The sequence below is a fragment of the Ascaphus truei genome, chromosome 16 (assembly GCF_040206685.1).
Source record: "Ascaphus truei isolate aAscTru1 chromosome 16, aAscTru1.hap1, whole genome shotgun sequence".
Taxonomy (NCBI): domain Eukaryota; kingdom Metazoa; phylum Chordata; class Amphibia; order Anura; family Ascaphidae; genus Ascaphus; species Ascaphus truei.
Window position 1 is genome coordinate 11,626,592 of NC_134498.1, and position 72,089 is coordinate 11,698,680.

Genomic DNA, 72,089 nt, shown 5'->3' on the forward strand with positions numbered 1-72,089 from the left:
CATGAAGTTGCAGGTAATTGGAAGAGTTACACAGTGACGGCTATTTCATCACTCACCTTCTTCCCCCGAAACGGTCTTTTCTGTCTTATTTCCGGCTTCACATCGGATATCCATATCCATTCTTGGCCTCTGATCTGTATGCAAGGCAATGCTTTAAGACAGGGTTGCACAACCTTTTCCCCCTGCTCCCCCCTTCACCTTCTCCACCTTGTCTCCGACGTTCTGATGTAACGACGTCATGTGATATCACGTTGCTATTGCAATGGCACATCATGTGACGCCACGTTGCTGTCGCCAGAAGCCGCCGGAGACAAGGAAAGGGAACTTACAGAGGCCTTGCGCGCGATCTCTGGCATTTAATTTAAATGCTGTGGGGAAGAGCGAGGGGCCTCTGTAAGCGCCGAGCCCCTCCTCCCAAGAAAATGTCGTGCCCCTCGATTTGCGCACCCCTGCTTTAAGATATATTCTGGGACCCTCCAACTCCTCCATCGAACACTTCCTCATATTGACTGACCTTGCAGTGCTCTGCACTGACTTGCACTGACCTGCTATGGTGCCTCTCAAAATACCATGCTAACTCATTCTGAACATTCATGTGTCCTTTCTACATGTTACTCAGCTTGTATGGGCCACAGACAGCTTTCCCGGGGTCCAGGACTAGTTTCCACCGGAGACACTCACCCATGGGTCGGCGACTTTGCGAGAACCCACCCCCCCCCAACCTGTTTTCTCTTGCACTGCCATAGACAACAACATTTCGGCCTGCTGGTTTTTCTCAGGTAAAGTGGCTAAACCCACTAAATCCAGCAAAGAAAGGCCAGCAGCCGAAACATTGTAGTCTGTGGCACAATAAATTATCTTTTTTTATTCAAATCCGTGTGCCCTTTCCCATCAATCATATTGTATCCATTGGACGAAATGCCGGTCTTCCCTGAGACTAAGGGGCACCGGTAAGAGTATCACTACTTATTGTTTTTTTTTGGTGTGCAGCAAATCCCCATCATTTTTGCGTTCTCTTGCTCTGCCCCAATCTGACACACCACCTTGCTCTCTCACCCCCCTCTTAGACTCCCCCGTCACCCTTTCCTTCCTCAAAGGATGTCCTTTAATTAGATCTTACCCAAATTGTCACCATCTCCCTTGGAAATGTTCTGTCTTTAAGCTGTGCGGCTCCTCTTGATCCGAACTTTCTTAGCTGACCCTTTTAGGTTTCGGCTCCGAGGGTCTAAAAAATAAGCGACTCCGAAAAGATGTGAAATATGCGCACGGGTCCTAATGGGGCACTGAGGGGGAGACTTAAATACTAGTAAATATAATCTACTGTGCTAACAAATATAATCTATTAACTAACAAATATAACTTATTAAACTAAGAAATATAATTTATTAAACTAAGAAATATAACTTATTAAACTAAGAAATATAATTTATTAAACTAAGAAATATAACTTATTAAACTAAGAAATATAATTTATTAAACTAAGAAATATAACTTATTAAACTAAGAAATATAACTTATTAAACTTAAAAATATAATCTATTAAACTAAATAAATATCTATTAAACTAAATAAATATCTATTCAACTAAATAAATATAATCTATTTAAAAACAATACAATAAAAAGCTGGAGAAATGATACGTCAACCAAGCCACAGATGTGATGCCAATAAGCGTTGAACTCCTTGCAGATCCACCGTCAGCTGGTTGTGGCAGAAAGTGGGGACATACAGTAGAACAGAGTGGTTGAGCTGTAACCACGGCAGTCAGGTCAGAAATCAACACAATATTTTTTGAAATTTAGAATGAGAATGTTCTGTATGTCACATTCTGGGCTCAGACTCTGAGCCCTGTCACATGTTAGCAGCTTGTGATAATAGAAAGTATCCATACACTGGGATGTGATAAGAAACATGAAGGTCATTTTATACTGGGTCCCATAACCTGCTTTATATGAAGTATCATTTTACACTAATTAGTAGAGATGTTACATTTTGAAAAATAGCACTTCTGGCGGCATTGTTCATTTTCTCTACAAATGATAAATCAAAAAGTTGGATAAAACGTTATACTGTATGTGTGTGTGCGCGCGCAATATATATATATATAGAGGTATCAGTACCGTGTTAGCCGAGCTTCAATAATCAAAAAATAAATAGATGATACCGTTCTGTGGCTAACGAAATGCTTTTATTTGTGCGAGCTTTCGAGATACACCGATCTCTTCTTCCGGCGCTGTTACAATGAATGAAGCAAGCAAAAGGTATACTTAAAAACAGTGTCTCTTGGAATGTTATCTGTGCTGGTCCTTCCCCCGGTGTGGATGTGTTTTATGCCTAGAGGTATCAAAAGGTTCCTGAAAGCAAGTGATGAAAGAGTGTGTATGTGTATCAGTGTGAATGAAAATGAATGGAGAGCCCACAGTATATACAGTGTTTTACAAAAGGTGTGTGTGGAGTGGGAGTGGATATAAATGGTGTGGGTGGGTGTGGAAATGTGAGAGTTTGTAGCACAACTAAAAGTGTGTGTGGATACTTTGTGGTCCCTATTGATGTATAGGGATGTAAAAACAGTATTTGTATGTGTAAGAGACAGCTGTGTGTGCATACATATAGCACAGTATCTTAAATTACGCCGCGGGGTCATGTGACGTCACCCTCGTCAAATGCCGCTGCAGGTCACGTGACGCCGCATCAAGGTAAGGGGGGGGCGCGAGCACCAGCAGAGGGAAGGCAGGGGGGCGAGCTGCAAAAGTTTGTGCTCCCCTGGTATAACCAATAAATAATATAGCTGATATAGCAATTTGGTTGTGGCTAGAGAGAGATTATAATTGCAGTGAGAATTAGTGGTCAGAATTAATAACAGTGCAATTACTAAAAAGTAGCTGTAATAAAATAATAATAAACACTCTGCCTAAACACAATAAAAGTCCAGAAACCTAGCTCTAATAGCTATGTTATAACTCAATCATAAAAGGATCCAATTCGGGCGTCCTCTGGAGCCCTGGCAGCTCTCTTCAGGGAAACAACCACCTCCTCGATAGATATCTAAACAAAAAAAAGAAGAGAAAGCGCCCGCTCCAAGTGTTAATTCGGTTTAACAATTTCATTTCCTGGACAAGATAAAAATAGCAAACTCACAAACATCCGTTTGTTAAAAGCATTGTGTGAGACAAACTCGGGCTCCGTGGTAATCCGGTGGTCACTCCGCAGCTCCAGACTTTGGACGATGACCGGGAAACTCGATAGGCTGCGCCCCTCGCAGTGTGGTCCTCCAGCAATCTGTGGTATGTTGTGGTTCCACTGTAAATACGGTGTCTCGTCTTGGTCGCGTACCAACTTCCCTTCCGGCGTCAGGACGTATAGTGTGGCAATAGCAACGAGAAGAAAGTACTGAGGTGGGGTTGGATCCCCCTCGGTTATTTCTTGTTTTATTAATAAATAATTTACTATATTTTAATCTCTGGTGCGCATTGTGTGCATTTTTCTTCTTGTCTGCACAGTGCTTCAGATGCTGCATCTGAAAAAATGCCGGTGGATCGGGATGTGAGGTAGGGAAGTGACGTCCGCGCCGGAACATTATTGCCACGCCTCCAAATATTTATTGCCACGCCCCCAATCGCACCCGCTGCATACCCTGCAAAGCCATAAAAAAGCTCAGGCTTCAGCAAGTGTATTGCAGCGTGTGTGCCTTCCCTCCGTCTGAAATACTATAGACGCAGCCTTATCGACGCTTACTAAATAGGCCCGTGTCTCTCTCTCTCTCTCTGTGTCTCTGTCTCTCTCTGTGTGTCTCTGTTTCTCTCTGTGTGTCTCTGTCAAAAGAACATTTCAGTATTGCCAAAGCGTGAGTAATAGGGGGTGTGGGACAATGATTACACGAATACTAGGGGGTACGGTATAATGGTTATACAGTACATTACTTTTGTCTTTTTCTCTCTCTCTCTCTCTCTGTGTCTGTCTCTCTCTCTCTGTGTCTCTCTCTCCCTATGTCCCTCTCTCTGTCTCTCTCTCATTCTCTGTCTCTCTCTCTCTCTGTGTCTCTCTCTCATTCTCTGTCTCTCTCTCATTCTCTGTCTCTCTCTCATTCTCTGTCTCTCTCTCTCATCCCTGTATGATAGGTATGTTCCAACTCTATTTTTTGCTCTTCTTTTCCGTTTGAGAGGAGGGAGTCCCTCACCTCTTCAGCCACACACCAGGAACGCTGGATTGCTTTCAGACGCTCGGAGAGGCGGATACAGTCGTGGATTGCAGGCACTGATTTATCTGGTAAGTACCGCAAACATGCTTGAACAAGGGCCGTAGACATTTTATTTGATGGTTTAGATTATCATTGTCTGTGGTTGTTAGTTATTGGTATTAGAGTTTTTTGATGTTGTTACGAATCAAATACATTTTGAAGTAGTAATCCCCTCCGAACTGGGCATTCCTGGCCAATAATGCCCTGGCTGTAAGAGTTGAAGGGCCCAAGTAAAGCCCCCAACTCTATACACACTAACACTGCAGGGGCATCAGAGTGTCTTGTTGTCATGGCAACGGGGGGTGTCACGTGATGTAATTTGTTTAATAAATTATTTTTTAAGGTGTCCCGGTTTTTCATTTTCGAAATCTGGTCACCCTATTCATCAAGCAGAAAAAGTGAAGAAACAATTGTAGTTTTGCTAATGGACGTCATTTTGGCATATCATTAGCTTTGAGGATACCCATTAATATGAAGAAAAATAACATCGATTCCCAATGTAGCCCCACTTCCCTGGGCCAATCGCAGATCGGGCCCCCTCCTCTGTACTAGGGTCTGGCTACGTGTCTGAGTGTGGTGCATACCTGCTGGCAACGGGGGGGCCTGAGTCTCCCGCGATGGTATGGGGGGTGACAGGATCAGGTTTCTGGGGTGAATGCCTCCGTCTCATCAGAGCAGGATGAAATTTCTCTTCAGAAGGACTTGGAGAGACTGGAAACGTGGGCAGGTAAATGGCAAATGAGGTTTAATACAGATAAATGTAAGGTTATGCATTTGGGATGCAAGAATAAAAAGGCGACTTACAAATTAAATGGAGATATATTGGGGGAATCCTTGATGGAGAAGGATTTAGGGGTGCTTGTAGACAGCAGGCTTAGCAATAGTGCCCAATGTCATGCAGTAGCTGCAAAGGCAAACAAGATCTTATCTTGCATAAAACGGGCAATGGATGGAAGGGAAGTAGACATAATTATGCCCCTTTACAAAGCATTAGTAAGACCACACCTTGAATATGGAGTACAATTTTGGGCACCAATCCTAAGAAAAGACATTATGGAACTAGAGAGAGTGCAGAGAAGAGCCACCAAATTAATAAAGGGGATGGACATTCTAACTTATGAGGAGAGGCTAGCTATATTGGATTTATTTACATTAGAAAAGAGGCGTCTAAGAGGGGATATGATAACTATATACAAATATATTCAGGGACAATACAAGGAGTTTTCAAAAGAACTATTCATCCCACGGGCAGTACAAAGGACACGGGCTATCCCTTAAGGTTGGAGGAAAGGAAATTTCACCAGCAACAAAGGAAATGGTTCTTTACAGTAAGGGCAGTTAAAATGTGGAATTCATTACCCATGGAGACTGTGATGGCAGATACAATAGATTTGTTCAAAAAAAGGTTGGACATCTTTTTAGATGGGAAAGGTATACAGGGATATACCAAATAAGTATATATGGGAAGGATGTTGATCCAGGGATTAATCCGATTGTCAATTCTTGGAGTCAGGAAGGAATAAATTTTTCCCCTTAATTGTGGTTTTTTGTTTGCCTTCCTCTGGATCAATAAGTAAGTATAGATATTGATATAAAGTATCTGTTGTCTGAATTTAGCATAGGTTGAACTTGATGGACGTACGTCTTTTTTCAACCTCATCTACTATGTAACTATGTAACTATGTATGTAATGGTGCAGCGCCTCCATCTCTGAGCCCCAGGAATACGGGTGGAATCCTTCCAGAGAGTCCCCCCCCCCCTCGGGGAAGGGAGATTCCAGTCTCACACTGTATATCTTTAAAAGCAGCCGCAGCTCTTTATTCACAGCAGCAGAATAGCAGCAACAAGACTGTCAATCAGGTACAGGATGTCCCTGCCACCCAGGGCTCTTCCCTCGCCCCCTAAACAGGGTGAGAGGAATTGGTCCACCTCCCTAACTAAGGTTGCATCAGCTCTACTCAGAGGCTGATGGCTCCCCTTCTCCAACAGCCAGGTGGCAGACTCAGCAGACTCTAACTCTGGACTGAACTCTTAACTCTGACACACAATTCTACTAAATAGGAAGTGCACTGCTCTTTATGATATTGGCAGGCACTGCCCCTGTGTCTCTGCCTACCACACAGGGTCAGGTACCAATTTCAGGAATGTCCCGTTATTAGCGTAAACACAACAGAGTTCCATGGATCTAGCATTAAGACTGTAAGCTCTCCAGGCCAGGGATTTCCTTTCCTATTGTCTGATTTTGTTTGTTGCACTTATTGTACTATAATTCTCTGTACTGTATTGCCTCTCTTATAAAGCGCTATATAAATAAATATTTACATACATAATATATCTTAATGCATCTTAAGACACCTTAGAGTTCCCTCTATAAGACACTTTATGGTCCACTCAAGTGAATAGTCTGTAAGTAGGGTGACCATTCGTCCCGGTTTTGCCGGGACAGTCCCGTTTTTTTCTGCCCTGTCCCGATTTTAGCTCCGTCCCGGTTATGTCCCGGTTTTTGTCCCTGGTCCCGGTATTGCGGGACAGCGGCGGTGAGGAGAATGCGGCGGCCGGTAAGTATTTTCTATGTGTGTGTGTGAATGCTGCCGGGGAGACTGAATGATGGAGAATGCTGGGGGCGGGACTTAGAATGCCGGCCGGCCCGCATGGGATTGGATGAATGATGATGCCGGGGGCGGGACTTAGAATGCCGGCCGGCCCGCAGGGGATTGGTAGCAGGCAGGTCAGAGGAAGCCGGGGGCGGGACTTAAGCTTTGTGCAGAGCACACGTGTCTTTCCGCTCCCGGCTCCTCTTTTCGCGGTGAGTGTCCCCTTTCTGTCCCGGGTCCCAGCCAGGGGGGGTAATAGGAGGTGGTAGCGGGGGTGCGCCTACCTTTGTACCACCTTGTACCTTTGCCCCCCCAGCGCTCCCACCATTGCCCCCCCGTCGCTCCCACCATTGCCCCATCGGCGCTCCCACCTTTGCCCCCCGGCGCTCCCAACTTTGCCCCCCGGCGCTCCCAACTTTGCCCCCCGGCGCTCCCACCTTTGCCCCCCCCGGCGCTCACAGCTTTGCCCCCCCGGTGCTCCCACCTTTGCCCCCCCTGGCGCTCACAGCTTTGCCCCCCCGGCGCTCCCAGCTTTGCCCCCCCAGCGCTCACAGCTTTGTCCCCCGTCGCTCACAGCTTTGCCCCCCAGCGCTCACTTCCCCCCGTCCCCTTGGTGTGGGAGATGGGCTCGGGGGCGGGCAGTGGTTGCTGCACGGTCGCAGGCGGTGCAGGGGGAGGCGGGGTGTATCTCTGTGTGTGTGTGTGTATCAGTGTGTGTGTGTATCAGTGTGTGTGTGTGTGTGTGTGTTTCAGTGTGTGTGTGTGTGTGTGTGTGTGTGTGTGTTTCAGTGTGTGTGTGTGTGTGTATCAGTGGGTGTGTGTGTGTGTGTGTGTGTGTGTGTAAATCAGTGTGTGTGTGTGTGTGTGTGTGTGTGTATTAGTGGGTGGGTGGGTGTGTGTGTATCAGTGTGTGTGTATCAGTGGGTGTGTGTGTGTATCAGTGTGTCTGTATCTGTGTGTGTGTGTGTGTGTGTGTGTGTGTGTGTGTGTGTATCTGTGTGTGTGTGTGTGTGTGTGTATGTGTATCAGTGTGTGTGTGTGTGTATGTGTATCAGTGTGTGTGTGTGTGTGTGTATTTGTGTGTGTGTGTGTGTGTGTGTATGTGTATCTCTGTGTGTTTGTGTATCTGTGTGTGTGTGTGTGTGTGTGTGTGTGTATCTGTGTGCGTGTGTATCTGTGTGTATCTGTGTGTATCTGTGTGTGTGTGTGTGTGTGTCAGTGTGTGTGTGTGTATTAGTGTGTGTGTGTGTGTGTGTGTATGTGTATCAGTGTGTGTGTGTGTGTGTATTTGTGTGTATCTCTGTGTGTTTGTGTATCTGTGTGTGTGTGTATCTGTGTGCGTGTGTATCTGTGTGTGTGTGTGTGTGTGTGTGTGTCTGTGTGTGTGTGTGTGTGTATCAGTGTGGCTTTTTTGGCGATAAGCTGGTGATAAGTGGCTTATTGCTGCTTACTGCATGAGGGCCTTAGGGAGGATTTGTTCCTTTAAAGTACACCTAGTTTGGCATAGGATTTGGATGTCAGGGTATCAATGTGCAACCCAAATGTTAAATGGGAGTTGAATGCCCAGATATTTCAAACAAGTAACAGGGGCTAGGATGGTTTTAGAGCTGGTTTTTATCTGAAGCTCTGTCATTGGTAGCTTTAGCAATTTAGCTCTGGTCCCAAATACCATTGTTACAGTCTTGTCAGTGTTTAAAATCAGTTTGTTTTGGGAAATCCAGTTTCAAGTCCCAAAAATTCAGATTGAAGTATGTGTTCAAGGTCAGAGAGGCGAGGGCTGGGTGCATATAGGATAAGATCTAAGGCCTCTCACAATAACCCGTTAGGAATATTAATTCCTCATCTATCCGACATAAGTTTAAAATATACTCTAACCAAGACCCCTAATACAGAGTTACCCACCTTATACGGGAGTAGCTGCCAGACGAGTATAGTAAATGTATCTTATTTCTTTTACTCTGGAGGGCAGCGTGGAGTTGCAAGGAGTGGCGCCCGTAAGGACGACGTGCCAGTTAGACGGAAGGAGAAGCGCACACACTTTTATGTGAAACGGATATATTTGGGGAGGGATTTAGGAGTCTGAGTAAGAAAATTTATATTTTGTCACAATGGAAAAATGGAAAAATTAACCATTTAAATATGCACAGATTTTATCCCACTTTTGTAAATTAGGGATGTTGCCTAAAAGTTTGAGAATGCATAAAGTGCCACCCATGGGCTTTAATGAAGCAGCATTTGTGGGCTAAGGGGAACAGCATTCTGTATAAAGGTATTTTGGATCCGATATAAATAATTGAAGCCAAAAACTAATATTAAGTAAATTGAGAATGGAAAAAACTTCAGCACAAACGTGCAGAATGTGATATTCTGAGAGATCTTACAGATGTTATCAAATCCCACAATGAATATATAGAAAATGTCTGTATAGAACGAGTCAAACAAGAATACGCCAATAAAACGTTTAAAGCTGCAGTCCAGTCTTTTTTTTTATTTTATTTATTTTATTACTTCAATAGTTTCATGTGGGCAATCTCTAATTACCTAAAGAACTGTATAGCTGCAGGTCAATTCGTTCTCCATGTATTGATAGGCGAAATTTGGTGACATAATTAGTGAAGGGATCTGTTTTTCTTCTGCTTCTGTCACTCAGTGGAAGCTCATGAATATTCATGAGCACTCCTGCACTGATATGTGCTAGAGGGAGGGCAGGGCTGACAAAGGGGTGTGCCAGGGCTTGTGACAGGACATGAAGGGGCAGTGCCTTAGTAAATGGCTGTTAAAATAGAATACAAGAAAATTGGTCTTTCAAAGTAGTTTTTTTAAAAACAGAAAATGCTAAAAGTATTTTTTCTTACTACAGAACTGATTTATTAAAAAAAAACACACATGCAGGATATTGACTGAACTGCAGCTTTAATTGGGAGATACAGGTCATTTAGCTGAATTCAGGTCATTTAGCTGAAAGAAGGGAAGCCAGTCAGCCAGTAGAGCAGGTCAGCCGGTCAGCCAGTAGAGCAGGTCAGCCGGTCGAGCAGATCAGCCGGTCAGCCAGTAGAGCAGGTCAGCTGGTCAGCCAGTAGAGCAGGTCAGCCGGTCAGCCAGTAGAGCAGGTCAGCCGGTAGAGCAGGTCAGCCGGTCAGCCGGTAGAGCAGGTCAGCCGGTCAGCTCTGAGATCAGCATTACTTATATCTCCTAACCTTTGCCCCCTGCATGTAATGCTGCAGAACAGCCTACACTGCATATACTGTACATGAGATACTTAACCCTTTCTTTCGCTTGACTCTAATCTGAATGATTTGCAAATTGGTTTGTAATTAAAGAGATATTTGTAGCAGAATCCCATGTATGTTCTTTTTACCTTTTTAGATACCGTTTTGTGTAATAAAAGATATGACAGATCTTGCACTTGTGTTTTGGCAGAAGTGTATATGTGACCCTATAAACCTTCTTCACACCCGGGCTTGGCAGCGTGACACTAGTGCAGCGTGTGTACTAGTACTAGTGCACTACGTGGTAGATTCCTGGCTAGGGGATATCTTCCTGCATATATCCTCCTGCTGTGTTAGACCGGGCACTGGATAAAGAGGTAAGTGCTACCAAAAATAAGAAGGAGGACGGGCTTGTATTTACCACTATATACAGTCAAGCTGGTGGTTTTATTAAATCTTCCATTCTTAAACACTGGCATATTCTGCAAAATGATGATATATTATCTGAAAGTTGCTGTGTACCACCAATGGTGGCATTCAAAAGAGGGAGAAATCTGGCGGATAGCCTGATACATGCAGATAATGAGGGTAACTACAGAACTCCTCATTTTCTGGAGGGTGGCAGACCGGGTAACTTTAGATGCATGAGCTGCTCGGTCTGTAACAGTCTGACTACCGGTAGTCAATTCAGTCACCCCCAAAGCGGGAGGATCATAAAAATCAAAAATAGAATCACATGTAGATCTGAATATGTAGTGTACGTAATAAAGTGTCCATGTGGTCTTCTTTATGTGGGTAAGACCATAAGAATGTTAAAAACAAGGTTCATTGAACATAAAAGTGTAATTCGAAAAGGTACGGATCCCTCTATTCTTGTGCAACACTGTGTGGAACACAATCATAATGTTGCCTCTTTACGCATCATGGGTATTGAGACAGTAGCACCTAGACAAGGCACTCCAGATAGGGAGACTTTCTTATTGAGATGTGAAGCATTCTGGATACATGCTTTAAATACCAGCAACGGTATGGGTCTTAATGAGCAACAGAATTTAAAATGCTTCCTTAATAGAAGGTAATTTTTTGTCTTTCTACAGGCATTTTTGATCTTGCACCATCCATGGACTCTGCACTTACCAATTGGGAAGATTATCCTTTTTGTGTGTTTTTTTCCCCTTCTTTTTTCCCCCTCCCTCCCTCCCCCTTCCCCTCCCTCCCTCCCCCTTCCCCTCCCTCCCCCTTCTCCTCCCTCCCTCCCCCTTCCCCTCCCTCCCCCTTCCCCTCCCTCCCCCTTCCCCTCCCTCCCTCCCCCTTCCCCTCCCTACCTCCCCCTTCCCCTCCCTCCTCCTTCCCCTCCCTCCCTCCCTCCCCCTTCCCCTCCCTCCCCCTTCCCCTCCCTCCCCCTTCCCCTCCCTCCCTCCCTCCCACTTCCCCTCCCTCCCTCCCCCTTCCCCATCCTCCCTTTCCCTTCCCACCCCCCCCCTGGTTGTGTGTACCCATTTCTGACCTAGGTATACACACTAGTATATTCTAAATACTGATGTACTGCATATTCTTATGTGGCATTTCACTGTAACTTTGCAGGATTATACTGATGTCATCAGCAGTATACAGTCACATGTTTTTAATAGTATATTGCTGCATTAGTTTTGTGCACATATTCTTTATTAATATTTTGGTATGTGGTTTATTTACACTTTCAGGGTGATTTATAGGAGTGTCTCACACCTCCCTGCTCTGACACTGATCCCATGGCACCGGATACATCTTTGTCCAGCCCTGTGAGTACAGTCTTGATTGGTGCACGCCCGCCCCCCCTTACCCCCCCTGACTGCCGGGTCACGCTGACGTCATCATGGGGGAGTGTTCAGTCTGGGGAGAGGTGTGGCTGTGGCTGCAGTCCTCCAAGACAGCTCTATGCTGTATTGCCAGGGATTTAGACCTAGACATCTGACGTCACTAGGGGGCGCCATATGGTAGCTCTGACGTCATCAGGTGGGCGTCAACATCCTGGTTATGTGGCAGAGCGGGGAGGGGTGAGTATCAGGGGGTGGTATATATTGTGACTGTTTCTTGTGTTTGTAGCCTTCACCTTGACTGCCGAAACGTTGGACTTTATGGCATATTAAACCTCATTTGAGTAAGACCGTGTGCCTGCTTCTTCTTCTTTGTCCGGCTACAGGAAGGGTCAGGAGACAGGGAGGACAGAGGCAGGAGAAACCCCATCTGGCTCCGGCCTTGCCTGTCCCTACGAATACAAACATACAACCCCTCACTGAATAAAATAGCCCTAATCCCATGTAATAATCCTGGGTGTAAACAAAATAATGGTTTTATGAATATTGTAATGGTTTATTAGGGACCTAGGAGGTGGCCAGTGGGGCTGTTATGTGTATTTTTGTTTATTGTGGGTAGCGGGGATGGGTGAACGTTGTATTGGCCCCAAGGATGGGTGTTTAGACCTACCGGGTGGGGGGGTAGCGGGAGGGGTTAACCCCTTCATTATCTTTGCGGTATTAACCGCTAAATTAAAGAAGAGGTTAAGTCATCCCGCAACCCCCTGGCAAGGCCTAAACTCCCACCCAGGGCCAAATACAACCTTCACCCACCCCCGCTACCCGCAATAGGCCTGGCACGGGTATATAACCCCTTCATTGCCTTGGCGATAATGAAGTTGCCTGTAAATGCATTTTTTATGCATGGGATTCATGCCGGGGGTCTCTGGTGCTGATATTAATGGATATCAGCTCTGGGACACATGCATTTTATTTTCATCGCAGCTTCACCCCACCTTCTTGCCAACTTTTGTGGCTGGACAATTTGGAGAAGAAACAGCAATTTTAAAGTGGCGATCAGCCGCAATAAGCTGATCAGGGCTTATAGAATTGAGCGTGTTTGAAAAACTGGCGATCAGTGCCGAAAAGTGGCTTATCACCGCGCGTCTGCCGATTTTATTTATTTATTTATTTTCCGGCAAAAAAAAAAACGGTTATTTTTGCTCTATTCGCCAGCTTCTCTGGGCTTACTGAATCGCTGTAGGCGATTACTGCATGAGGGCCTTAGGGAGGATTTGTTCCTGTAAAGTACACCTAGTTTGGCATAGGATTTGGATGTCAGGGTATCAATGTGCAACCCAAATGTTAAATGGGAGTTGAACTATATGCCCAGATATTTCAAACCAGTAACAGGGGCTAGGATGGTATTAGAGCTGGTTTTTATCTGAAGCTCTGTCATTGGCAGCTTTAGCAATTTAGCTCTGGTCCCAAATACCATTGTTACAGTCTTGTCAGTGTTTAAAATCAGTTTGTTTTAAGAAATCCAGTTTCAAGTCTCAAAAAATCAGATTGAAGTATGTGTTCAAGGTCAGAGAGGCGAGGGCTGCGTGCATATAGGATAAGATCTAAGGCCTCTCACAATAACCCGTTAGGAATATTAATTCCTCATCTATCCGACATAAGTATAAAATATAGTCTACCAAGACCCCTAATACAGAGTTACCCACCTTATACGGGAGCAGCTGCCAGACGAGTATAGTAAATGTATCTTATTTCTTTTACCACTGGAGGGCAGCGTGGAGTTACATGGAGTGGCGCCCGTAAGGACGACGTGCCAGTTAGGCGGAAGGAGAAGTGCACACACTTTTATGTGAAACGGATATATTTGGGGAGGGATTTAGTAGTCTGAGTAAGAAAATTAACCATTTAAATATGTAGAGATTTAATCCCACTTTTGGAAATTAGGGATGTTGCCTAAAAGTTTGAGAATGCATAAAGTGCCACCCATGGGCTTTAATGAAGCAGCATTTGTGGGCTAAAGGGAACAGCATTCTGTATAAAGGTATTTTGGACTCGATATAAATAATTGATGCCAAAAACTAATATTAAGTAAATTGAGAATGGAAAAATCTTCAGCACAAATGTACAGAATGTGATATTCTGAGAGATCTTACAGATGTTATCAAATCCCACAATGAATATATAGAAAATGTCTGTATAGAACGAGTCAAACAAGAATATGCCAATAAAACGTTTAATTGGGAGATACATGGGCCACAATTCAGGTCATTTAGCTGAAAGAAGAGAAGCCGGTCAGCCAGTAGAGCAGGTCAGCCGGTTAGCCGGTAGAGCAGGTCAGCCAGAAGAGCAGGTCAGCCGGTAGAGCAGGTCAGCCGGTCAGCTCTGAGATCAGCATTACTTATATCCCCTAAACGTTGTCCTGCATGTAATGCTGCAGAACAGCCTACACTGCATATACTGTACATGAGATACTTAACCCTTTCTTTTCGCTCGACTCTAATCTGAATGATTTGCTAATTGGTTTGTAATTAGAGAGATATTTGTAGCAGAATCCCATGTATGTTCTTTTTACCTTTTTAGATACCGTTTTGTGTAATAAAAGATATGAGTTCAGAGGGGCTTCCTGTTTGCACTAGTGTTTTGGCAGAAGTGTATATGTGACCCTATAAATCTCCCTCACACCCGGGATTGGCAGCGTGACACTAGTGCAGCGTCCTGGGGAAGAATCACTGAGCTGTTAGCAATAGATACAACGGATAGAAAAGACACTACACATAGGTTGGATTAAAGAGAGTATTTTATTGAAATAATTAATCTCTTTGCTGGGAGGGGCCTGCAGCACATTGCAGAGCGATATAGTAACACGCAGAGCAATGCATTGCAGGCCCCTCCGGCAGCAAAGGGGTGAAGACCAATGCAGGGTGTATAAAGATCTCACTGATAATTCATGCACAAAGGGCAGTTTGTTGCTGTGATCCAGAGGAAGGCGAAACATAATCCCTGCTGTGCATTGGGGGAAAAAAATTCCTTCCTGACCCCATTAAATGGCGATCGGATGGTGGCTGGATCACTGCGCAGTGAGATCAGATGGAGCAGCACAGATCAGCGTTGTTATACACAGGGTCACACTCAGTATATAGAGATGCGGCTGACGGGGCTCTTGTGCCCCTGTGTATAACTCACCTGCTCCCCCATCCCCCTGCATATCTATCCCATTCACCCTTTTCCTCCCGCATACCTCGCAGGGCCGGCCGGCCATTAGGCGGTCGCCTAGCGCACAGAGGTCCTAGGGGCGCATTAATAATCATTATTATTTTTTCCTCTTATTATTTTATTTATTTATCTTTTTTTTAAAATTATTATTCTTTTTTTATCCAGTATTTTGGCGCCCTTTTATTTTTATTTTGCGTCGTGCTGGGGTGCGGTCGCACCCCCTGCAGCCCCGATAGCTACGCCACTGTTTATTTTATTATTTTATTTATCTTATTTTTTATACAACTGGGGCACAAATTTTAAGTTTCGCCTCGGGCGCATGAAACCCGCGCTCCGGCCCTGCTCCTTGTTCTCTCTCACCCTCTCACGCACAATATCCCTATCTCCCTCTAGTACCTGCCCCTCCCGCAGCCTTCCTGATCTTATCTGCCTCTCCTGCGGTCAAACCAACTTCTCAGGGCCCCTAGAAAACCCCTGTATCTACGCCCTGGCTCCTCTGCTACCTGCTCCTGGCTTCTTCTCCGCCTAAAAAAGGAGAAGCAGCAGATCTGTCCGCACCTCTCGTATTCTCCTACCTGCTCCCGGGGTCTTCTCCTCCGCCTAAAAAAGGTGAAGCAGCAGATCCGGCCACACCTGTCGTATGCTCCTTGGTCATCGTACACCACGTCTGCGTCATCGGCCGCCTTGTAGCCCACCTCATTGTTCCACTTGATGCCCGCTTTGTCGTATGCCTCGTCGTCCGCCTCGTAGCTCGCCTCGTCGTCTGGTGGCACAAAGGGCACCACCTTCGTGCGTGTCCTGATCTGCAGGAGACATGAAGTGTTTGTAACCAGGGACAGTGATACTCTGTATCGCAAGAGCTCCTGTGCCACTTATACCCCATCCCCAATACCACGTTATACCGCCCTCCACAGGGCAAATACCCGTTATACCCACCTCCCCAGGCCCAGTACCCAGTTATACAACCCTCCCAAGGCCCAGTACCCTGTTATACGCCCCTCTCCAGGCCCAGTACTCGTTATACCCACCTCACCAGGCCCAGTACCCGTTATACCCACCTCACCAGGCCCAGTACCTATTATATACCCCACCCCAGAAGGTCATGTTTCTATTTATCAAAAATACATTGAGTTACCTCTGGTTTTCAGGCATGTCCTGGGGGAGTTATCACAGAGACACAGAAACGTCGCTGAGTTTGGTTTAGTAACTCCCTTAACCTCTCAGCAGTTGAATTCCCCATTAGGCGCTTAGCACGTTAAAAACAAGCGTTGCTATTTCTCTGCATGAAGTTGCAGGTAATTGGAAGAGTTACACAGTGACGGCTATTTCATCACTCACCTTCTTCCCCCGAAACGGTCTTTTCTGTCTTATTTCCGGCTTCACATCGGATATCCATATCCATTCTTGGCCTCTGATCTGTATGCAAGGCAATGCTTTAAGACAGGGTTGCACAACCTTTTCCCCTGCTCCCCCCTCCACCTTCCCCACCTTGTCTCCGACGTTCTGATGTAATGACGTCATGTGATATCACGTTGCTATGGCAATGCCACATCATGTGACGCCACGTTGCTGTCGCCAGAAGCCGCCGGAGACAAGGAAAGGGAACTTACAGAGGCCTTGCGCGCGATCTCCGGCATTTAATTTAAATGTTGTGGGGAAGAGCGAGGGGCCTCTGTAAGCGCCGAGCCCCTCCTCCCAAGAAAATGTCGTGCCCCTCGATTTGCGCACCCCTGCTTTAAGAGATATTCTGGGACCCTCCAACTCCTCCATCGAACACTTCCTCATATTGACTGACCTTGCAGGACTCTGTACTGACTTGCACTGACCTGCTATGGTGCCTCTCAAAATACCATGCTAACTCATTCTGAACATACATGTGTCCTTTCTACATGTTACTCAGCTTGTATGGGCCACAGACAGCTTTCCCGGGGTCCAGGACTAGTTTCCACCGGAGACACTCACCCATGGGTCGGCGACTTTGCGAGAACCCACCCCCCCAACCTGTTTACTCTTGCACTGCCATAGACAACAACATTTCGGCCTGCTGGTTTTTCTCAGGTAAAGTGGCTAAACCCACTAAATCCAGCAAAGAAAGGCCAGCAGCCGAAACATTGTAGTCTGTGGCACAATAAATTATCTTTTTTTATTCAAATCCGTGTGCCCTTTCCCATCAATCATATTGTATCCATTAAACGAAATGCCGGTCTTCCCTGAGACTAAGGGGCTCCGGTAAAAGTATCACTACTTATTGTTTTTTTTTGGTGTGCAGCAAATCCCCATCATTTTTGCGTTCTCTTGCTCTGCCCCAATCTGACACACCACCTTGCTCTCTCACCCCCCTCTTAGACTCCCCCGTCACCCTTTCCTTCCTCAAAGGTTGTCCTTTAATTAGATCTTACCCAAATTGTCACCATCTCCCTTGGAAATGTTCTGTCTTTAAGCTGTGCGGCTCCTCTTGATCCGAACTTTTTTAGCTGACCCCTTCAGGTTTTGGCTCCGAGGGTCTAAAAAATAAGCGACTCCGAAAAGATGTGAAATATGCGCACGGGTCCTAATGGGGCACTGAGGGGGAGACTTAAATACTAGTAAATATAATCTACTGTGCTAACAAATATAATCTATTAACTAACAAATATAACTTATTAAACTAAGAAATATAATTTATTAAACTAAGAAATATAACTTATTAAACTAAGAAATATAATTTATTAAACTAAGAAATATAATTTATTAAACTAAGAAATATAACTTATTAAACTAAGAAATATAACTTATTAAACTTAGAAATATAATCTATTAAACTAAATAAATATCTATTAAACGAAATAAAAATCTATTCAACTAAATAAATATAATCTATTTAAAAACAATACAATAAAAAGCTGGAGAAATGATACGTCAACCAAGCCACAGATGTGATGCCAATGAGCGTTGAACTCCTTGCAGATCCACCGTCAGCTGGTTGTGGCAGAAAGTGGTGACATACAGTAGAACAGAGTGGTTGAGCTGTAACCACGGCAGTCAGGTCAGAAATCAACACAATATTTTTTGAAATTTAGAATGAGAATGTTCTGTATGTCACATTCTGGGCTCAGACTCTGAGCCCTGTCACATGTTAGCAGCTTGTGATAATAGAAAGTATCCATACACTGGGATGTGATAAGAAACATGAAGGTCATTTTATACTGGGTCCCATAACCTGCTTTATATGAAGTATCATTTTACACTAATTAGTAGAGATGTTACATTTTGAAAAATAGCACTTCTGGCGGCATTGTTCATTTTCCCTACAAATGATAAATCAAAAAGTTGGATAAAACGTTATATGTGTGTGCGCGCGCAATATATATATATAGAGGTATCAGTACCGTGTTAGCCGAGCTTCAATAATCAAAAAATAAATAGATGATACCGTTCTGTGGCTAACGAAATGCTTTTATTTGTGCGAGCTTTCGAGATACACTGATCTCTTCTTCCGGCGATGTTACAATGAATGAAGCAAGCAAAAGGTATACTTAAAAACAGTGTCTCTTGGAATGTTATCTGTGCTGGTCCTTCCCCCGGTGTGGATGTGTTTTATGCCTAGAGGTGTCAAAAGGTTCCTGAAAGCAAGTGATGAAAGAGTGTGTATGTGTATCAGTGTGAATGAAAATGAATGGAGAGCCCACAGTATATACAGTGTTTTACAAAAGGTGTGTGTGGAGTGGGAGTGGATATAAATGGTGTGGGTGGGTGTGGAAATGTGAGAGTTTGTAGCACAACTAAAAGTGTGTGTGGATACTTTGTGGTCCCTATTGATGTATAGGGATGTAAAAATAGTATTTGTATGTGTAAGAGACAGCTGTGTGTGCATACATATAGCACAGTATGTTAAATTACGCCGCAGGGTCATGTGACGTCACCCTCGTCAAATGCCGCTGCAGGTCACGTGATGCCGTATCAAGGTAAGGGGGGGGAGCGCGAGCACCAGCAGAGGGAAGGCAGGGGGGCGAGCTGCAAAAGTTTGTGCTCCCCTGGTATAACCAATAAATAATATAGCTGATATAGCAATTTGGTTGTGGCTAGAGAGAGATTATAATGGCAGTGAGAATTAGTGGTCAGAATTAATAACAGTGCAATTACTAAAAAGTAGCTGTAATAAAATAATAATAAACACTCTGCCTAAACACAATAAAAGTCCAGAAACCTAGCTCTAATAGCTATGTTATAACTCAATCATAAAAGGATCCAATTCGGGCGTCCTCTGGAGCCCTGGCAGCTCTCTTCAGGGAAACAACCACCTCCTCGATAGATATCTAAACAAAAAAAAGAAGAAAAAGCGCCCGCTCCAAGTGTAAATTCGGTTTAAAAATTTCATTTCCTGGACAAGATAAAAATAGCAAACTCACAAACATCCGTTTGGTAAAAGCATTGTGTGAGACAGGCTCGGGCTCCGTGGTAATCCGGAAGTCACTCCGCAGCTCCAGACTTTGGACGATGACCGGGAAACTCGATAGGCTGCGCCCCTCGCAGTGTGGTCCTCCAGCAATCTGTGGTATGTTGTGGTTCCACTGTAAATACGGTGTCTCGTCTTGGTCGCGTACCAACTTCCCTTCCGGCGTCAGGACGTATAGTGTGGTAATAGCAACGAGAAGAAAGTACTGAGGTGGGGTTGGATCCCCCTCGGTTATTTCTTGTTTTATTAATAAATAATTTACTATATTTTAATCTCTGGTGCGCATTGTGTGCATTTTTCTTCTTGTCTGCACAGTGCATCAGATGCTGCATCTGAAAAAATGCCGGTGGATCGGGATGTGAGGTAGGGAAGTGACGTCCGCGCCGGAACGTTATTGCCACGCCTCCAAATATTTATTGCCACGCCCCCAATCGCACCCGCTGCATACCCTGCAAAGCCATAAAAAAAGCTCAGGCTTCAGCAAGTGTATTGCAGCGTGTGTGCCTTCCCTCCGTCTGAAATACTATAGACGCAGCCTTATCGACGCTTACTGAATAGGCCCGTGTCTCTCTCTCTCTCTCTCTGTGTCTCTGTCTCTCTCTGTGTGTCTCTGTCTCTCTCTGTGTGTCTCTGTCTCTCTCTGTGTGTCTCTCTGTGTGTCTCTCTGTGTCTCTGTCTCTCTCTCTGTGTCTCTGTCTCTCTCTGTGTGTCTCTGTTTCTCTCTGTGTGTTTCTGTGTGTGTCTCTGTATCTCTGTCTCTCTCTGTGTCTCTGTGTGTGTCTCTGTGTCTCTCAAATCAAATCAGCTTGATTGGCATGTCAAAAGAACATTTCAGTATTGCCAAAGCGTGAGTAATAGGGGGTGTGGGACAATGATTACACGAATATACAGTACATTACTTTTGTCTCTCTCTTTCTCTCTCTGTGTCTGTCTCTCTCTCTCTCTGTGTCTCTCTCTCCCTATGTTCCTCTCTCTGTCTCTCTCTCATTCGCTGTCTCTCTCTGTGTCTCTCTCTCATTCTCTGTCTATCTCTCATTCTCTGTCTCTCTCTCATTCTCTGTCTCTCTCTCATTCTCTGTCTCTCTCTCATTCTCTGTCTCTCTCTCTCATCCCTGTATGATTGGTATGTTCCTACTCTATTTTTTGCTCTTCTTTTCCGTTTGAGAGGAGGGAGTCCCTCACCTCTTCAGCCACACACCAGGAACGCTGGATTGCTTTCAGACGCTCGGAGAGGCGGATACAGTCGTGGATTGCAGGCACTGATTTATCTGGTAAGTACCGCAAACATGCTTGAACAAGGGCCGTAGACATTTTATTTGATGGTTTAGATTATCATTGTCTGTGGTTGTTAGTTATTGGTATTAGAGTTTTTTGATGTTGTTACGGATCAAATACATTTTGAAGTAGTAATCCCCTCCGAACTGGGCATTCCTGGCCAATAATGCCCTGGCTGTAAGAGTTGAAGGGCCCAAGCAAAGCCCCCACCTCTATACACACTAACACTGCAGGGGCATCAGAGTGTCTTGTTGTCATGGCAACGGGGGGTGTCACGTGATGTAATTTGTTTAATAAATTATTTTTTAAGGTGTCCCGGTTTTTCATTTTTGAAATCTGGTCACCCTATTCATCAAGCAGAAAAAGTGAAGAAACAATTGTAGTTTTGCTAATGGACGTCATTTTGGTATATCATTAGCTTTGAGGATACCCATTAATATGAAGAAAAATAACATCGATTCCCAATGTAGCCCCACTTCCCTGGGCCAATCGCAGATCGGGCCCCCTCCTCTGTACTAGGGTCTGGCTACGTGTCTGAGTGTGGTGCATACCTGCTGGCAACGGGGGGGCCTGAGTCTCCCGCGATGGTATGGGGGGTGACAGGATCAGGTTTCTGGGGTGAATGCCTCCGTCTCATCAGAGCAGGATGAAATTTCTCTTCAGAAGGACTTGGAGAGACTGGAAACGTGGGCAGGTAAATGGCAAATGAGGTTTAATACAGATAAATGTAAGGTTATGCATTTGGGATGCAAGAATAAAAAGGCGACTTACAAATTAAATGGAGATATATTGGGGGAATCCTTGATGGAGAAGGATTTAGGGGTGCTTGTAGACAGCAGGCTTAGCAATAGTGCCCAATGTCATGCAGTAGCTGCAACGGCAAACAAGATCTTATCTTGCATCAAACGGGCAATGGATGGAAGGGAAGTAGACATAATTATGCCCCTTTACAAAGCATTAGTAAGACCACACCTTGAATATGGAGTACAATTTTGGGCACCAATCCTAAGAAAAGACATTATGGAACTAGAGAGAGTGCAGAGATGAGCCACCAAATTAATAAAGGGGATGGACATTCTAACTTATGAGGAGAGGCTAGCTATATTGGATTTATTTACATTAGAAAAGAGGCGTCTAAGAGGGGATATGATAACTATATACAAATATATTCAGGGACAATACAAGGAGCTTTCAAAAGAACTATTCATCCCACGGGCAGTACAAAGGACTCGGGGCCATCCCTTAAGTTTGGTGGAAAGGAAATTTCACCAGCAACAAAGGAAAGGGTTCTTTACAGTAAGGGCAGTTAAAATGTGGAATTCATTACCCATGGAGACTGTGATGGCAGATACAATAGATTTGTTCAAAAAAAGGTTGGACATCTTTTTAGATGGGAAAGGTATACAGGGATATACCAAATAAGTATATATGGGAAGGATGTTGATCCAGGGATTAATCCGATTGCCAATTCTTGGAGTCAGGAAGGAATTAATTTTTCCCCTTAATGGGGTTTTTTGTTTGCCTTCCTCTGGATCAATAAGTAAGTATAGATATAGAATAAAGTATCTGTTGTCTGAATTTAGCATAGGTTAAACTTGATGGACGTACGTCTTTTTTCAACCTCATCTACTATGTAACTATGTAACTATGTATGTAATGGTGCAGCGCCTCCATCTCTGAGCCCCAGGAATACGGGTGGAATCCTTCCAGAGAGTCCCCCCTCCCCTCGGGGATGAGAGATTCCAGTCTCACACTGTATATCTTTAAAAGCAGCCGCAGGTCTTTATTCACAGCAACTGAAGAGAGTACAGGGTTTTTTTAATCTGTGAACTTCAATGTTTTTGGCTGGCCTTGCATATTTGCAGATCTTACATTGGCCACATCTGAAAAAGCCTTTTGTTTTTATCAATGTAGTAGTTTGAACATTGGGAGTAAAGAGACTGTGGGAAAGATAATTTCCAAGTGTTTTTGCTTTCGTAAAGACTGTTCTTGGGCCCTGTTTGATAAACGGGATCAAATCATTGTCAAGGTGTAAAATATTCCAATGTCTGCTTATGATGCTCTTTTTCCCTGTTTGATACCATGATAGATGTACAAAAATTTACTAGGAAACTTAGTTTAAATTTTTTTTGCTAAAAATGTGAATGAATTGAATGCTTTACCATCACAGACAAGCCCATTGGAAGATACATCTCCCACAATCGACCATCAGGAGAAAACACTTTCGTTTCAAGAAATAAGTGTAATTCAAGATTTGGACAATCTACTCATGGAACAAGATGACTGTTCTGATGAATACATAAATGTTGATCTTAACTCCTTCTTAGACAACATCCACACAGGCTTCAAAAAGAAGTCATTATTCTGTCCCAATTTTGCAAAAGGCCCCCACTTGTCTACGTTTGAACGATTAGTTAGAGAGATCTTAATTTGTTAGCAAAAAATGTGTCAATTGGAACACACATTACCAATCTCTCCCGTTCAGAACATCAACAATTAAGTGATCTACAAAAAAACAAGTCACTTATAATCAAAAACGCAGACACGGGGGGGCCATTATTGTCCAATCCTCACAATCCTATGAGTTAGAAGCTTTGCGCCAACTCAATGATACTGTATCGTATTCTAGATTACCATGTAATCCTACTGTCTCATTTAGGAAAGAACTGGTTGAATTGTTAGAACTGGGAAAAATTTTGCAAGTTATAAATAGACATGAATATGATTATTTGTTACCTCCATGTCCCATCGTGCCGATATTTCACCATCTCCCAAAGATCCACAAGTCATTGGAGAACCCTCCGGGGCGTCCTATAGTCTCCAGCATTGGATCTTTGGGAGATGGTCTCTCTCGGTACGTTGACTCATTCCTGCAACCTCTAGTTAGGTTTTTACCATCGTACATTAGAGATACAGCTGATTTAATTAAATCACTCAAAGAAGTACAGTGGTCTAGTACCTATCGCTGGGTCACAATGGATGTCTCATCCCTTTATAGCATCATTGACCATGACCAGGGGATGACTGCTGTCCAACACTACCTACACAAATCGGATCTATCGGGAGCACAACAAATTTTTTTGTTAGATTCCATTAAATTTCTTCTTAATCACAATTATTTTATGTTTGACAATCACTTTTTTCTTCAATCACGGGGTACAGCAATGGGGACTTCTTTTGCCCCATCTTATGCGAATTTATTTATGGGTTTTTGGGAGAGCACTCACATTTATGGTAGTAATAATTTGTTTAGAAATCACATTATCTTTTTTAAGAGATATATCGATGACCTGATCCTCATTTGGGACGGTACTATTGATATGTTAGGTACATTCATCGATATACTCAACACCAATCAGTTTATTCTGAACTTTACATTTGAAAATCACCCCACAAGTATAAATTATTTAGATGTACATTTATATATTGATTTATCCTGTACCATCCAAATGGAGGTGTACAGGAAAATCAATTCACGGAATACTTTTTTGAGATTTGACAGAAGTCATCCAAGGCCATTAATAAAAGGCATTCCAAAAAGTCAATACTGTATATGAGACTTAGAAGAATTTGTTCTTCGGATGAGACATTCATTGACCACTCTAGGAGCCTGAATGAGAGATTTAAACAACGTGGGTATGATGAAATAACTCTAAAAAATGCTTTTGAATCTGCATTAAAATCAAATAGGGATTGTCTTATTGCTAATTGTGGGGCTAAAACAATTAAAAGGACGGCTAAAAGGAATTTGAATCAAAACACAAATGACTTGGGAACCCCTTTTTTCATAACTAAATATAGCACACAAGCACAACAAATTAAGAGCATCATAAGCAGACATTGGAATATTTTACACCTTGACAATGATTTGATCCCGTTTATCAAACAGGGCCCAAGAACAGTCTTTACGAAAGCAAAAACACTTGGAAATTAACTTTCCCCCAGTCTCTTTACTCCCAATGTTCAAACTACTACATTGATAAAAACAAAAGGCTTTTTCAGATGTGGCCAATGTAAGATCTGCAAATATGCAAGGCCAGCCAAAAACATTGAAGTTCACAGATTAAAAAAAACCCTATGAGATCAGTACTTTCATAAATTGCAATACACAATTTGTAGTTTATTATATTTGGTGTAAATGCTCTAAGGGATACATTGGCAGGACAATAAGACCATTAAAACAGCGAATAATGGAACACGTGAGATTCATCAGAATCAAAGACATACAACATCCAGTGTCAAGACATTTTGTAGAATGTCCCCAGGGCGGGCTATTAAATTTCAAATTCATGGCAATTGAGTATGTAGAAATGTTAAAAAGAGGGGGTGACAGGCTAAACATCTTAAATAAACGTGAGATGTATTGGATGTTTCAATTTAATACCAGGACCCCTCAAGGGCTCAATGTAGACTGGGAACTGCAGCATTTTTTATAAAGAGGGTAAAAAAATGACTTAAGTAAAGAGTCTGTGATTATAAAAGACACAAGTTTGCAATACGTGCAATATTGTTTGATCCAATTATACCTAATATTGAAAGTTACACCACGGTATAATGAGTTTATCAAATTGATTATTTTAATCAAATGATATTCAAGGCTAAGTGTCCTTATTTCAAGAATACAAATGTATTGAAATTAATTCCTTATCTTAGCTTAAACTTGTAAATTGTACTGCACCTAGATCCGTGTTTGATGGTACAATCATTTTTGATCTTCTTGTAACCATATAGTCCATAGGACCCTATCCTGCTAAACTACATTGTCATTTTGAATATCATTATGTTTAACTAGAAAGATTTAGCATGATCTAGATATCATGCATATGTGGCAATTATTCCTAACTTAGGTTCTAACTGTATATATTTTCTGTGTGTACTGTGAGGGTAATACACAGCAATTTGTGTGTTTTTATGTACTACTCCACTATAGTGTTAATAGTGTTTTTTTAATTGTCTTACTTCATTATATGGATCATTGTTCCTTTATATATTGCAGTGTTGAACAGTGCTAGACATACTGATTTAATGTGTCTTGAGCGATGATCCTAATGTTATTTGTTCTTAGGAGTATACCCACCATTTCCTTTTCTTGGATAAAGCTGTCAGTCAGTCTTTGTTTACATTTAGGACGTCCCGTTTTTTAAGGCCTATGATTGGCCAGAAGGGCCGTCGCGTCATCAAGGGGAGGATACATTCACCTCCCATGCAATTGCACCGTGAAGCACAGCTGGGTTTGCTTCAGGCTAATGTGCCTTACACCAGCTAGAGGGGAGTGACGCCTCCCACGCTTCCGATTGGCCCAAATTACACAGCGTCATAGGAGAGGAGAGGGAATTGTGGGTATTTAAGTATGTGATCGTTGTAAGTGATTTTACTCTTTGATAAAGCGTGGGATACCACGGGAAACGCGTCAGAGTGTTCTTTTTGGCTGTTACTATGCCCTAAAATAAATTTTTGCACCTAGGATATTTTGTGGTTTGCAGTTTGTGGTGTCCAATCTTCAGCAGCAGCAGCAGATGCACCGCCGTTTTCCCTGTACTCTCTTCAATTGTTCCTTGGTAGGAGCACGCAGGACAGGACCAGGATATCCTCAAGGTCAGCAGTGAGTAATCCATTTACTTCATTTATGTGATCAGTCCCACACACGGTTACCTAGACCACCACATAAGACTTACCTATATGGCTAGTGGCATAATCTATGGGAGTGTGTTTAACATTGGACTATCTGGAATCCTGAGTCTTATGAACTGTCCTATGCTATGAAGATGTTTATATTTTTATATCATGATCAAACATTGCCTACTCCTGGTTAGCATCACAAGAGGGAATTAACCCTCCCCTACCCTTTCATCTTTATTCACAGCAGCAGAATAGCAGCAACAAGACTGTCAATCAGGTACAGGGTGTCTTCCTCCACACAGGACTGCTCTCCCTCAGGATGGTCTCTGTGTCCCTGCCACCACCGCAGGTCAAGGGCACCCAGGGTGGGGCTAGCTCTTCCCTCGCCCCCTAAACAGGGTGAGAGGAATTGGTCCACCTCCCTAACTAAGGTTGCATCAGCTCTACTCAGAGGCTGATGGCTCCCCTTCTCCAACGGCCAATTGATATAGGCTCTCTCTGTCACCCTGGGCCTGCCAGGTGACAGACTCAGCAGACTCTAACTCTGGACTGAACTCTTAACTCTGACACACACTTCTACTAAATAGGAAGTGCACTGCTCTTTATGATATTGGCAGGCACTGCCCCTGTGTCTGCCTACCACACAGGGTCAGGTACCAATTTCAGGAATGTCCCATTATTAGCGTAAACACAACAGAGTTCCATGGATCTAGCATTAAGACTGTAAGCTCTGCAGGCCAGGGATTTCCTTTCCTATTGTCTGATTTTGTTTGTTGCACTTATTGTACTATAATTCTCTGTACTGTATTGCCTCTCTTATAAAGCGCTATATAAATAAATATTTACATACATAATATATCTTAATGCATCTTAAGACACCTTAGAGTTCCCTCTATAAGACACTTTATGGTCCACTCAAGTGAATAGTCTGTAAGTAGGGTGACCATTCGTCCCGGTTTTGCCGGGACAGTCCCGTTTTTTTCTGCTCCGTCCCGGTTATGTCCCGGTTTTTGTCCCTGGTCCCGGTATTGCGGGGCAGCGGCGGTGAGGAGAATGCGGCGGCCGGTAAGTATTTTCTATGTGTGTGTGTGAATGCTGCCGGGGAGACTGAATGAAGGAGAATGCCGGGGGCGGGACTTAGAATGCCGGCCGGCCCGCAGGGGATTGGTTGCAGGCAGGTCAGAGGAAGCCGGGGGGCGGGACTTCCGCTTTGTGCAGAGCACACGTGTCTTCCCGCTCCCGGCTCCTCTGTTCGCGGTGAGTGTCCCCTTTCTGTCCCGGGTCCCAGCCAGGGGGGTAATAGGAGGTGGTAGCGGGGGTGCGCCTACCTTTGTACCACCTTGTACCTTTGCCCCCCGGCACTCCCACCATTGCCCCCCCGGCGCTCCCACCATTGCCCCATCGGCGCTCCCACCTTTGCCCCCCTGGCGCTCCCACCTTTGCCCCCCGGCGCTCCCACCTTTGCCCCATCGGCACTCCCACCTTTGCCCCCCGGCGCTCCCACCTTTGCCACCCCCGGCGCTCACAGCTTTGCCCCCCCGGCGCTCACAGCTTTGCCCCCCCGGCGCTCCCACCTTTGCCCCCCCCGGTGCTCACAGCTTTGTCCCCCGTCGCTCACAGCTTTGCCCCCCGGCGCTCACTTCCCCCCGTCCCCTTGGTGTGGGAGATGCGCTCGGGGGCGGGCAGTGGTCGCAGGCGGTGCAGGGGGAGGCGGGGTGTATCTCTGTGTGTGTGTGTATCAGTGTGTGTGTATCAGTGTGTGTGTGTGTATCAGTGTGTGTGTGTGTGTTTCAGTGTGTGTGTGTGTGTGTGTGTGTGTGTGTGTGTGTGTGTGTGTGTGTGTGTATCAGTGTGTGTGTGTGTGTGTGTGTGTGTGTGTATCAGTGTGTGTGTGTGTGTGTATCAGTGTGTGTGTGTGTGTGTGTGTGTGTGTGTGTGTGTGTGTGTGTGTGTGTGTGTGTGTGTGTGTGTGTATTTCTGTGTGTTTGTGTATCTGTGTGTGTTTGTGTGTATCTGTGTGTGTGTGTATCTGTGTGTATCTGTGTGTGTGTGTATCTGTGTGTGTGTGTATCAGTGGGTGTGGGTGTCAGTGTGTGTGTGTGTGTGTGTGTCAGTGTGTGTGTGTGTCAGTGTGTGTGTGTGTGTGTGTGTCTGTATCAGTGTGTGTGTATCAGTGTGTGTGTGTGTGTGTGTGTGTGTGTGTGTGTGTGTGTGTGTGTGTGTGTGTGTGTGTGTGTGTGTGTGTGTGTGTGTGTGTGTGTGTGAATCAGTGTGTGTGTGTGTGTGTGTGTGTGTGTGTGTGTGTGTGAATCAGTGTGTGTGTGTGTGTATCTGTGTGTATTTCTGTGTGTTTGTGTATCTGTGTGTGCGTGTGCGTGTGTGTGTGTGTGTGTGTGTGCGTGCGTGTGTGTGTGTGTGTGTGTGTGTGTGTGTGTGTGTGTGTGTGTGTGTGTGTGTGGGTGTGTATCAGTGTGTGTGTGTGTATCAGTGTATCAGTGGGTGGGTGTGTGTATCAGTGTGTCTGTATCTGTGTGTGTGTGTGTGTGTGTATTAGTGTGGCTTTTTTGGCGATAAGCTGGTGATAAGTGGCTTATCGCTGCTTACTGCATGAGGGCCTTAGGGAGGATTTGTTCCTTTAAAGTACACCTAGTTTGGCATAGGATTTGGATGTCAGGGTACAGTATCAATGTGCAACCCAAATGTTAAATGGGAGTTGAATGCCCAGATATTTCAAACAAGTAACAGGGGCTAGGATGGTTTTAGAGCTGGTTTTTATCTGAAGCTCTGTCATTGGCAGCTTTAGCAATTTAGCTCTGGTCCCAAATACCATTGTTACAGTCTTGTCAGTGTTTAAAATCAGTTTGTTTTGGGAAATCCAGTTTCAAGTCTCAAAAAATCAGATTGAAGTACGTGTTCAAGGTCAGAGAGGCGAGGGCTGCATGCATATAGGATAAGATCTAAGGCCTCTCACAATAACCCGTTAGGAATATTAATTCCTCATCTATCCGACATAAGTATAAAATATAGTCTACCATGACCCCTAATACAGAGTTACCCACCTTATACGGGAGCAGCTGCCAGACGAGTATAGTAAATGTATCTTATTTCTTTTGCCACTGGAGGGCAGCGTGGAGTTACATGGAGTGGCGCCCATAAGGACGACGTGCCAGTTAGACGGAAGGAGAAGCGCACACACTTTTATGTGAAACGGATATATTTGGGGAGGGATTTAGGAGTCTGAGTGAGAAAATTAATCATTTAAATATGCACAGATTTAATCCCACTTTTGGAAATTAGGGATGTTGCCTAAAAGTTTGAGAATGCATCAAGTGCCACCCATGGGCTTTAATGAAGCAGCATTTGTGGGCTAAAGGGAACAGCATTCTGTATAAAGGTATTTTGGACTCGATATAAATAATTGATGCCAAAAACTAATATTAAGTAAATTGAGAATGGAAAAATCTTCAGCACAAACCTACAGAATGTGATATTCTGAGTGATCGTACAGATGTTATCAAATCCCACAGTGAATTTATAGAAAATGTCTGTATAGAACGAGTCAAACAAGAATATGCCAATAAAATGTTTAATTGGGAGATACAGGGGCCACAATTCAGGTCATTTAGCTGAAAGAAGAGAAGCCGGTCAGCCAGTAGAGCAGGTCAGCCGGTCAGCCAGTAGAGCAGGTCAGCCGATAGAGCAGGTCAGCCGGCAGAGCAGGTCAGCCGGTCAGCCGGTAGAGCAGGTCAGCCGGTAGAGCAGGTCAGCCGGTCAGCCAGTAGAGCAGGTCAGCCGGTCAGCTCTGAGATCAGCATTACTTATATCTCCTAACCTTTGCCCCCTGCATGTAATGCTGCAGAACAGCCTACACTGCATATACTGTACATGAGATACTTAACCCTTTCTTTCGCTTGACTCTAATCTGAATGATTTGCAAATTGGTTTGTAATTAGAGAGATATTTGTAGCAGAATCCTATGTATGTTATTTTTACCTTTTTAGATACCGTTTTGTGTAATAAAAGATATGACAGATCTTGCACTTGTGTTTTGGCAGAAGTGTATATGTGACCCTATAAACCTTCTTCACACCCGGGCTTGGCAGCGTGACACTAGTGCAGCGTCCTGGGGAAGAATCACTGAGCTGTTAGCAATAGATACAACGGATAGAAATGACACTACACATAGGTTTGATTAAAGAGAGTATTTTATTTAAATAATTAATCTCTTTGCTGGGAGGGGCCTGCAGCACATTGCAGAGCGATATAGTAACACGCAGAGCAATGCACTGCAGGCCCCTCCGGCAGCGAAGGGGTGAAGACCAATGCAGGGTGTATAAAGATCTCACTGATAATTCATGCACAAAGGGCAGTTTGTTGCTGTGATCCAGAGGAAGGCGAAACATAACCCCTGCTGTGCAATGGGGGAAATAAATTCCTTCCTGATCCCATTAAATGGCGATCGGATGGTCCCTGGATCACTGCGCAGTGAGATCAGATGGAGCAGCACAGATCAGCGTTGTTATACACAGGGGCACACTCCGTATATAGAGATGCGGGTGATGGGGCCCTTGTGCAACTGTGTATAACTCACCTGCTCCCCCATCCCCCTGCATATCTATCCCATTCACCCCTTTTCCTCCCGCATACCTCGCAGGGCCAGCCATCCATTAGGCGGTCGCTTAGCGCGCAGAGCTCCTACGGGCGCATTAATAATCATTATTATTTTTTCAAACAAACAATTATAAACCCTCTAAAAAGCGCTAATCTACACAATGTGAATGAAAGTGATTACAAATTAAAGTGAATAGCCCTAAAGTGATCAAAAAATGAAAAAGCAGCCTATGGAACAAAAAATCAACAGGCTATTCCAAACCTGTATGAGCCAAAAAAACATACAAATAAATTGTCCCAGGCGCTGTGAATAAAGTCCAATGAACCCCAATACCGTGAGCCAATTGGGCAGTCTTTGGTAAGGCTTCCTATGCCAGATAGATGATCCTGATAGTTTGGTGGACAGGCAGGGATGTTGTCTGATCTGATGTTATGATGTTTCTGTAATCATAGAGAAAAAAGACAGCAGGGCACGCACATGGCGTGGTATGGCTTTTCTCAATCACCCCCCTGCCTAGAACCCTGAAATCCTACTTACAGGATGAGGGCTCTCGAATACAGTTGAGAGAATCTGTGCCTCACGTCTCCATCCCTCACAGCGTCTCACGGATCCACGTGGTCTGGTCTGCAGGGATCCCCTTACTCGGCGTTGATGGTACCAGGAATGGGGTACTCCAGCACTCCCACAGATGATAGCATGCGGGGGGAGGGGGGGTTGGAGACGGGGAAAGATTGTGGAAATAGACTAGTGTGATAACGTACAGGGTATTTATTAACACACACAAACACGATAAAATCACACTTACAATATAAAAGATTGATGAGCTCCGCTCAAAATGCCGTCCGCAGCCTGTGCAGATCCCAATGTTACTCAGGGAACGGTCGCCACGCGCTGTACTCGATTCCGGATCTCGAGTGACGTCAGCAGTGGGGCAGACCGGGACTCTCCTCACACTAGGAACTACAGGTGCCCGGGCAGCTCAATTCACTAGGCTCCTCCTCCCTACGCGTTTCGTGACGTGTTGTCACTTCCTCAGGGGATACTGGAGCCTAGTGGATAGGCTATTTATGCTAATTTCAGGTAGAGAGCCCTCCTATAAGTGGGACGGACTGGGCGTGATTACCATGAATTACATTCAACTGCGATCGTGGTAATGGCAGATTGGGATCAATGTTAAAACATACATCATCAATTTTGGACCCTTGTCATAGCATATAGTTTAAAAAAAAAAACAGCCTACATTTCTAGTGAATTGATTAGTAAATAAAACATCTTGTTGATCAAATCTTAAAAAAATCACCTTGATGGTTTAAAAACATCTACAGTGTATATGATATCATTCAAAACATTGTGTACTAATTAAATAATATTCTTATACAGTACATGTACATATACAGTTGTTATGATATATAATTTTAAATTATAAACAACAATTGTAAAAACAAATATGCAGAGTTCAGTGCACTAGTAAAATGAATTGGTACATAGATTTTAAAATGAGCAGTAAAAGTCTGGTGATCACTCAGGTATATTAAAATGATCAAAACCCTAATGAATTCACTGGTCTTTTAAAAAAGCTGCTAGGTCGAAATCGATATTGAGGCCGAGGGGGGACAGTGTCTTCAGTACATAGATCCAATAACTTTCTTTTTTAGATACTAAATTAAGTCTGTCTCCCCCCCGCCAACTACTTTTTGGATTATCGATCCCTACACATATCAGACCCTCTGGGTTCTGGCCATGATGTGTTTTAAAATGATTTGAGACGCTATGAGTCTCGAGGCCCCTCTTAATGTTATAGACGTGTTCTGCGAACCGTCTTTTGAGGGGTCTCCCAGTGTAGGACCAACTTCTGTGTGTACTTATTAGAGTGTCCTTGCGGCCTGCAATATGTAGGCCGCACTGGGAGACCCCTCAAAAGACGGTTCGCAGAACACGTCTATAACATTAAGAGGGGCCTCGAGACTCATAGCGTCTCAAATCATTTTAAAACACATCATGGCCAGAACCCAGAGGGTCTGATATGTGTAGGGATCGATAATCCAAAAAGTAGTTGGCGGGGGGGAGACAGACTTAATTTAGTATCTAAAAAAGAAAGTTATTGGATCTATGTACTGAAGACACTGTCCCCCCTCGGCCTCAATATCGATTTCGACCTAGCAGCTTTTTTAAAAGACCAGTGAATTCATTAGGGTTTTGATCATTTTAATATACCTGAGTGATCACCAGACTTTTACTGCTCATTTTAAAATCTATGTACCAATTCATTTTACTAGTGCACTGAACTCTGCATATTTGTTTTTACAATTGTTGTTTATAATTTAAAATTATATATCATAACAACTGTATATGTACATGTACTGTATAAGAATATTATTTAATTAGTACACAATGTTTTGAATGATATCATATACACTGTAGATGTTTTTAAACCATCAAGGTGATTTTTTTAAGATTTGATCAACAAGATGTTTTATTTACTAATCAATTCACTAGAAATGTAGGCTGTTTTTTTTTTTTTTAAACTATATGCTATGACAAGGGTCCAAAATTGATGATGTATGTTTTAACATTGATCCCAATCTGCCATTACCACGATCGCAGTTGAATGTAATTCATGGTAATCACGCCCAGTCCGTCCCACTTATAGGAGGGCTCTCTACCTGAAATTAGCATAAATAGCCTATCCACTAGGCTCCAGTATCCCCTGAGGAAGTGACAACACGTCACGAACCGCGTAGGGAGGAGGAGCCTAGTGAATTGAGCTGCCCGGGCACCTGTAGTTCCTAGTGTGAGGAGAGTCCCGGTCTGCCCCACTGCTGACGTCACTCGAGATCCGGAATCGAGTACAGCGCGTGGCGACCGTTCCCTGAGTAACATTGGGATCTGCACAGGCTGCGGACGGCATTTTGAGCGGAGCTCATCAATCTTTTATATTGTAAGTGTGATTTTATCGTGTTTGTGTGTGTTAATAAATACCCTGTACGTTATCACACTAGTCTATTTCCACAATCTTTCCCCGTCTCCAACCCCCCCTCCCCCCGCATGCTATCATCTGTGGGAGTGCTGGAGTACCCCATTCCTGGTACCATCAACGCCGAGTAAGGGGATCCCTGCAGACCAGACCACGTGGATCCGTGAGACGCTGTGAGGGATGGAGACGTGAGGCACAGATTCTCTCAACTGTATTCGAGAGCCCTCATCCTGTAAGTAGGATTTCAGGGTTCTAGGCAGGGGGGTGATTGAGAAAAGCCATACCACGCCATGTGCGTGCCCTGCTGTCTTTTTTCTCTATGATTACAGAAACATCATAACATCAGATCAGACAACATCCCTGCCTGTCCACCAAACTATCAGGATCATCTATCTGGCATAGGAAGCCTTACCAAAGACTGCCCAATTGGCTCACGGTATTGGGGTTCATTGGACTTTATTCACAGCGCCTGGGACAATTTATTTGTATATTATTATTTTTTCCTCTTATTATTTCTAATTTATTTATCTTTTTTTTTTTAAATTTATTTAAAAAAAATTTTATCCAGTATTTTGGCGCCTTTTTATTTTTATTTTGCGTCGCGCTGGGGTGCGGTCGCACCCCCTGCAGCCCCGATAGCTACGCCACTGTTTATTTTATTATTTTATTTATCTTATTATTTTTTATACAACTGGGGCACAAATTTTAAGTTTCGCCTCGGGCGCATGAAACCCGTGCTCCGGCCCTGCTCCTTGTTCTCTCTCACCCTCTCACGCCCTATATCCCTATCTCCCTCTAGTACCTGCCCCTCCCGCAGCCTTCCTGATCTTATCTGCCTCTCCTGCGGTCAAACCAACTTCTCAGGGCCCCTAGAAAACCCCTGTATCTACGCCCTGGCTCCTCTGCTACCTGCTCCTGGCTTCTTCTCCGCCTAAAAAAGGTGAAGCAGCAGATCTGTCCGCACCTCTCGTATTCTCCTACCTACTCCCGGGGTCTTCCCCTCCGCCTAAAAAAGGTGAAGCAGCAGATCCGTCCACACCTCTCGTATTCTCCTTCGCCATGGCCCACCTCGTCGCCAGACTCCGATCTATGCTGGAGAGGCTGCGGACAAAAGGGAGACATGGCCCATATATGGTGGTCATGTCCAGAAATTCAGAAATACTGGGAAACTATACAAACTCTAATCACAGAGGTCACAGACCTCACAATACCCATTGATCCGTTGACCTACTTGCTGGCCAGGCCAATCGAGCATATTGACCGCCCAACAAGTAAATTGATCTCCTTCATTCTCACGGCGGCTAGATGTGCGGTGGCCGCCTCGTGGAAGAAAGTGTCTCCCCCCCCTAAGCAAACGGTCATAAAAAGGCTACAAGAAGTCATGCTAATGGAAAGGCTATCAGCCTTCCTCAAAAGGAAGACGGAGCCGTTCTATAAGATATGGGACCCGTGGATAACCCACATGCGGGACTAAAAAGGATCGCCCTGTACCACAAAATAGGGATTACATAGCTGACTCCCATGTAAGACTAACAATTGCTACTCCACGCTAAAGAAAACAACGAAGATGGATGGGCAACGCGCAATGGACCAAGGGGGTAGGATCTCCCTCCCCCCCACCCCGCAGCCCCACCCCCCCCTTTTTTTCTCTCTCCTTTCCCCCCCCATCCCCCCACATTCTGTTTCCACCCTCACGCCAACCCTACCGACCCATGTTTGAAGGTCGGGGGCGCGTTGAGCCTTTCCTTCTCTCTGTCCTTAAAAAACAAAGAAAACCTGTATTAGGCAACTTGATGTCTATTTTGTGTACAACGTATTATGAACAATGCCTAATAAAAAAAACTTTGGAAAAAAAAAAAAAAAGGTGAAGCAGCAGATCCGTTCACACCTCTCGTATTCTCCTTCGCCATGGCCCACCTCGTCGCCAGACTTGACATCCGCTTCGTCGTCTGCCTCATCGGCCGCCTTGTAGCCCATCTCTTCGCACCACTTGACGCCCGCTTTGTCGTATGCCTCATCGTCCGCCTCGTAGCCCGCCTCGTCGCCTGGTGGCACGAAGGGCTCCACCTTCGTGCGTGTCCTGACCTGCAGGAGACATGAAGTGTTTGTAACCAGGGACAGTGATACTCTGTATCGCAAGAGCTCCTGTGCCACCTATACCCCCCCCCCCCAATACCACGTTATACCGCCCTCCACGGGGCAAATACCCGTTATACCCACCTCCCCAGGCCAAGTACCCAGTTATACACCCCTCCCCAGGCCCAATACCCTGTTATACACCCCTCCCCAGGCCCAGTACCCTGTTATATACCCCTCCCCAGGCCCAGTACCCTGTTATACACCCCTCCCCAGGCCCAGTACCCAGTTATACACCCCTCCCAAGGCCCAGTACCCTGTTATATACCCCTCCCCAGGCCCAGTACCCTGTTATACACCCCTCCCCAGGCCCAGTACCCGTTATACCCACCTCACCAGGCCCAGTACCCATTATATACCCCTCCCCAGAACTCCGTTATACGTCCCTCCCCAGGATCCTTTACACACACACTCCCCAGATGCAGGACCCCCTACGGTGGAGGTGTAATGTCACATGGGTAGTGGAAGGTTTCCCAGAGAAGGTGTCCATGTGTCACAGCTGTTTCATCACCTTGGGTGAGAAGTCTCCCTACTCTCTGCCTTTCCTTTCCCTCTCCTGTCAGTCTGTCTCTCCCCCTTTAATCTTATCTCTTTTATTTATCTCTGTCCCTCCTTATTTTTGTTTCTATGTATTTCTCTCCCCCCCCCCCCCCCATGTAAGGCCTGGGACATAGAGGGTTCAGCCGCGCTGAGCCGCGCTCCTGCTCTGCCTTGCCTGCTGAAAATTGTGTTTTTTTCTGTCCTGGCAGGCGAGGCAGTGAGCGCGCTCTGGGGGCGGGGTGGAGGCCGAGCAGAGGCAGAGCGGAGGCGTGTCAGGAGGCGGAGCGGGAAGCGGGGCTAGTCCCCGCTCCCATTGGATGGGAGCGGTCACGTGACCGCTTCTTCGCTTCCCCGAGCGGCAAATTTGAAACTTGCCTGTCTCCGCAAAGTTTCTGAGCCTCTGCCCGCATGAGCACGCATGCGGAGGGGGAAACTATAGCCGCGCTGATGACAGATGCAGTGGGTTTGTGCATCTGCTCAGCGCGGCTCAGCCCACCTCAGCGAGCTTGAACTTACTAATAGGCCCAGGCCTAATAGGGGCACAAACCTCAGATCTAAGTGTGTGGGGTTCTCTGTGTCTGGAGAGACCCCTAAATGTTCTCTCTTTGTTTGGGGAGACCCCTAAATATTCCCCAGTGTAGCTCATTTCAAAATAACCCAGAAAAGTAGCCTTGAGCCCTCGGTGACCGGGCGCTATGACCAGAGGGACTAGGCTCTCCCTTACCTGTGAGTGTGGACTACGTCCCCCCCGGCCTTCCCCCCCCCCCTCTGGCAGTGACGTGACACAGCCGGGGGAAGGGCCAGGGAGGTTAGAATTAGACAGAGGCGCGGGGTCAGTCTACGCCCTGCCATGGGAGTCCCGCCCACCCTGCCCTTTATTGTGAATACTGGTAAATATGTTGGTTGTACGTGTTTAAAAGAAAAATAAAAAATAAATAAACAATGAAAATGAATAACAGAAATAAAATAAAAAGTGGCTGGGAGTGGCGAGTCGGCGCGGCTCATTTACACGTGCGTTCCTGGGCCCATTCTCGCCAGACAGGCGGGGCCCGGCTAGGGGGGAGTTATGGGCCATTGGATCGGGTACCTTTGGCCTTTACCCAATGAGCGAGCACTCTGGCAGGGGGTTGGCACTAATTAGGTTAATTGAAGTTTTACTAAAAAGCAGCGGCCGCCAGACCTCGTGTTTGTGGTTATTTGTGTATTGGTTATGGTGGGGTTTGGGAAGCCAAGGGAAGGGGGGGAAGGAGAGGGGGTCTCACAGTCTCCGAGGTCAAGTTTCTATTTATCAAAAATACATTGAGATACCTCTGGTTTCCAGGCATGTCCTGGGGGAGTTATCACAGAGACACAGAAGCGTCGCTGAGTTTGGGTGAGTAACTCCCTTAACCTCTCAGCAGTTGAATACCCCCTTGGCGCTAACACGTTAAAAAAAAGCATTGCTATTTCTTTGCATGAAGTTGCAGGTAATTGGAAGAGTTACACAGTGACGGCTATTTCATCACTCGAAACGGTCTTTTCGGTATTGTTCTCGGTCTTATTTCCAGCTTCACATCGGGTATCCATATCCATTCTTCGCCTCTGATCTGTATGCAGGACAATGCTTTAAAGCTGCAGTTCAGTCAATATCCTGCATGTGTGTTTTTTTTAATAAATCAGTTCTGTAGTAAGAAAAAATACTTTTAGCATTTTCTGTTTTTAAAAAAACAACTTTGAAAGACCAATTTTCTTGTATTCTATTTTAACAGCCATTTGCTAAGGCACTGCCCCTTCATGTCCTGTCACAAGCCCTGGCACACCCCTTTGTCAGCCCTGCCCTCCCTCTAGCACATGTCAATGCAGGAGTGCTCATGAATATTCATGAGCTTCCACTGAGAGACAGAAGCAGAAGAAAAACAGATCCCATCACTAATTATGTCACCAAATTTCGCCTATCAATACATGGAGAACGAATTGACCTGCAGCTATACAGTTCTTTAGGTAATTAGAGATTGCACACATGAAACTATTGAAGTAAAAAAATAAATAAAATAAAAAAAAGACTGAACTGCAGCTTTAATAGGGCCTCTTTGGACTTGAATATTTTGGTTATTGAGGAGGTGGGGGAACAACTTAGCCACACAAGGAAGGATATACTCAAAGTGGAAATCCTCATTGAACAGTCTAGCCCTGGTACGGACGTTGTACAATCATTGGATAGTCTTAAGACCAAGCTGGAAAAAAATTAAAAGTGATCTTATTCACTTTAAGAAGTTGAAATTCAAAAAAGTTGTTAATGACTATAAAGATGGAAGAGTATACCCGTGGCTGAAGCAAGACCCCAAACAACGCAAGAACCAAAGAGGGAGAGCACCCCAGGGAGTCCAAGAAGTCCACACCAGTGACTCTGAAGCCCATTCCTCAACAGAACGTCAGAGAGGCCAAAGTCCGGCCCCTTTTTTAGGCCAATCCAAGGACAAGGAGAAAGGAAAAGGAAAATTAGACGCGGGGGCCAGGGGAAAGGGAAGATCACCCTATCCCCTACGTACAACGGAGCAGAAATGAGTATGGACACCTTGGTTGTTAATCTTTCTGATTACACTCTTAATCAATGTGAAATGTCTGTCTTAGCTAGGGGGCCCTCATATGTACCTACTACATTGTTTAATGATTTTGATTTGGAGGTTGACGTATTTAAATTTGAACGTGTATTAAACCTTAAATCATTTTTTTCTAACAGGTCTACAGAATCGGTGCATTCCAATATCCAACCAGGGACAGGTAATCCTTCTATGAACAACAAGGGACAGTTAATTTGGCCACTGACCAGCAAGGGACAGATAATTCGGCTTCTTATCAAGGTACCAAAATGTGCAAGCTGAAATCCACTTTTGTCCCGCCATTTAAAAATCAATCAGTCAGCACATATATACGACTGGTTAAGGGGGACATTGCAAGGTACAAAAAAAACAAACATAGGGCTACATACAATATGTCTGTTCAGGAAAAGGAAGCATTAAAAATGTTGACTAATAATAATGAGATTATTATTAAGCGTGCGGACAAGGGGGGTGCCCTAGTAGTGCAGAATTACTCAGATTATAAGGCTGAAACCATCAGACAACTGAGTGACATTAACTGCTACTTTAAATTGGATAAGGGACCCTACCTTTAACTATGCGAGAGAAATTAAGGAAATTATCCAAATGGGGGTTAATAACCGGTGGATAACAGAGCCTGAATCTGAGTTTCTAACTATGTTGCATCCTAAATGCCCTATTTTCTATACCTTGCCCAAAATAAACAAGAATTTAAACAATCCCCAGGGGCGGCCTATTATAGCTGCTATTAATTCATTAAATCAACCCCTTGCAAAATTTGTAGACACATTTCTACAACCTATAGCACAGACAGCCAACTCATACATCAAAGACACGTTTGATTTCCTTGACAAATTAAAAAACTCACCTGGTGATGGGACTAATCATATTCTGGTTAGTTTAGATGTGTCTAGCCTTTATACAATAATCCCCCATGTTGAAGGTCTTGAGATAATCAAGGCCACCCTCATTCGCCATTATAGTGATACTGTTCCAATTGAATACATTATGCTCATTTTACATTTCATTCTCTATAAAAATTATTTTAGATTTGAGAGTGATTTCTTCCTGCAGATTAAGGGGACAGCAATGGGCAGTAATATGGCCCCTGCTTACGCCAACATATACATGACACATTTCGAAGAGCAGTACATCTACAAATCAGACTTTCTGGTGCATATTAAAAGCTATTACAGATATATTGATGATGTTTTTCATATGGACAGGTACGGAGGATCAGCTGTTATCTTTTTTTGAGTATCTTAATGGTCTCCATTCACCGGTCCTCCTCACTAATACATGGAGTACACAGCAACTCTCATTTTTAGACGTCCTCATTACACAGACTAATGGGGAGTTACATACTGATCTTTTTAGAAAGGATACAGACAGAAATGCAATTTTAAGGGCAGATAGCCATCATCCTCCTTCTCTTATTGATGCATTACCTTTTTCACAGAAAGTCCAGGTCTGCAAAATCACGAGCAGGAAGGATCATATTAAACCAGCTATTGGAGATCTACGTGGTAGATTCCTGGCTAGGGGATATCTACCTGCGTATATCCTCCTGCTGTGTTAAACCGGGCACTGGATAAAGAGGTAAGTGCTACCAAAAATAAGAAGGAGGACGGGCTTGTATTTACCACTATATACAGTCAAGCTGGTGGTTTTATTAAATCTACCATTCTTAAACACTGGCATATTCTGCAAAATGATGATATATTATCTGAAAGTTGCTGTGTACCACCAATGGTGGTATTCAAAAGAGGGAAAAATCTGGCGGATAGCCTGATACATGCAGATAATGAGGGTAACTACAGAACTCCTCATTTTCTGGAGGGTGGCAGACCGGGTAACTTTTGATGCATGAGCTGCTCGGTCTGTAACAGTCTGACTACCGGTAGTCAATTCAGTCACCCCCAAAGCGGGAGGATCATAAAAATCAAAAATAGAATCACATGTAGATCTGAATATGTAGTGTACGTAATAAAGTGTCCATGTGGTCTTCTTTATGTGGGTAAGACCATAAGAATGTTAAAAACAAGGTTCATTGAACATAAAAGTGTAATTCGAAAAGGTACGGATCCCTCTATTCTTGTGCAACACTGTGTGGAACACAATCATAATGTTGCCTCTTTACGCATCATGGGTATTGAGACAGTAGCACTTAGACAAGGCACTCCAGATAGGGAGACTTTCTTATTGAGACGTGAAGCATTCTGGATACATGCTTTAAATACCAGCAACGGTATGGGTCTTAATGAGCAACAGAATTTAAAATGCTTCCTTAATAGAAGGTAATTTTTTGTCTTTCTACAGGCATATTTGATCTTGCACCATCCATGGACTCTGCACTTACCAATTGGGAAGATTATCCTTTTTGTGTGGTTTTTTTCCATTCTTTTTTTCCCCTCCCTCCCTCTCCCTTCCCCTCCCTCCCTCCCCCTTCCCCTCCCTCTCTCCCTCCCCCTTCCCCATCCTCCCTTCCCCTCCCCCCCCGGTTGTGTGTACCCATTTCTGACCTAGGTATACACACTAGTATATTCTAAATACTGATGTACTGCATATTCTTATGTGGCATTTCACTGTAACTTTGCAGGATTATACTGATGTCATCAGCAGTATACAGTCACATGTTTTAATAGTATATTGCTGTATTAGTTTTGTGCACATATGCTTTATTAATATTTTGGTGTGTGGTTTATTTACACTTTCAGGGTGATTTATAGGAGTGTCTCACACCTCCCTGCTCTGACACTGATCCCATGGCGACGGATACATCTTTGTCCAGCCCTGTGAGTACAGTCTTGATTGGTGCACGCCCGCCGCCCCTTACCCCCCCTGACTGCCGGGTCACGCTGACGTCATCATGGGGGAGTATTCAGTCTGGGGAGAGGTGTGGCTGTGGCTGCAGTCCTCCAAGACAGCTCTATGCTGTATTGCCAGGGATTTAGACCTAGACGTCTGACGTCACTAGGGGGCGCCATATGGTAGCTCTGATGTCATCAGGTGGGCGTCAACATCCTGGTTATGTGGCAGAGCGGGGAGGGCTGAGTATCAGGGGGGTGGTATATATTGTGACTGTTTCTTGTGTTTGTAGCCTTCACCTTGACTGCCGAAACGTTGGACTTTATGGCATATTAAACCTCCTTTGAATAAGACCGTGTGCCTGCTTCTTCTTCTTTGTCCGGCTACAGGAAGGGTCAGGAGACAGGGAGGACAGAGGCAGGAGAACCCCATCTGGCTCCGGCCTTGCCTGTCCCTACGAATACAAACATACAACCCCTCACTGAATAACATAGCCCTAATCCCATGTAATAATCCTGGGTGTAAACAAAATAATGGTTTTATGAATATTGTAATGGTTTATTAGGGACCTAGGAGGTGGCCAGTGGGGCTGTTATGTGTATTTTTGTTTATTGTGGGTAGCGGGGGTGGGTGAACGGGGTATTGGCCCCAAGGATGGGTGTTTAGGCCTACCGGGTGGGGGGGGTAGTGGGAGGGGTTAACCCCTTCATTACCTTAGCGGTATTAACCGCTAAGTTAAAGAAGAGGTTAAGTCATCCCGCAACCCCCTGGCAAGGCCTAAACACCCACCCAGGGCCAAATACCACCTTCACCCACCCCCGCTACCCGCAATAAGCCTGGCACGGGTATATAACCCCTTCATTGCCTTGGCGGTAATGAAGTTGCCTGTAAATGCATTTTTTATGCATCGGATTCATGCCGGGGGTCTCTGGTGCTGATATTAATGGATATCAGCTCTGGGACACATGCATTTTATTTTCATCGCAGCTTCACCCCACCTTCTTTCCAACTTTTGTGGCTGGACAATTTGGAGAAGAAACAGCAATTTTAAAGTGGCGATCAGCCGCAATAAGCTGATCAGGGCTTATAGAATTGAGCGTGTTTGAAAAACTGGCGATCAGTGCCGAAAAGTGGCTTATCACCGCGCGTCTGCCGATTTTATTTATTTATTTATTTTCCGGCCAAAAAAAACCTGTTATTTTTGCTCTAATCCCAAGCTTCTCTGGGCTTACTGAATCGCTGTAGGCGATTACTGCATGAGGGCCTTAGGGAGGATTTGTTCCTGTAAAGTACACCTAGTTTGGCATAGGATTTGGATGTCAGGGTATCAATGTGCAACCCAAATGTTAAATGGGAGTTGAACTATATGCCCAGATATTTCAAACCAGTAACGGACTAGGATGGTATTAGAGCTGGTTTTTATCTGAAGCTCTGTCATTGGCAGCTTTAGCAATTTAGCTCTGGTCCCAAATACCATTGTTACAGTCTTGTCAGTGTTTAAAATCAGTTTGTTTTGGGAAATCCAGTTTCAAGTCTCCAAATATCAGATTGAAGTACGTGTTCAAGGTCAGAGAGGCGAGGGCTGCGTGCATATAGGATAAGATCTAAGGCCTCTTACAATAACCTGTTAGGAATATTAATTCCTCATCTATCCGACATAAGTATAAAATATAGTCTACCAAGACCCCTAATACAGAGTTACCCACCTTATACGGGAGCAGCTGCCAGACGAGTATAGTAAATGTATCTTATTTCTTTTGCCACTGGAGGGCAGCGTGGAGTTACATGGAGTGGCGCCCGTAATGACGACGTGCCAGTTAGGCGGAAGGAGAAGCGCACACACTTTTATGTGAAACGGATATATTTGGGGAGGGATTTAGGAGTCTGAGTGAGAAAATTTATATTTTGTCACAATGGAAAAATGGAAAAATTAACCATTTAAATATGCACAGATTTAATCCCACTTTTGGAAATTAGGGATGTTGCCTAAAAGTTTGAGAATGCATAAAGTGCCACCCATGGGCTTTAATGAAGCAGCATTTGTGGGCTAAAGGGAACAGCATTCTGTATAAAGGTATTTTGGACTCGATATAAATAATTGATGCCAAAAACTAATATTAAGTAAATTGAGAATGGAAAAATCTTCAACACAAACGTACAGAATGTGATATTCTGAGAGATCTTACAGATGTTATCAAATCCCACAGTGAATATATAGAAAATGTCTGTATAGAACGAGTCAAACAAGAATATGCCAATAAAACGTTTAATTGGGAGATACAGGGGCCACAATTCAGGTCATTTAGCTGAAAGAAGAGAAGCCGGTCAGCCAGTAGAGCAGGTCAGCCGGTCAGCCAGTAGAGCAGGTCAGCCGGTAGAGCAGGTCAGCCGGTAGAGCAGGTCAGCCGGTCAGCCGGTAGAGCAGGTCAGCCGGTCAGCTCTGAGATCAGCATTACTTATATACCCTAACCTTTGCCCCCTGCATGTAATGCTGCAGAACAGCCTACACTGCATATACTGTACATGAGATACTTAACCCTTTCTTTTCGCTCGACTCTAATCTGAATGATTTGCTAATTGGTTTGTAATTAGAGAGATATTTGTAGCAGAATCCCATGTATGTTATTTTTACCTTTTTAGATACCGTTTTGTGTAATAAAAGATATGAGTTCAGAGGGGCTTACTGTTTTCACTAGTGTTTTGGCAGAAGTGTATATGTGACCGTATAAACCTTCTTCACACCCGGGCTTGGCAGCGTGACACTAGTGCAGCGTCCTGGGGAAGAATCACTGAGCTGTTAGCAATAGATACAACGGATAGAAAAGACACTACACATAGGTTGGATTAAAGAGAGTATTTTATTGAAATAATTAATCTCTTTGCTGGGAGGGGCCTGCAGCACATTGCAGAGCGATATAGTAACACGCAGAGCAATGCATTGCAGGCCCCTCCGGCAGCAAAGGGGTGAAGACCAATGCAGGGTGTATAAAGATCTCACTGATAATTCATGCACAAAGGGCAGTTTGTTGCTGTGATCCAGAGGAAGGCGAAACATAACCCCTGCTGTGCAATGGGGGAAAAAAATTCCTTCCTGACCCCATTAAATGGCGATCGGATGGTCCCTGGATCACTGCGCAGTGAGATCAGATGGAGCAGCACAGATCAGCGTTGTTATACACAGGGGCACACTCAGTATATAGAGATGCGGGTGATGGGGCCCTTGTGCCCCTGTGTATAACTCACCTGCTCCCCCATCCCCCTGCATATCTATCCCATTCACCCCTTTTCCTCCCGCATACCCCGCAGGGCCGGCCGGTCATTAGGCGGTCGCCTAGCGCGCAGAGCTCCTAGGGGCGCATTAATAATCATTATTATTTTTTCCTCTTATTATTTTATTTATTTATCTTTTTTTTTAAATTATTATTCTTTTTTTTATCCAGTATTTTGGCGCCCTTTTATTTTTATTTTGCGTCGCGCTGGAGTGCGGTCGCACCCCCTGCAGCCCCGATAGCTACGCCACTATTTATTTTATTATTTTATTTATCTTATTATTTTTTATACATCTGGGGCACAAATTTTAAGTTTCGCCTTGGGCACATGAAACCCGTGCTCCGGCCCTGCTCCTTGTTCTCTCTCACCCTCTCACGCCCAATATCCCTATCTCCCTCTAGTACCTGCCCCTCCCGCAGCCTTCCTGATCTTATCTGCCTCTCCTGCGGTCAAACCAACTTCTCAGGGCCCCTAGAATACCCCTGTATCTACGCCCTGGCTCCTCTGCTACCTTCTCCTGGCTTCTTCTCCGCCTAAAAAAGGTGAAGCAGCAGATCTGTCCGCACCTCTCGTATTCTCCTACCTGCTCCCGGGGTCTTCTCCGCCTAAAAAAGGTGAAGCAGCAGATCCGGCCACACCTGTTGTATGCTCCTTGGTCATCGTACACGACGTCTGCATCATCGGCCGCCTTGTAGCCCACCTCATTTTTCCACTTGATGCCCGCTTTGTCGTATGCCTCGTCGTCCGCCTCGTAGCCCACCTCGTCGTCTGGTGGCACAAAGGGCACCACCTTCGTGCGTGTCCTGATCTGCAGGAGACATGAAGTGTTTGTAACCAGGGACAGTGATACTCTGTATCGCAAGAGCTCCTGTGCCACTTATACCCCATCCTCAATACCACGTTATACCGCCCTCCACAGGGCAAATACCCGTTATACCCACCTCCCCAGGCCCAGTACCCAGTTATACAACCCTCCCAAGGCCCAGTACCCTGTTATACGCCCCTCCCAAGGCCCAGTACTCGTTATACCCACCTCACCAGGCCCAGTACCCGTTATACCCACCTCCCCAGGCCCAGTACCCATTATATACCCCACCCCAGAAGGTCATGTTTCTATTTATCAAAAATACATTGAGTTACCTCTGGTTTTCAGGCATGTCCTGGGGGAGTTATCACAGAGACACAGAAACGTCGCTGAGTTTGGGTTTGTAACTCCCTTAACCTCTCAGCAGTTGAATTCCCCATTAGGCGCTTAGCACGTTAAAAACAAGCGTTGCTATTTCTCTGCATGAAGTTGCAGGTAATTGGAAGAGTTACACAGTGACGGCTATTTCATCACTCACCTTCTTCCCCCGAAACGGTCTTTTCTGTCTTATTTCCGGCTTCATATCGGATATCCATATCCATTCTTGGCCTCTGATCTGTATGCAGGACAATGCTTTAAGACAGGGTTGCACAACCTTTTCCCCTGCTCCCCCCTCCACCTTCCCCACCTTGTCTCCGACGTTCTGATGTAACGACGTCATGTGATATCACGTTGCTATGGCAATGCCACATCATGTGACGCCACGTTGCTGTCGCCAGAAGCCGCCGGAGACAAGGAAAGGGAACTTACAGAGGCCTTGCGCGCGATCTCCGGCATTTAATTTAAATGCTGTGGGGAAGAGCGAGGGGCCTCTGTAAGTGCTGAGCCCCTCCTCCCAAGAAAATGTCGTGCCCCTCGATTTGTGCACCCCTGCTTTAAGAGATATTCTGGGACCCTCCAACTCCTCCATCGGACCCTTCCTCATATTGACTGACCTTGCAGTGCTCTGCACTGACTTGCACTGACCTGCTATGGTGCCTCTCAAAATACCATGCTAACTCATTCTGAACATACACGTGTCCTTTCTACATGTTACTCAGCTTGTATGGGCCACAGACAGCTTTCCCGGGGTCCAGGACTAGTTTCCACCGGAGACACTCACCCATGGGTCGGCGACTTTGCGAGAACCCACCCACCCCAACCTGTTTTCTCTTGCACTGCCATAGAGAACAACATTTCGGCCTGCTGGTCTTTCTCAGGTAAAGTGGCTAAACCCACTAAATCCAGCAAAGAAAGGCCAGCAGCCGAAACATTGTAGTCTGTGGCACAATAAATTATCTTTTTTTTATTCAAATCCGTGTGCCCTTTCCCATCAATCATATTGTATCCATTGGACGAAATGCCGGTCTTCCCTGAGACTAAGGGGCACCGGTAAAAGTATCACTACTTATTGTTTTTTTTTGGTGTGCAGCAAATCCCCATCATTTTTGCGTTCTCTTGCTCTGCCCCAATCTGACACACCACCTTGCTCTCTCACCCCCGTCTTAGACTCCCCCGTCACCCTTTCCTTCCTCAAAGGTTGTCCTTTAATCAGATCTTACCCAAATTGTCTCCATCTCCCTTGGAAATGTTCTGTCTTTAAGCTGTGCGGCTCCTCTTGATCCGAACTTTCTTAGCTGACCCCTTTAGGAAAAATTATTTATTAAACTAAGAAATATAACTTATTAAACTAAGAAATATAACTTATTAAACTAAGAAATATAATTTATTAAACTAAGAAATATAACTTATTAAACTAAGAAATATAATTTATTAAACTAAGAAATATAACTTATTAAACTAAGAAATATAACTTATTAAACTTAGAAATATAATCTATTAAACTAAATAAATATCTATTAAACTAAATAAATATCTATTCAACTAAATAAATATAATCTATTTAAAAACAATACAATAAAAAGCTGGAGAAATGATACGTCAACCAAGCCACAGATGTGATGCCAATGAGCATTGAACTCCTTGCAGATCCACCGTCAGCTGGTTGTGGCAGAAAGTGGTGACATACAGTAGAACAGAGTGGTTGAGCTGTAACCACGGCAGTCAGGTCAGAAATCAACACAATATTTTTTGAAATTTAGAATGAGAATGTTCTGTATGTCACATTCTGGGCTCAGACTCTGAGCCCTGTCACATGTTAGCAGCTTGTGATAATAGAAAGTATCCATATACTGGGATGTGATAAGAAACATGAAGGTCATTTTATACTGGGTCCCATAACCTGCTTTATATGAAGTATCATTTTACACTAATTAGTAGAGATGTTACATTTTGAAAAATAGCACTTCTGGCGTGTTCATTTTCTCTACAAATGATAAATCAAAAAGTTGGATAAAATGTTATATATATGTGTGCGCGCAATATATATATATAGAGGTATCAGTACCGTGTTAGCCGAGCTTCAATAATCAAAAAATAAATAGATGATACAGTTCTGTGGCTAACGAAATGCTTTTATTTGTGCGAGCTTTCGAGATACACTGATCTCTTCTTCCGGCGATGTTACAATGAATGAAGCAAGCAAAAGGTATACTTAAAAACAGTGTCTCTTGGAATGTTATCTGTGCTGGTCTTCCCCCGGTGTGGATGTGTTTTATGCCTAGAGGTGTCAAAAGGTTCCTGAAAGCAAGTGATGAAAGAGTGTGTATCAGTGTGAATGAAAATGAATGGAGAGCCCACAGTATATACAGTGCTTTACAAAAGGTGTGTGTGGAGTGGGAGTGGATATAAATGGTGTGGGTGGGTGTGGAAATGTGAGAGTTTGTAGCACAACTAAAAGTGTGTGTGGATACTTTGTGGTCCCTATTGATGTATAGGGATGTAAAAACAGTATTTGTATGTGTAAGAGACAGCTGTTGTTATGGATTACAGGTATTTTCTGGCATATAACATATAATGAATACAGGTCACAGATACATATATACATAGTATCATTGTAAGGCCTAGTATAGCTTAGAGTATACTGTTAAAATCCTGGTTTTCTTGTCTTAGAAATAATAGCTTGTTTTGCTCAGAAGTGGCAGGATATTGGGACAGGTTACATAGACATAAAAGCGGAACTAACACCGGTAAACACGCCGTGGTTTGAACGGTAACTTATGAAATATCATATGTCACTAACTGTAATTCCTAGATCGTAAACATCATACGTCACTAACTGTAATTCCTAAATCATAAACATCATACGTCACAAACCACAGAGCATGGACACATGACACGTGACACACGTACGCAGCAGATAATGCACCCTATAATAGGTTTGCCCAACTCCATGTTAGAGAGATAACCGAACTTAGGTGTGAAGTCACACAGATGAGACTTGAGCTGGGACTGGCTGACCTATCGTGATATCTTTTGGTTTGTGAGTATTGACAATGCATATCTAGTTATAATCTCTGCATAGTTAGGAATGGATTGGTAACATACTGTAACTGCTAGCCATTAGCTTATAAGAAGCTTGTTCTGATATTTTTGATGTTTCTGATATTTCTGAATATTGTTGTGATACAATAAATGATAAACCTTTTCTTATACAAACTCTGAGTACCCTTTCTTTATAATAATCTCACGATACCCTCCATATCATAATATGTGAGAGTATGGCCGAGACTTTTTCAAGTGCAACATTGTGGTTTGTGTTCTCTGCTTAGTGCAGGATATAACTCACCATAAGGCGACACTTGATAAAGGAAGGTAGGTTTCTGAACCCAGATTATGGCGCCCCAACGTGGTTAATTACTCATGAGTTGTATAATAAATCTTACGTTACCCATTTAATCTTGAAAGTACACGTGTATGCTATTTCCTCTTTATAAAAGAGAAGGTACAATTTTCATTATATATATATATAGTATATCATGGCTGTTACAGATTTTGCACGAGTTGCAGATCTGAATGTTTTAATGAGGAATCAGTATCAGAGAAATCTGATTAACGGTGAAACTCTGGCATTTGAAATTCAATTTGGCCCGTGGGGACCTGGGGCAAGATACTGCTATCTAACAATAGACAAGACACTCCTACACCACAGACTACACCACAAACTACACGCTTTGAACAGCAAGCTCGTAATGAGGGTGCAGTGTCCAGATATAATCTGAGACAATACATTAAAACTCCTGACAGATATTGGCAAGGCAAGACTAGCGAAACTAAATTTCGTGACAAGCGTACAGGTTTTGCTACGCAGACTTCAGGATTGACAAATAGCCAACGTGAGGTTAAGCAAGCTGCAGCAGCGCCACCAGCGACCACAGAGAAGTTTGTTGGGAAGATAACTCACTTCCCTGCAGACCTCCTCTTTGAGGAATGACAAACTTAACGTTACACATTCACTACAAGGGAAAAGATTATACTGGCCTATTAGACACACAAGCCGACATATCCCTTGTAAGAACTGATATTTTAATAGATGAAAATTATGTACACGACATCACGTTACAAACAATTGAAGGAAATGGCACTTATCCTTCATATTATTTAGACTTAAAAATTAATGACAGAAAGATTTCTATTGAATTAGTTGAACATGACAGATTAGATTGTGACTTTCTAATAGCATACAAAGATGTGGCTTCCTTCTTTACAATAAAAGAGGAAGTTATAGAAAACCGCAAGCAGACGGAATTGACTGTGAAATTTGACTTGGAAAAAATTATCACAGATCAATGTAATGAAAGTGCTTTTAATGATAAAACAAAATTGTATAATTGGTTAATGACACACAAATATATTTTTCAACAATGGGAAAATCAGGTGGGATTAAGAAAAGGAATTGTACATAATATTAATACATGTTCTACACTTCCAAAGAAACAGGCACAATATAAAATTAATCATGCCGCCTTACCAAGCATACAAATTGTAATCAATGATTTGCTTAAACAAGGAGTACTGCTTGAACAGTATAGCCAAATGAATACTGCAGTATATCCAGTGGCTAAAAAAGATGGTTCATGGCGAATGGTGTTAGATTATAGGGAAGTGAACAGAGTCACACCTTCAGTGACAGCACAGAACACACATTCACCTTCAATCTTAAACGGATTACAGCGTAAACGCTTTAAAACTACATATGATTTAAGCAATGGGTACTTTTCTCATCCAATCACGCCTGAGAGTTATTGGCTAACCGCATTTACCTGGCAAGGTAAACAACTGGTTTTTACACGCTTACCACAAGGTTTTGTAAATAGTCCAGCTTTATTTACAGCAGACGTAGTCTCACTATTGTCTAAATTTGACAATACAGAAACTTATGTTGATGACGTTTATCTATCACATGACACAGAAGAAGAGCATTTTAAAGCTATGACAGAAGTGTTAATTACATTGACAGAAGCAGGTTACCTTGTTTCCCTAAAGAAATCTCAGCTTGCAAGAGAAACTGTGACATTTTTAGGCTTTGAAATAGCTGAAAATGGCAGAGGCCTCTCTACTAATTACAGAGAAAAAGTTTCCAACATCAGTGTTCCTAAATCACTAAAACAGTTAAGAAGCATTATTGGGTTACTGAATTTTTCAATGACGTTTATCCCAGATTTTAATGTACTGATTGAACCATTACATCACGCAACATCACGCGAGATTAAGTCAGAGCAGACTAGACCGAAAACACCTTTTAAATGGTTAACAGTTGAGGATGAGGCATTGCGAAAGTTATTAGCAGCAGTTAATGATGCTTCCTACTTAGCGCAGCGCGACCCGACAAAACCATTGTCAGCATATGTAAACATTTCACCTCTAGCTGCATACATTAGAATTTATAATGCTATGGAAACAGTACCAATTACATTATTATCTTATGTATTTACAAATACAGAGAAGAGATATTTGCCGCTTGAAAAACTATTATCAGCGATTACACTCACAGTGCTGAAATCACGTGATTTGGCACAGGGACAGGATATCTATACAGTATATACACTTCAGTAGCTTCACTAGCAACATTGCAGAAACAGACCATTCCGGACAGGAAGGCGTTAAGAAGCCGCTGGTTAAAGTGGTACACAATTATAGAGGATCCTCAAATACATTTTGTGCATGATAAAACCTTAACTACACTAGATGACCTCCCGTCCCCTTTTGAAGGAGTGACATGGGAAAATCAAACACACCCAAATGATTTTTATACATGCATTTTCTACACAGATGGTTCAGCTGTAGACTCCAGCAGAGAAGGAGTGAATAAATCTGCAGGTTCAGGGATTGCGAAATATGACGCACATATGAATTTGTTGCACAGTTGGCAATTACCTATAGGAGATCACTCTGCACAGTTTGCAGAGATTCATGCATTAGCTTTTGCTATGAAAGAAGCACTTACAGTTAAGGGACATGTACTTATAGTTACAGATTCCGCTTATTTAGCACGTTCAGCACTGCAGGACCTACCAGTTTGGAGATCAAATGGATTTTTGAATGCCAAAAGGAAACCACTAACGCATATAGCTAAGTGGAAGGCCATTGCGGCCTATCTTGATCAAAAGCCTGATATTGAAATTGTACACGAGCCAGCGCACAGAACGCTTGGTTCATCGGTTCATACTATGGGTAACCAGTTTGCAGATAGTCTCGCGCAAACTGTAAGTCAGAAATTTGCCGTTAACAAGGGCACAGTCAAAGTCAGCCAGTCTCGATGCAGAGTTGTATGCTTGTCTGGATGCTACCAGGGCTAATCCACCTGGGTATCCTAAGAAATACTCATTTAAACAAGTCAACAATAATTGCATGGTTGTAATTGATGCTAATGAATTCATTGTTCCCCCTGTAGCAAGCAGGATGCAGATCGCTACGCAAGCACACGACAGTGTGGGACACCCTCACCTAGGGAGAGAAAATGTTTTGTTGACACTGAAACACAAATACTGGTGGCCGAACATGAGGAAAACAGTTAAGACAGTTCTAAGCAACTGTAAACCATGTCGGTTGGTAAACAGTCCTAATCATCAGACCCCACCATTTATTATTAATGCAATACCGAACAAACCGTTTGATTTAATATATTTAGACCATATTGGACCTTTGCCAGCATCACATTCCTACAAACATGTTTTGGTTTGTGTTGATGCTTGTACAAGGTTTACGTGGTTATACCCCGTTCGTAGTGCGACATCTAGCTCTACGCTTAATTGTCTCAACACCTTAGTAAGTGTGGCTAAGCCCAAGGCCTTTCATTCCGATGGTGGACCTGCTTTCACAGCAGCAGAAACCAAGGAGTGGGCCGCAATATTAGGTATTGATTGGGCATTCAGCTCGCCGTCACATTCTGGAAATCGCTGGAATCGTTGCACGTAAAATTACGAGGTAAAACGACTTTTAACCAAAATGCTATCTAATCGTCCTACACAGTGGTATCCACTCTTAGTTACAGTTCAAATTGGCCTAAATAATATTCCTAACACAATAACTGGTAAAACACCACATGAACTGTTATATGGTACTCCTATGAATACACAGTTTACTAATGATTCTATTTCTGTCCCAGGGAGACTTGAACAAATATTAATTTTACAGGAATTGAGGGATTCTTTTTCCCATACAGCCCACACACCACGTAATCCTGCAGCTTGGACGCCGCAGATTGGACATTCGGTCCAGGAGAGGGTTGCTAAAGTAAAGCCGTTGCGGCCTAAGTGGAAGAAACCTACCACGATACTGAAAAAGATAAATGAAAGAACCTTTATCATCCAAGATACTAAAGGCAGAGAAAGAAAAGTGAGTATCGATAATCTTAAACCTACAGCTCATTGCAGTAACGACACTGTTCAAGATGGAGGAGACACCGTATCTGCGACAGACTTCGATGGAGCTGCAGCCTCTCGAAGCACAGATTGCAAGACAACAGGATGTGGAAAATAATCACGCAGGTGAGGTCCTACAAGCTGAAGCTGACTTCCCTGACAGTGACCAAAGACATATATATGTGTTACCTGCCATACCGGATCAACGCAATATTTACCGGAAGGCCTGTCAAACAATGGCTTAGGTGATCACAAAGAAAAGACTGTTAAAGACTATTTTGTGTCTCTCAATCTGTTTTGCTTTTCTAGCAATATCGGCCAGCGTTATTTTCAGGTTACAATGGCATTTTGTGACTCAGCAAGAAGGAGAGATCATCGACTGGAAACGTACAGCAGCACACGGTATTACCACACCAGACTCCGGAATCGTGAAACGAGGACTACACTACGATTTGAAACCGGTGGAGGTACAGTCGGTGGGTATACCTCAAGGTGTGTATTGGAAGCCGTTTCCTAAACCTATCATCCAGAAACGAAAGACTTTGGGGATTTCACAGGTTGTGCTGTTTGATTCTACTGTGCTAGCTAAAGAAGCTGGTATAACTACGCCAGAAGGAAGGAAGCTGGTGACACAACATCTGAATGCACAGATGCAACAGCTGCAATCTACAAGCCTGAAATATGATTTACCCCTTCATGACCATTGGAAGCAGCAAAGCTACCGTGAACAACGTTGTCATGCTGAATTTGGACATTGCTATTTCATTGACTTTCAAGGAACACGTAAATGGCCAACGAAGGAGCTGAAAGCTGATCATTGCCCTCGGCCTGGTGTGACCATGGACAATATAAGGTATAAGCAATACCCTATTTTCTATCTGAATACAGGTCAAATCACTCAGAACGGATTCGTTCCCAACGGACAGACTGATCCAAGAGTGGCATTCTGGGAAGATGCTGAAGAAGAAGAGTACAGAATACCTGGAGGGGTAAGACCTTATACTTCTGCTGTTTTTTGCACTGACAGTATTTACTCAGAATGGTGGAACTCATCAATAACCGCTGAGGACCTGTTACACAAACTTCAAGATGTGATGGAAGATGCTAAAACTGGACAGCTACAGACAGCAGCACTCCCGAAAGAATGGAATACACAAGGTGATGGTATGTTGTTTCGTGAACCTACGGCATGGGACACTTGCACTCAACCACGCTTTGCTACATTTACCAATACTACATACTACAGCCATTCATGTAAAGGTTTCAAGAATGCGTGTGGTATCACATTGGAGAAATTGATTAATGAAGGAATCTGTGACAAGGACACTACAGTATTCAAATACGGTTGTAAACCGTGTTCTTTTTATTACAATCTCACGCAAGGCTATTTTAACTGGCAACCGAAAATGATTGATCAAGGATTTTTACATTTTTCTGGGTTACGAGGTTTTTGGTGTGTGGAGCGAATAATGATTATGAAACCTAATTACAAAGTCTACTCCCTGTTCCAGAAATGTCTCAATGATAGTTTGCATATGAATGTAGACACGGTAATCAGGGAAATGAGCGATTTGATGAATGTTCAAATAGCTCCAAATGATAAACCCTGTGATTATGATACGTGCACCACACATAATATTGTTAACATGCCCTACTCAGAGGCAATGTGGGGTACGAATGCAACAATTAATGCCATAGTGTATTATGAAAATGACACAGAGTTCATGAATGAATGTAAAGTTTCAAGTAAAACATCTACAAGAAAATTGCTTACTAACGATGATGTTCTTATAACCACAGGACACCTGCTGAGTGATTCTGTTTCTGTTATAAGTCAAATCTCTGACTCAAATGATGAAGAATTAAGGAGAGGTATTTTGGTGTTAAGAGATCACATGATAAAATTTGCTTCCTACACAATTTCAGACATAACAGTGTTATCTGAAGAAATTAAAGCTTTGGTTATTCTTAATCACATTACTTCTATCAGGTTAACATTGCAAAGTAAAAAGGTTGACATATCACTTTTAAATCTCACTTTGATCACACAGACTCTCAATTTAAGTCCGAAAGAATCTGAGATCCTGGCATATGTTTCACAAACCACAGTTTATGACATACGAGAAAGAAACCACAGACGGGTTCATAACCCTGATGACTCTTTATGGGAAGTATTTTTGTACTATGAATTATTTATTTCCAGGAGACGTATATACAACAAATTGGGAACTGCTTAATTTTGGACACATAACACACACAGGTTCTTATTTCGCAAGGGTGCAAGTTGATCAACCATTTCAGTACATGTCTGTGAAATGTGATCGTGAATTTTCATCAGCACTATAAGATGTGTTGATAGAGGTTATTTAATTTGTGATGACATTGTACAGCACATGCCGTGCAATGATCAAATGCAAGGTAGCAACTGCCCGATAACTGTAATGCCTATTCAAACCCCTTTTACATTAATTCACAGCTTAGATAATGGGAGTTACATAGTATTATCTACAGAAGAGGATTGCGATATTCCTCCTTTTCAGGCATCACTTGTCACGGTTAATGAGAGTATACAGTGTTGTGTTACTACACTTATTCCACCTCTGTTACATCAGACACTCACATCTGGAGTACATTTCCAGGTACCAGCTATCACACTGATCCTTCCTCACATGACAGCCTATTTGGCACATTTAAAGAAAATGAAGGTTACTATAGGGTTCACACATGATATAGTACATACCCTTTTACAGAGAGTTCACAGTGAATTACTACGTGTTGATTTACACCCGGGTGATTTTCCCCAGTGGTTAACTACACTAGGTGAATCATTGAAAACTTTTTGGCCAATGACAGGTAATTTTTTGACGAAAATAGGCACTAGCCTACAAACTACTGGTAAAAGTATTTTTAGTGGACTAGGAAATGCGTTTGGAATCCTTGGTTATTTGAAACCACTATTGTTTTTTATTTTAGGGATAATAATCCTTGTTATTTTGCTTCGTATTTTCTCATTTCTTCCGAAGATGAAGATATGTAGATGTAATTTTTGGCAAGTGAAATCTTTGCTATCTCTTGGTGATCAACCCAACTTCAAGTGTAGAGACATTCACCGTCAAATATTTCAAATGTCTTTTTATACAATTGAAGAAGGTCATATCAGCATTGTTAGCCACGGGTCATATAATTGTACCACTTTGCTTGCATGTTCAGGTAATAAACATCAACATTGTTTTGGTGCCCGTTGGAATACTACGCTTTTGAGTATGTATGAACGTCAACATCAACCCGCTTTACAATTGGGTGATTTTTACAAATTGATACCTTTCCATCGTGGAATAACTTGTGCACATATGCGCAGTTGTGGGTGTTTTGGCGATCAGTCACATACTCCTGTGAGTTCAAGCTCATCAACATCAGAGAGCTGTGCACTGTCTTCCAAATGTACACATAATGAATATTTTCTGCTTTGATAGTTTTTCTGCATTTGCAAAAATATGATAATTATGTGTAGGAGAGGGTGTTATGGATTACAGGTATTTTCTGGCATATAACGCATAATGAATACAGGTCACAGGTACATATATACATAGTATCATTGTAAGGCCTAGTATAGCTTAGAGCAGCGGTGCGCAAAGTGTGGGGCGCGACCCCCAGGGGGGGCGCGACACTGCCGTCGGGGGGCGCGGGGTTTACAGAGGTCCCGCGCGCTTCCCGAAGGCACTTAAATTAAGTGCCGGGGGAGCTGCAGGGCCTCTGTAAACCTAACTTACCGTGGCTCCGGCGGCTTCCTCCCTGTGTCGCCATGGCAACGCGGCGTCAAAATGACGCTGCGAGGTCATGTGACGTCACGTTGCTATGGCAACGTGGCGTCATTACGCCGGAGCGCGGGTAAGTTGGGGTTGGGAGGGGGGCGCGGGAGTGAGAGGACAGCCGGCAGGGGGGCGCAGGGGAAAAAGTTTGCGCCCCCCTGGCTTAGAGTATACTGTTAAAATCCTGGTTTTCTTGTCTTAGAAATAATAGCTTGTTTTGCTCAGAAGTGGCAGGATATTGGGACAGGTTACATAGACATAAAAGCGGAACTAACACCGGTAAACACGCCGTGGTTTGAACGGTAACTTATGAAATATCATATGTCACTAACTGTAATTCCTAGATCGTAAACATCATACGTCACTAACTGTAATTCCTAAATCATAAACATCATACGTCACAAACCACAGAGCATGGACACGTGACACACGTACGCAGCAGATAATGCACCCTATAATAGGTTTGCCCGACTCCATGTTAGAGAGAGAACCGAACTTAGGTGTGAAGTCACACAGATGAGACTTGAGCTGGGACTGGCTGACCTATCGTAATATCTTTTGGTTTGTGAGTATTGACAATGCATATCTAGTTATAATCTCTGCATAGTTAGGAATGGATTGGTAACATACTGTAACTGCTAGCCATTAGCTTATAAGAAGCTTGTTCTGATATTTTTGATATTTCTGATATTTCTGAATATTGTTGTGATACAATAAATGATAAACCTTTTCTTATACAAACTCTGAGTACCCTTTCTTTATAATAATCTCACGATACCCTCCATATCATAATATGTGAGAGTGTGGCCGAGACTTTTTCAAGTGCAACATTGTGGTTTGTGTTCTCTGCTTAGTGCAGGATATAACTCACCATAAGGCGACACTTGATAAAGGAAGGTAGGTTTTTTTGGACCCAGATTACTGTGTGTGCATACATATAGCACAGTATGTTAAATTACGCCGCGGGGTCATGTGACGTCACCCTCGTCAAATGCCGCTGCAGGTCACGTGACGCCGCATCAAGGTAAGGGGGGGGGGGGGCGCGAGCAACAGCAGAGGGAAGGCAGGGGGGCTAGCTGCAAAAGTTTGTGCTCCCCTGGTATAACCAATAAATAATATAGCTGATATAGCAATTTGGTTGTGGCTAGAGAGAGATTATAATGGCAGTCAGAATTAATAACAGTGCAATTACTAAAAAGTAGCTGTAATAAAATAATAATAAACACTATGCCTAAACACAATAAAAGTCCAGAAACCTAGCTCTAATAGCTATGTTATAACTCAATCATAAAAGGATCCAATTCGGGCGTCCTCTGGAGCCCTGGCAGCTCTCTTCAGGGAAACAACCACCTCCTCGATAGATATCTAAACAAAAAAAAGAAGAGAAAGCGCCCGCTCCATGTGTAAATTCGGTTTAACAATTTCATTTCCTGGACAAGATAAAAATAGCAAACTCACAAACGCCCGTTTGGTAAAAGCATTGTGTGAGACAGGCTCGGGCTCCGTGGTAATCCGGAAGTCACTCCGCAGCTCCAGACTTTGGACGATGACCGGGAAACTCGATAGGCTGCGCCCCTCACAGTGTGGTCCTCCAGCAATCTGTGGTATGTTGTGGTTCCACTGTAAATCCGGTGTCTCGTCTTGGTCGCGTACCAACTTCCCTTCCGGCGTCAGGACGTATAGTGTGGCAATAGCAACGAGAAGAAAGTACTGAGGTGGGGTTGGATCCCCCTCGGTTATTTCTTGTTTTATTAATAAATAATTTACTATATTTTAATCTCTGGTGCGCATTGTGTGCATTTTTCTTCTTGTCTGTACAGTGCTTCAGATGCTGCATCTGAAAAAATGCCGGAGGATCGGGATGTGAGGTAGGGAAGTGACGTCCGCGCCGGAACGTTATTGCCACGCCTCCAAATATTTATTGCCACGCCCCCAATCGCACCCGCTACATACCCTGCAAAGCCATATAAAAGCTCAGGCTTCAGCAAGTGTATTGCAGCGTGTGTGCCTTCCCTCCGTCTGAAATACTATAGACGCAGCCTTATCGACGCTTACTAAATAGGCCGTGTCTCTCTCTCTCTCTCTGTCTCTGTCTCTGTCTCTCTCTGTGTGTCTCTGTCTCTCTCTGTGTGTCTCTCTCTCTCTGTGTGTCTCTCTGTGTCTCTGTCTCTCTCTCTGTGTCTCTGTCTCTCTCTGTGTGTCTCTGTTTCTCTCTGTGTGTCTCTGTTTCACTCTGTGTGTCTCTGTCAAAAGAACATTTCAGTATTGCCAAAGCGTGAGTAATAGGGGGTGTGGGACAATGATTACACGAATACTAGGGGGTACGGTATAATGGTTAAACAGTACATTACTTTTGTCTCTCTCTCTCTCTCTCTCTCTGTGTCTGTCTCTCTCTCTCTGTGTCTCTCTCTCCTTATGTCCCTCTCTCTGTCTCTCTCTCATTCTCTTTCTCTCTCTCTGTGTCTCTCTCTCATTTTCTGTCTCTCTCTCATTCACTGTCTTTCTCTCATTCTCTGTCTCTCTCTCATTCTCTGTCTCTCTCTCTCATCCCTGTATGATAGCTTTGTCGTATGCCTCGTCGTCCGCCTCGTAGCCCGCCTCGTAGCCCGCCTCGTCGTCTGGTGGCACGAAGGGCTCCACCTTCGTGCGTGTCCTGACCTGCAGGAGACATGAAGTGTTTGTAACCAGGGACAGTGATACTCTGTATCGCAAGAGCTCCTGTGCCACCTATACCCCCTCCCCAATACCACGATATACCGCCCTCCATAGGGCAAATACCTGTTAGACCCACCTCCCCAGGCCCTGTACCCTGTTATACACCCCTCCCCAGGCCCAGTATCCTATTATACACCCCTCCCCAGGCCCAGTACCCAGTTATACACCCCTCCCCAGGCCCAATACCCTGTTATACACCCCTCCCAAGGCCCAGTACCCTGTTATATACCCCTCCCCAGGCCCAGTACCCTGTTATACACCCCTCCCCAGGCCCAGTACCCATTATACCCACCTCACCAGGCCCAGTACCCATTATATACCCCTCCCCAGAACTCCGTTATATGTCCCTCCCCAGGATCCTTTACACACACAATCCCCAGACGCAGGACCCCCTACGGTGGAGGTGTAATGTCACATGGGTAGTGGAAGGTTTCCCAGAGAAGGTGTCCATGTGTCAGAGCTGTTTCATCACCTTGGGTGAGAAGTCTCCCTACTCTCTGCCTTTCCTTTCCCTCTCCTGTCAGTCTCTCTCTCCCCCTTTAATCTTATCTCTTTTATTTATCTGTCCCTCCTTATTTTTGTTTCTATGTATTTCTCTCCCCCCACCCCCCATGTAAGGCCTGGGACATAGAGGGTTCAGCCGCGCTGAGCCGCGCTCCTGCTCTGCCTTGCCTGCTGAAAATGGTGTTTTTTTCTGTCCTTGCAGGCGAGGCAGTGAGCGCGCTCTGGGGGCGGGGTGGAGGCCGAGCAGAGGCAGAGTGGAGGCGTGTCAGGAGGCGGAGCGGGAAGCGGGGCTAGTCCCCGCTCCCATTGGATGGGAGCGGTCACGTGACCGCTTTTTCGCTTCCCCGAGCGGCAAATTTGAAACTTGCCTGTCTCGGCAAAGTTTCTGAGCCTCTGCACGCATGAGCACGCATGCGGAGGGGGAAACTATAGCCGCGCTGATGACAGATGCAGGGGGTTTGTGCATCTGCTCAGCGCGGCTCAGCCCACCTCAGCGAGCTTGAACTTACTAATAGGCCCAGGCCTAATAGGGGCACAAACCTCAGATCTAAGTGTGTGGGGTTCTCTGTGTCTGGAGAGACCCCTAAATGTTCTCTCTTTGTTTGGGGAGACCCCTAAATATTCCCCAGTGTAGCTCGTTTCAAAATAACCCAGAAAAGTAGCCTTGAGCCCTCGGTGACCGGGCGCTATGACCAGAGGGACTAGGCTCTCCCTTACCTGTGAGTGTGGACTACGTCCCCCCTGGCCTTCCCCTCCCCCCCCCCCCTCTGGCAGTGACGTGACACAGCCGGGGGAAGGGCCAGGGAGGTTAGAATTAGACAGAGGCGCGGGGTCAGTCTACGCCCTGCCATGGGAGTCCCGCCCACCCTCCCCTTTATTGTGAATACTGGTAAATATGTTGGTTGTACATGTTTAAAAGAAAAAAAAGAATAAATAAACAATGAAAATGAATAACAGAAATAAAATAAAAGGTGGCTGGGAGTGGCGAGTGGGCGCGGCTCATTTACACGTGCGTTCCTGGGCCCATTCTCGCCAGATAGGCGGGGCCCGGCTAGGGGGGAGTTACGGGCCATTGGATCGGGTACCATTGGCCTTTACCCAATGAGCGAGCACTCTGGCAGGGGGTTGGCACTAATTAGGTTAATTGAAGTTTTACTAAAAAGCAGCGGCCGCCAGACCTCGTGTTTGTGGTTATTTGTGTATTGGTTATGGTGGGGTTTGGGAAGCCAAGGGAAGGGGGGGAAGGAGAGGGGGTCTCACAGTCTCCGAGGTCAAGTTTCTATTTATCAAAAATACATTGAGTTACCTCTGGTTTCCAGGCATGTCCTGGGGGAGTTATCACAGAGACACAGAAGCGTCGCTGAGTTTGGGTGAGTAACTCCCTTAACCTCTCAGCAGTTGAATTCTCCCTTGGCGCTAACACGTTAAAAACAAGCGTTGCTATTTCTTTGCATGAAGTTGCAGGTAATTGGAAGAGTTACACAGTGACGGCTATTTCATCACTCGAAACGGTCTTTTCGGTATTGTTCTCTGTCTTATTTCCAGCTTCACATCGGGTATCCATATCCATTCTTCGCCTCTGATCTGTATGCAGGACAATGCTTTAAAGCTGCAGTTCAGTCAATATCCTGCATGTGTGTTTTTTTAATAAATCAGTTCTGTAGTAAGAAAAAATACTTTTAGCATTTTCTGTTTTAAAAAAAACAACTTTGAAAGACCAATTTTCTTGTATTCTATTTTAACAGCCATTTGCTAAGGCACTGCCCCTTCATGTCCTGTCACAAGCCCTGGCACACCCCTTTGTCAGCCCTGCCCTCCCTCTAGCACATGTCAATGCAGGAGTGCTCATGAATATTCCTGAGCTTCCACTGAGTGACAGAAGCAGAAGAAAAACAGATCCCTTCACTAATTATGTCACCAAATTTCGCCTATCAATACATGGAGAACGAATTGACCTGCAGCTATACAGTTCTTTAGGTAATTAGAGATTGCCCACATGAAACTATTGAAGTAAAAAAATAAATAAAATAAAAAAAAGACTGAACTGCAGCTTTAATAGGGCCTCTTTGGACTTGAATATTTTGGTTATTGAGGAGGTGGGGGAACAACTTAGCCACACAAGGAAGGATATACTCAAAGTGGAAATCCTCATTGAACAGTCTAGCCCTGGTACGGACGTTGTACAATCATTGGATAGTCTTAAGACCAAGCTGGAAAAAAATTAAAAGTGATCTTATTCACTTTAAGAAGTTGAAATTCAAAAAAGTTGTTAATGACTATAAAGATGGAAGAGTATACCCGTGGCTGATGCAAGACCCCAAACAACGCAAGAACCAAAGAGGGAGAGCACCCCAGGGAGTCCAAGAAGTCCACACCAGTGACTCTGAAGCCCATTCCTCAACAGAACGTCAGAGAGGCCAAAGTCCGGCCCCTTTTTAGGCCAATCCAAGGACAAGGAGAAAGGAAAGGGAAAATTAGACGCGGGGGCCAGGGGAAAGGGAAGATCACCCTATCCCCTACGTACAACGGAGCAGAAAGGAGTATGGACACCTTGGTTGTTAATCTGTCTGATTACACTCTTAATCAATGTGAAATGTCTGTCTTAGCTAGGGGGGCCTCATATGTACCTACTACATTGTTTAATGATTTTGATTTGGAGGTTGACCTATTTAAATTCGAACGTGTATTAAACCTTAAATCATTTTTTCTAACAGGTCTACAGAATCGGTGCATTCCAATATCCAACCAGGGACAGGTAATCTTCCTATGAACAACAAGGGACAGTTAATTTGGCCACTGACCAGCAAGGGACAGATAATTCGGCTTCTTATCAAGGTACCAAAATGTGCAAGCTCAAATCCACTTTTGTCCCGCCATTTAAAAATCAATCAGTCAGCACATATATACGACTGGTTAAGGGGGACATTGCAAGGTACAAAAAAAACATTATAGGGCTACATACAATATGTCTGTTCAGGAAAAGGAAGCATTAAAAATGTTGACTAATAATAATGAGATTATTATTAAGTGTGCGGACAAGGGGGGTGCCCTAGTAGTGCAGAATTACTCAGATTATAAGGCTGAAACCATCAGACAACTGAGTGACAATAACTGCTACATTAAATTGGATAGGGACCCTACCTTTAACTATGCGAGAGAAATTAAGGAAATTATCCAAATGGGGGTTAATAACCGATGGATAACAGAGCCTGAATCTGAGTTTCTAACTATGTTGCATCCTAAATGCCCTATTTTCTATACCTTGCCCAAAATAAACAAGAATTTAAACAATCCCCAGGGGCGGCCTATTATAGCTGCTATTAATTCATTAAATCAACCCCTTGAAAAATTTGTAGACACATTTCTACAACCTATAGCACAGACAGCCAACTCATACATCAAAGACACGTTTGATTTCCTTGACAAATTAAAAAACTCACCTGGTGATGGGACTAATCATATTCTGGTTAGTTTAGATGTGTCTAGCCTTTATACAATAATCCCCCATGTTGAAGGTCTTGAGATAATCAAGGCCACCCTCATTCGCCATTATAGTGATACTGTTCCAATTGAATACATTATGCTCATTTTACATTTCATTCTCTATAAAAATTATTTTAGATTTGAGAGTGATTTCTTCCTGCAGATTAAGGGGACAGCAATGGGCAGTAATATGGCCCCTGCTTACGCCAACATATACATGACACATTTCGAAGAGCAGTACATCTACAAATCAGACTTTTTAGTGCATATTAAAAGCTATTACAGATATATTGATGATGTTTTTCATATGGACAGGTACGGAGGATCAGCTGTTATCTTTTTTTGAGTATCTTAATGGTCTCCATTCACCGGTCCTCCTCACTAATACATGGAGTACACAGCAACTCTCTTTTTTAGATGTCCTCATTACACAGACTAATGGGGAGTTACATACTGATCTTTTTAGAAAGGATACAGACAGAAATGCAATTTTAAGGGCAGATAGCCATCATCCTCCTTCTCTTATTGATGCATTACCTTTTTCACAGAAAGTCCAGGTCTGCAAAATCACGAGCAGGAAGGATCATATTGAACCAGCTATTGGAGAACTACGTGGTAGATTCCTGGCTAGGGGATATCTTCCTGCGTATATCCTCCTGCTGTGTTAGACCGGGCACTGGATAAAGAGGTAAGTGCTACCAAAAATAAGAAGGAGGACGGGCTTGTATTTACCACTATATACAGTCAAGCTGGTGGTTTTATTAAATCTACCATTCTTAAACACTGGCATATTCTGCAAAATGATGATATATTATCTGAAAGTTGCTGTGTACCACCAATGGTGGCATTCAAAAGAGGGAGAAATCTGGCGGATAGCCTGATACATGCAGATAATGAGGGTAACTACAGAACTCCTCATTTTCTGGAGGGTGGCAGACCGGGTAACTTTAGATGCATGAGCTGCTCGGTCTGTAACAGTCTGACTACCGGTAGTCAATTCAGTCACCCCCAAAGCGGGAGGATCATAAAAATCAAAAATAGAATCACATGTAGATCTGAACATGTAGTGTACGTAATAAAGTGTCCATGTGGTCTTCTTTATGTGGGTAAGACCATAAGAATGTTAAAAACAAGGTTCATTGAACATAAAAGTGTAATTCGAAAAGGTACGGATCCCTCTATTCTTGTGCAACACTGTGTGGAACACAATCATAATGTTGCCTCTTTACGCATCATGGGTATTGAGACAGTAGCACCTAGACAAGGCACTCCAGATAGGGAGACTTTCTTATTGAGACGTGAAGCATTCTGGATACATGCTTTAAATACCAGCAACGGTATGGGTCTTAATGAGCAACAGAATTTAAAATGCTTCCTTAATAGAAGGTAATTTTTTGTTTTTCTACAGGCATATTTGATCTTGCACCATCCATGGACTCTGCACTTACCAATTGGGAAGATTATCCTTTTTGTGTGTTTTTTCCCCTTCTTTTTTTCCCCTCCCTCCCTCCCCCTTCCCCTCTCTCCCTCCCCCTTCCCCTCCCTCCCCCTTCCCCTCCCTCCCTCCCCCTTCCCCTCCCTCCCCCTTCCCCATCCTCCCTTCTCCTTCCCCCCCCCCTGGTTGTGTGTACCCATTTCTGACCTAGGTATACACACTAGTATATTCTAAATACTGATGTACTGCATATTCTTATGTGGCATTTCACTGTAACTTTGCAGGATTATACTGATGTCATCAGCAGTATACAGTCACATGTTTTAATAGTATATTGCTGTATTAGTTTTGTGCACATATGCTTTATTAATATTTTGGTATGTGGTTTATTTACACTTTCAGGGTGATTTATAATAGTGTCTCACTCCTCCCTGCTCTGACACTGATCCCATGGCGACGGATACATCTTTGTCCAGCCCTGTGAGTACAGTCTTGATTGGTGCACGCCCGCCCTCCCCTTACCCCCCCCTTACTGCCGGGTCACGCTGACGTCATCATGGGGGAGTGTTCAGTCTGGGGAGAGGTGTGGCTGTGGCTGCAGTCCTCCAAGATAGCTCTATGCTGTATTGCCAGGGATTTAGACCTAGACGTCTGACGTCACTAGGGGGCGCCATATGGTAGCTGTGATGTCATCAGGTGGGCGTCAACATCCTGGTTATATGGCAGAGCGGGGAGGGGTGAGTATCAGGGGGGTGGTATATATTGTGACTGTTTCTTGTGTTTGTAGCCTTCACCTTGACTGCCGAAACGTTGGACTTTATGGCATATTAAACCTCCTTTGAGTAAGACGTGTGCCTGCTTCTTCTTCTTTGTCCGGCTACACGAAGGGTCAGGAGACAGGGAGGACAGAGGCAGGAGAACCCCACCTGGCTCCGGCCTTGCCTGTCCCTACGAATACAAACATATACAACCCTTTACCGAATAACATAGCCCTAATCCCATGTAATAATCCTGGGTGTAAACAAAATAATGGTTTTATGAATATTGTAATGGTTTATTAGGGACGTAGGCGGTGGCCAGTGGGGCTGTTATGTGTATTTTTGTTTATTGTGGGTAGCGGGGGTGGGTGAACGGGGTATTGGCCCCAAGGATGGGTGTTTAGGCCTACCGGGTGGGGGGTAGCGGGAGGGGTTAACCCCTTCATTACCTTAGCGGTATTAACCGCTAAGTTAAAGAAGAGGTTAAGTCATCCCGCAACCCCCTGGCAAGGCCTAAACACCCACCCAGGGCCAAATACCACCTTCACCCATCCCCGCTACCCGCAAAAAGCCTGGCACGGGTATATAACCCCTTCATTGCCTTGGCGGTAATGAAGTTGCCTGTAAATGCATTTTTTATGCATGGGATTCATGCCGGGGGTCTCTGGTGCTGATATTAATGGATATCAGCTCTGGGACACATGCATTTTATTTTCATCGCAGCTTCACCCCACCTTCTTGCCAACTTTTGTGGCTGGACAATTTGGAGAAGAAACAGCAATTTTAAAGTGGCGATCAGCCGCAATAAGCTGATCAGGGCTTATAGAATTGAGCGTGTTTGAAAAACTGGCGATCAGTGCCAAAAAGTGGCTTATCACCGCACGTCTGCCGATTTTATTTATTTATTTATTTATTTTCCGGCAAAAAAAAACGGTTATTTTTGCTCTAATCGCCAGCTTCTCTGGGCTTACTGAATCGCTGTAGGCGATTACTGCATGAGGGCCTTAGGGAGGATGTGTACCTGTAAAGTACACCTAGTTTGGCATAGGATTTGGATGTCAGGGTATCAATGTGCAACCCAAATGTTAAATGGGAGTTGAACTATATGCCCAGATATTTCAAACCAGTAACAGGAGCTAGGATGGTATTAGAGCTGGTTTTTATCTGAAGCTCTGTCATTGGCAGCTTTAGCAATTTAGCTCTGGTCCCAAATACCATTGTTACAGTCTTGTCAGTGTTTAAAATCAGTTTGTTTTAAGAAATCCAGTTTCAAGTCTCAAAAAATCAGATTGAAGTACATGTTCAAGGTCAGAGAGGCGAGGGCTGAGTGCATATAGGATAAGATCTAAGGCCTCTCACAATAACCCGTTAGGAATATTAATTCCTCATCTATCCGACATAAGTATAAAATATACTCTACCAAGACCCCTAATACAGAGTTACCCACCTTATACGGGAGCAGCTGCCAGACGAGTACAGTAAATGTATCTTATTTCTTTTGCCACTGGAGGGCAGCGTGGAGTTACACGGAGTGGCGCCCTTAAGGACGACGTGCCAGTTAGACGGAAGGAGAAGCGCACACACTTTTATGTGAAACGGATATATTTGGGGAGGGATTTAGTAGTCTGAGTAAGAAAATTAACCATTTAAATATGCACAGATTTAATCCCACTTTTGGAAATTAGGGATGTTGCCTAAAAGTTTGAGAATGCATAAAGTGCCACCCCTGGCTTTTAATGAAGCAGCATTTGTGGGCTAAAGGGAACAGCATTCTGTATAAAGGTATTTTGGACTCGATATAAATAATTGATGCCAAAAACTAATATTAAGTAAATTGAGAATGGAAAAATCTTCAACACAAACGTACAGAATGTGATATTCTGAGAGATCTTACAGATGTTATCAAATCCCACAATGAATATATAGAAAATGTCTGTATAGAACGAGTCAAACAAGAATACGCCAATAAAACGTTTAATTGGGAGATACAGGGGCCACAATTCAGGTCATTTAGCTGAAAGAAGGGAAGCCGGTCAGCCAGTAGAGCAGGTCAGCCGGTCAGCCAGTAGAGCAGGTCAGCCGGTCAGCCAGAAGAGCAGGTCAGCCAGTAGAGCAGGTCAGCCAGTAGATCAGGTCAGCCGGTAGAGCAGGTCAGCCGGTAGAGCAGGTCAGCCGGTCAGCTCTGAGATCAGCATTACTTATATCCCCTAAACGTTGTCCCCTGCATGTAATGCTGCAGAACAGCCTACACTGCATATACTGTACCTGAGATACTTAACCCTTTCTTTTCGCTCGACTCTAATCTGAATGATTTGCTAATTGGTTTGTAATTAGAGAGATATTTGTAGCAGAATCCCATGTATGTTATTTTTACCTTTTTAGAAACCGTTTTGTGTAATAAAAGATATGACAAATCAGAGGGGCTTTCTGTTTGCACTCGTGTTTTGGCAGAAGTGTATATGTGACCCTATAAACCTTCTTCACACCCGGGCTTGGCAGCGTGACACTAGTGCAGCGTCCTGGGGAAGAATCACTGAGCTGTTAGCAATAGATACAACGGATAGAAAAGACACTACACATAGGTTTGATTAAAGAGAGTATTTTATTGAAATAATGAATCTCTTTGCTGGTAGGGGCCTGCAGCACATTGCAGAGCGATATAGTAACACGCAGAGCAGTGCATTGCAGGCCCCTCCGGCAGCAAAGGGGTGAAGACCAATGCAGGGTGTATAAAGATCTCACTGATAATTCATGCACAAAGGGCAGTTTGTTGCTGTGATCCAGAGGAAGGCGAAACATAACCCCTGCTGTGCAATGGGGGAAAAAAATTCCTTCCTGACCCCATTAAATGGTGATCGGATGGTCCCTGGATCTCTGCGCAGTGAGATGAGATGGAGCAGCACAGATCAGCGTTGTTATACACAGGGGCACACTCAGTATATAGAGATGCGGGTGATGGGGCCCTTGTGCCCCTGTGTATAACTCATCTGCTCCCCCATCCCCCTGCATATCTATCCCATTCACCCCTTTTCCTCCCGCATACCTCGCAGGGCCGGCCGTCCATTAGGCGGTCGCCTAGCGCGCAGAGGTCCTAGGGGCGCATTAATAATCATTATTATTTTTTCCTCTTATTATTTCTAATTTATTTATCTTTTTTTTTTTTTAATTATTTTTTTTATCCAGTATTTTGGCGCCCTTTTATTTTTATTTTGCGTTGCGCTGGGGTGCGGTCGCACCCCCCTGCAGCCCCGATATCTACGCCACTGTTTATTTTATTATTTTATTTATCTTATTATTTTTTATACAACTGGGGCACAAATTTTAAGTTTCGCCTCGGGCGCATGAAACCCGCGCTCCGGCCCTGCTCCTTGTTCTCTCTCACCCTCTCACGCACAATATCCCTATCTCCCTCTAGTACCTGCCCCTCCCGCAGCCTTCCTGATCTTATCTGCCTCTCCTGCGGTCAAACCAACTTCTCAGGGCCCCTAGAAAACCCCTGTATCTACGCCCTGGCTCCTCTGCTACCTGCTCCTGGCTTCTTCTCCGCCTAAAAAAGGAGAAGCAGCAGATCTGTCCGCACCTCTCGTATTCTCCTACCTGCTCCCGGGGTCTTCTCCTCCGCCTAAAAAAGGTGAAGCAGCAGATCCGGCCACACCTGTCGTATGCTCCTTGGTCATCGTACACCACGTCTGCGTCATCGGCCGCCTTGTAGCCCACCTCATTGTTCCACTTGACGCCCGCTTTGTCGTATGCCTCGTCGTCCGCCTCGTAGCCCGCCTCGTCGTCTGGTGGCACAAAGGGCACCACCTTCGTGCGTGTCCTGATCTGCAGGAGACATGAAGTGTTTGTTACCAGGGACAGTGATACTCTGTATCGCAAGAGCTCCTGTGCCACTTATACCCCATCCCCAATACCACGTTATACCGCCCTCCACAGGGCAAATACCCGTTATTCCCACCTCCCCAGGCCCAGTACCCAGTTATACAACCCTCCCAAGGCCCAGTACCCTGTTATACGCCCCTCCCCAGGCCCAGTACTCGTTATAACCACCTCACCAGGCCCAGTACCCGTTATACCCACCTCACCAGGCCCAGTACCCATTATATACCCCACCCCAGAAGGTCATGTTTCTATTTATCAAAAATACATTGAGTTACCTCTGGTTTTCAGGCATGTCCTGGGGGAGTTATCACAGAGACACAGAAACGTCGCTGAGTTTGGGTTAGTAACTCCCTTAACCTCTCAGTAGTTGAATTCCCCATTAGGCGCTTAGCACGTTAAAAACAAGCGTTGCTATTTCTCTGCATGAAGTTGCAGGTAATTGGAAGAGTTACACAGTGACGGCTATTTCATCACTCACCTTCTTCCCCCGAAACGGTCTTTTCTGTCTTATTTCCGGCTTCACATCGGATATCCATATCCATTCTTGGCCTCTGATCTGTATGCAGGACAAAGCTTTAAGACAGGGTTGCACAACCTTTTCCCCCTGCTCCCTCCTCCACCTTCCCCACCTTGTCTCCGATGTTCTGATGTAACGACGTCATGTGATATCATGTTGCTATGGCAATGCCACATCATGTGACGCCATGTTGCTGTCGCCAGAAGCCGCCGGAGATAAGGAAAGGGAACTTACAGAGGCCTTGCGCGCGATCTCCGGCATTTAATTTAAATGCTGTGGGGAAGAGTGAGGGGCCTCTGTAAGCGCTGAGCCCCTCCTCCCAAGAAAATGTTGTGCCCCTCGATTTGCGCACCCCTGCTTTAAGAGATATTCTGGGACCCTCCAACTCCTCCATCGGATCCTTCCTCATATTGACTGACCTTGTAGTGCTCTGCACTGACTTGCACTGACCTGCTATGGTGCCTCTCAAAATACTATGCTAACTCATTCTGAACATACGTGTCCTTTCTACATGTTACTCAGCTTGTATTGGCCACAGACAGCTTTCCCGGGGTCCAGGACTAGTTTCCACCGGAGACACTCACCCATGGGTCGGCGACTTTGCGAGAACCCACCCCCCCAACCTGTTTTCTCTTGCACTGCCATAGACAACAACATTTCGGCCTGCTGGTCTTTCTCAGGTAAAGTGGCTAAACCCACTAAATCCAGCAAAGAAAGGCCAGCAGCCGAAACATTGTAGTCTGTGGCACAATAAATTATCTTTTTTATTCAAATCCGTGTGCCCTTTCCCATCAATCATATTGTATCCATTGGACGAAATGCCGGTCTTCCCTGAGACTAAGGGGCAGCGGTAAAATTATCACTACTTATTGTTTTTTTTTGGTGTGCAGCAAATCCCCATCATTTTTGCGTTCTCTTGCTCTGCCCCAATCTGACACACCACCTTGCTCTCTCACCCCCGTCTTAGACTCCCCCGTCACCCTTTCCTTCCTCAAAGGTTGTCCTTTAATCAGATCTTACCCAAATTGTCTCCATCTCCCTTGGAAATGTTCTGTCTTTAAGCTGTGCGGCTCCTCTTGATC

General features: G+C 44.2%; 2 long non-coding RNA genes across 2 annotated transcripts; both read left to right on the forward strand.

Moving 5' to 3' along the window:
• Positions 1-20,573: 20,573 nt before the first annotated feature.
• Positions 20,574-40,982, forward strand: LOC142467665 (uncharacterized). Its single transcript, XR_012788462.1, has 4 exons — positions 20,574-20,755; positions 26,224-26,361; positions 39,360-39,480; positions 40,679-40,982. It is a non-coding gene; the product is annotated as an uncharacterized LOC142467665 (long non-coding RNA).
• A 22,602-nt stretch (positions 40,983-63,584) lies between these two features.
• LOC142467666 (uncharacterized) lies at positions 63,585-65,917 on the forward strand. The gene is made up of 3 exons (XR_012788463.1): positions 63,585-63,767; positions 64,964-65,103; positions 65,824-65,917. It is a non-coding gene; the product is annotated as an uncharacterized LOC142467666 (long non-coding RNA).
• Positions 65,918-72,089: the final 6,172 nt, after the last annotated feature.